Genomic DNA, 55,192 nt, shown 5'->3' on the forward strand with positions numbered 1-55,192 from the left:
CTACACCCCAACCCCCTGCCCCAACCTGGTGAAAGTGAGTGAGGGGGGGGAGAGCAAGGGACGGGAGGGGGGAATGGAATGAGTGGGGCGGGGCTTAACAGAAGGGGCGGGGAAGTTATCTTGTGCTCAAAAAGGTTAGAGAGCACTGATACAGAGGCAATATTGTATTTTCTGTCCTATTCTCTCTCCCTTTCTTAATGATTCCCAACGTTCTGTTGGCTTTTCTGACGGCCGCTGCACATTGAGTGGATGTTTTCAGAGAACTCTCCACAATGACTCCAAGATCTCTCTCTTGAGTGGTAACGGCTAATTTAGACCCCATCATTTTATATGTATAGTTGGGATTATGGTTTCCAATGTGCATCACTTTGCATTTATCACCATTGAATTTCATCAGCCATTTTGTTGTCCAGTCCCCCAGTTTTGAGAGATCCCTTTGTAGCTCTTCGCACTCTGCCTGGGACTTAATTGTCTTGAGTAGTTTTGTATCATCTGCAAACCTTGCCACCTCACTGTTTACCCCTTTCCCATCATTTATCAATATGTTGAAAAGGACAGGTTCCAGTACAGACCCCTGGGGGACACCACTAGTTACCTCTCTCCATTCTGAAAACTGACCATTTATACCTACCCTTTGTTTCATATTTTTTAACCAGTTACCAATCCATGAGAGGACCTTCCCTCTTCTCCCATGATGACTTACTTTGCTTAAGAGCCTTTGGTGAAGGACCTTGTCAAAGGCTTTCTGAAAAGCTAAGTACACTATATCCACTGGATCCCCCTTGTCAGAATCGGAGAAGATTAGGCTTGCAAGAGACCTCAGGAGGTATCTAGTCCAACCGCTGGTCAAAGCAGGACCAACCCCAACTAAGTCATCCCAGCCAGGGCTTTGTCAAGCCGAGCCTTAAAAACCTCAAGGGATGGGGTCTACCACCTCCCTAGGTAACCCATTCCAGTGCTTCACCACCCTCCTAGTGAAACAGTGTTTCCTAATATCCAACCTGGACCTCCTCCACTGCAACTTGAGACCATTGCTCCTTGTTCTGTCATCTGCCACCACTGAGAACAGCCGAGCTCCATCCTCTTTGGAACCCCCCTTCAGGTAGTTGAAGGCTGCTATCAAATCCCCCCTCACTCTTCTCTTCTGCAGACTAAATAACCCCAGTTCCCTCTGCCTCTCCTTGTAAGTCATGTGCCCCAGCCCGCTAATCATTTTAGTTGCCCCCCTCAAACAACTCTAGTAGATTGGTGAGGCATGATTTCCCTTTACAAAACTCATGTTAACTCTTTCCCAACATATGTCATTGTCTGACAACCTTGTTCTTTACTATAGTTTCAACCAGTTTGCCCGGTACTGAAGTCAGGTTTACCAGCCTGTAATTGCCGGGATCCCCTCTGGAGCCCTTTTTAAAAATTGGCGTCACATTAGCTCTCCTCAGGTAATTATGATAACGATGCAACCTCCTATTTGGACAGATGAAATCTTGCAGCGAAGAAGTGTGTTATTTTTTTAATGATCTTGAATACCAAAAAAAAAAAAAAAAAAAAAAAGGAAAGACACACTTAAAACGAACCACCCACAAACAAATCCCTCTCTAAAGTATGATATATTAAAACCGACTCTATTAACCCCTTTTCCAAAGCAAATATTTAAATAGAAAGCCATTTACAAAAAACAACAACAACAAAAATCTAGAACAATTCCTCCCCCCGCACCAGGCTTCACACTCACGGGGCCCAATGTGTCGGTGGCATAACCAAGCCCCTTGGACGTAACAGTGGAATCCTGCCATGTGCGGATCTACAGGGTTTGGGGATCGCCTGGAGAAGCTCTTGGGAACTGTAACATTTCGGCAGTGAATTCCATGTGCCTGGGGAACTACAAGGGCTGCTCCCAGGCTCCCAGTTCTAGGTCAGGGGCTGGATGTACAGCTCTTCTTGTTTGAAACAGACAAGGCTGCTCACCCAATGCCCCACCCTAGCTGGGGAGAGCCCTCCCTTGCCGTTGAGCTCAGTGGCACCGTTCTGGTAGCTAATGGCACAGAACCAGGGGCAGGATCCTAGCTGGGCTGGTGACTGGCTGGCGTGGTCTCCCAGGAAGTGGCCAGGACAAGGGGAGATGTGGAATGTGTTGACCCCACCTGGCCATTACCTTGGGGAGAGACTTTGCCCTGCTCCCTTGAAAGGTTTGGAGGGTGGGGGGAGCTGGGGAGTGGGAGGGTATTTTCCACACCCAGAAAAGGAGCCCCTACACAGTGCCTGGCACAGGAGCTGGCCTTTCGTTCCTTTCCCCATGTCGTGCATGGTGGACAATGGACGGGAACGTCTTACACTCAGGGGGGTAGGTGGGGGAAAGGCGTCTGCCCCTTGCCCCCAATCTCCGCAAGCGGCCTTGGCTCTCCGAAGGGGGGCCATTACGAGGCATTGAGCAGGGAGCGGCTGTACAGGCTCTGGTAGTAGGAGCCGGTTTCACTGAGCGAAGTGGCCGTCTCGTAGGCGTGTTTGCCGTCCGGCGCAGTGGGGGAGCCGTAGCCGCTGTAGGCCATGGCCTGCTCGTAGGCCTTCAGGTCGATCTTGTGGCTCTGCTCGGAGGACATCAGGTTGGTGATGGAGAAGGGGTGATTGAAGTTGTACTGAGGGTCCATTTTGAGGTCGTTTGGGAGGTCCAGACTGGTGATGGAAGAGGGGAAGTAGTGGCTATTCATGGGCTGAGAGATGGGGGAGGCCTCGGAGGCCGGAGATGAACCCTGCACGCCAGAGCAGTCCAACTGGACCAGGCCCCTTTGCTCCTCAGAACCGTGGGAGGCATCTGAATGGCCAGACTCGGCCCCTTCGGAAGCTGTGTTGGGGCTTTGGCCTTCTTGGAGCCGCTCAGGGTGTTTGGAAGCCTGCTCCTGGGCGCCCGATGGCTTGGCGTTCGGTTTCTTGGCCTTGTCTTCAATCTTGAAGCGCTTCTGGCGCCGCAGGTAGCAGCCGTTCTCGAACATGTTGCCGGAGTTGGGGTGCAGGGCCCAGTAGGAGCCTTTGCCAGGCTTGTCCGGGGAGCGGGCCACTTTGACGAAGCAGTCGTTGAAAGAGAGCGAGTGCCGGATGGAGTTCTGCCAGCGTTGCTGGTTCTCCCGATAATACGGGAAGAGGTCCATGATCCACTGGTAGATCTCGTTGAGGGTCAGCATCTTGCTGGGGGCCTGCTGGATGGCCATGGTGATGAGGGATATATAGGAATACGGGGGTTTGGCGTGAGTCAGCGTGCGCCGGTATGACTTGTTGATCTCCTTGGGCCGGTTGATGCCCGAGGTTGGGTATCCCAGAGGGGCCAGGGACTGGCTCACATTCGGGTAGGGGGACAGGGAGTTTATGGTGGGTGCTTGGGTCCCTAGTGGCGTCAGCACCGGGCTGACAGGCGACGTCATAGTGGGAAGGCCCATGGGGCTGGCGGAGCTGGTCAGCCCGGTGAGGGAAGGGCTGTTCGGGTAGGTCATGTTAATGGAGCTGGGGGAACTGAGCGAGTTGAGTGTCATGTAGGAGTTGATGGTGTTCATCGGCCCCAGGCTGGAGGTCATGGTGCTCACGGATGGATAGACCTAGGAGAAGCCAAGGGACAGAGTTAGCCTTGCAACTACCACAGAGGGCTTCGGACTAGTCCAGGGGTGACATAGTCGAGAGGGTCGGTGACGTGAGGCAGGGCAGTAACTCGCACACCAAGGGCTGGCTTCGGGTCTCAGTAACACTAGGGTAAATGTGGACACAGGGGAGTTACTCCTGCTTTGCACCAGTGTAATCAAGAGCTGGATTTGGCATCCAGGGGATAGGATGGGAATGGATTGTAGCAGGAAAAATAATTCAGGAGTGTGTAAGATAGAGGTCTGTATTCTGTTCTTGTGTAAACTGGAGTGAATCCAGATTTACACCAGTAGAACTCAGACCAAAATCTGGCTCTAACTCTATTAACTTCAGTGGAGACATTCCAGATTTACACCAGTGGAGCTGAGATCAGACTCCAGGCCTTACTTCCTTGACATCAGGAGTGACTCCAGATTTATACCAATGAAGCTGAGATCAGAATCCAGCCCTCACTCCCAAGACTGCCATTTCTAATGTGAAAAAGGAGCAGCAAAACCTGCTTCTTTCAAATAACGAACCAGCCAGCTCTCCTTCAGGCCTGCGAAGGAAGGCCATAAACCCAGTATTTTGTCCCCTTCTCAGGTCACCTTTAAAGCAGAGTTCATTAAATAAACAGCTTAGTGCAATTCAAAGTGGGATCCCAGTCGCAGGTGTAACAATGGTGCCTGCTATTTACACTAGATAGGCTTTAACAGAAAGGGCTCATTTATGAGCGCTGCCCTGCTGCCAATCAATGTAGTCGGTGCCACCTTGTATGTTTCCTGTCTGTGGTGTTGAGCGTTGCTAAGTTTTGCAGCCCATGGCTCAACCACAGCCTCATTGGAAGCCCGTTGAAGTCAATGGAAAAACTGCCATCAATTTCAATGGGGTTTCGATCAGGCTCCAAACCCATGAACACTGCTCCTCAGCGTGCCAGGCACAGGCCTGGGAGCCAGGACTCCTGGGTTCCAATTGTAAACCGGCCACAGCTCTGCAAAGTGCTTTGAGATCCCATGATGAAAACCCACCTGGTGGGCTAAGCTCCCCTGTAGACTGCAGTGACGATGGCAGAACGGGTTTGCTACCTGGCTTCGTTCTTCTGGGACTTTCGTGGGTCTGACTGCATCCCGGGACCACTCCATGCCATGGGAAAGAGTCAGAGCCTTTCGGTCCAGAAGGGACCATTAGATTCCCCAGTCACCCCTGAACTGCGCCCAAAAACCTGTGTTTGGATGAAGCATCTGCTAAACAGACCTCCAAGAGACACCAAGAACTGGAGGACCCACCACTTCCCTGGGCAGTTTGTTCCCGCAGCTTAATCACCCGCACTTGGGCCTGATTTTCAGCTGGTTCTGCCCTTTCTCCGCTAGTGCCTGGTGTTTTCGCCCCAGGAAGATACTTAGACACTGATCAAGTCACCTCTTGATCTTTTCTCTGATCACCGACACAGACTGAACTCCACTGGTTTCTCACCGTCTGGCCCTGATTGGTTTTGTGGCTCTTCTTGTGCCCTTGCCAATGTGTCAACATCCCTTTTAAAATGCAGCCCCCAGAGCTGGATGCAGGATGAGGTATCAGCCTCACCAACGCCAGATACGGAGGGAAAATCCCCTCCCTGCCCCTACTCCTCGGTTCATACAGTTACGCTTTGAGATCCTCTGCCGAAAAGCTCTCATTCAGTCAAGACGTTGTCGGGGGAATAGACAGCTCAGGGGCAAATTTCCAGCCAGCTGCTGATTTGGCAGGGTGTGAATCAGCCCCTGAGGCTTTGGAGGGGGCAAATCAGAGAGGTGGGCACCCTGCAGCCAGGAAAGATCCCTGGGCAGGGCTCTCTGGTCTGCAAGGGTCATGGGGCCTTGTCACCCTTCTCCCTCGTACGGCAAAGCTCTAGAAACGAGGAGAGGGTGAAAGAGCTTGTATACGGTGCCGACAGGTGCCTTACAGCAATGATTAGATAGATAGATAGATAGATAGATAGATAGATAGATAGATAGATAGATAGATAGATAGATAGATAGATAGATGGGGTGTATGTGTATAAATAGACATATATAGAGAGAGGGAGCGATAGATGGGTGAGCTGTGAGGAAGAAACCCTTATTCAAACATAACTATTTGACATTGACATGTTGCCAGGAATTCAGAAAAGAGCTCCAGAAATGTGGGGGTCTGGAGGGACTCAGGTTTCAGGCTGCCTGCTTGGATGAAGGGGTGATCTATGCCCTGTGTTTGAACCCTTAGGACTGTACTGATTTAGAAACAGAGCAGGTGAAAGCAGCCCAGCCTCTACTGTGGACGCGGTTACATTGCTATAAAGGTGCTCATGGCAGTTTAGCTTATTCCTGTAATTTTAGGTATAGCAGAATCCACCATGGTTCCCCTGCCCCGACGCAAACCAGATTCCTGAACCTTCGCCCAGCCCAACCCAAAGTCCTGCCAGTGTGCACCCCAAACTCTATTACAGCCTTGAAACCATCATCCAAAATTCACAGGGCTCTGGTGCCCAGCTGAACTGAGCTCTCCTATCCCACTTCCAGCCTTCCCAGGCTTCCTCCAGCCCTGCTGCGCTATCTAGCAGCACTTGGCAGGAACTAATTAGCTCTCCTTGTGAGGTGGGGGGTCACTAGTCCCATTTTACAGATGGGGAAACTGTGGGCAGTAGCAAAGAGATGCTCGTGGCGGAAAGGGTCAATCTTGGAGGCAAATGGGACAAGACATGGGCTCCTACCCAGACGGGGGCGTTCTACAGGAAACAGCTGTTCAACCCCCTGTTCACTTGAAGGGGGAAAAGAAATTAAGCAGCAACTTTTTTCAGCGGCAAACTCAGCTTGGAAATTTTGCTTGTGTGCCTCATGGGAGTTGTAGTTCAGATGCCTCATGCTCCCCATTCTTCTCTATAGGCCATGCTCTCTGGTCGGACTACATCTCCCATCATGCACCGTGGCCACCCTTCCTGGTGAGGGAAGGTGGTTTTGTCCTGGGAATCCCTAGATGTGGTGCACTGTGGGAGATGTTGTCCAGCTGAAGAGACTTCCCCTAAAAGGAAATTGAAGAAATTGAAGACTTCCCCTAAAAGGAAACTGAACCACAGCTTCCATGAGGCAGGAATCTGAACTGAGCGATGTCCGTTTTGGGGCATGTTGGCTTTTCAGACACTTGTCACACCAAAATGTCCATTAGCGGAAAACCCAATTTTCTACTGAAATACAGCATCTTCCACTCTGCAGGCTGACTCAGCAGCAATCTCCATGCCAAGATCTCCTGCTCCTGTGGCCACCTCTGGGGTGGAACATGGCAACCAGCAACACTGCCTCATAACGTTCCACAATAACTTATCCTTCTGGATCTCCCTTTGGACTTCAGGACATGTGCTAGTGTATTAATTAAGGTCAGTATGCATGCTGCGTCATTATTGTAGGGCAGCTTGTGAGTGCTGGGCTGGGCACATGGCTTTGTTACTATACGGTTGCTTTTGACATTAGCCGAGTCCTGGAACTGATTTTCAAAGGAGTTTTGCCCTGTTTGGTTTTAAAAGATTCACGGACTTTAAGGCCAGAAGGGACCATCGTGATTGTCTAGTCTGACCTCCTGCACATGGCAGGTCACAGAACCTCACCCACCCACTCCTGTGATAGCCCCCTTATCTCTGAGTTACTGAAGTCCTCAAATCATTCACCATTTGCTCTAATTTAAACCTGCAAGTGACCCAGGCCCCATGCTGCAGAGGAAGGCAAAAACCCCCCCCCAGGGTCTTTGCCAATCTGAGCGGGGGGGGGGGGGGGGAGAAATTCCTTCCTGACTCCAAATATGGCAATCTGTTAGACCCTGAGCATGTGGGCAAGACCCGCCAGCCAGACACCTGGGAAAGAATTCTCTGTAGTAACTCAGCATCCCATCACCAGCTGTAACTTGGGAGATATTTGCTGCTAGCCATTGTAGGCAGTTTTGTCATCCCATCCCCTCCATAAATGTATCAAGCTCAGTCGTGAAGCCAGGTAGGCGTTTTTCCCCCACTGCTCCCCTTGGGAGGCTGCTCCAGAACGTCACTCCTCTGAGAGTCAGAAACCTTGGTCTAATTTCAAGGCTAAACTTGTTGATGGCCAGTTTGTATCCATTTGTTCTTGTGTCCACATTGGTGCTTACCTTAAATGACTCCTCCCTCTCCCTGGTATTTCTCTCTCTGATGTGTTTATAGAGAGGAATCCTATCTCCCCTTAGCCTGCGTTAGGTCATGCTAAACAAGCCAAGCTCCTTGAGTCTCCTCTCTTAAGGCAGGGTTTCCATTCCTCGGATCATCCTCGTAGCCCTTCTCTGCACCTGTCCCAGTTTGAATTAATTTTTCTTAAACTTGGGAGACCAGCACTGCACACAGTATTCCAGATGAGTCCCACCAGTGCCTCATACAAGGTACTACCGCTTCCCTATCTCTGCTGGAAATCCCTCTCCTGACGCATCCAAGGACTGAGTTAGCCTTTTCAATGGCTGGATCACGTTAGCGGCTCATAGTCATCCTGTGATCAACCAATACTCCCAGGTCTTCCTCTTCCTCTGTTGTTTCCAAATGATACGTCCCCAGTTTATAGCAAAAATTCTTGTTGTTAGTCCCTAAGTGCCTGACCTTACGGTTTGCACTATTCAATTTCACCCCAATTCTATGCAAAGGCTGCAACCAGGCTTTGCAAACAGACACTGAGCTGCAGAAAGGCCAAACCTTGCCCCTAGCCACCTTGGCAGGGCGCTGGGACCCCAAATAATAGTGGGAGGAGAGGTGGGGTGGGAATGCTAAGAAAACAGTCCCTTATTTTTTAAATACAACGTTGGCAACTCGACACGATGGAGTCCTGATCTCGGTCACTTTGTGTCTAGGCAGCACCCGGGGTGATGGGGTTCTGATCTTGGTCACTGTGCGTCTGGGCAGCGCCCGGCCCGACGGGGCCCCGATCTCGGTCACTGTGTGTCTGGGCAGCGCCCGGCCCGACGGGGCCCCGATCTCAGTCACTGGGTGTCTGGGCAGCGCCCGGCCCGACGGGGCCCCGATCTCGGTTACTGAATGTCTGGGCAGCGCCCGGCGCGACGGGGCCCTGATCTCGGTCACTGTGTGTTTGGGCAGCACCTGGCCAGCACGACTGGGCCTTGCTCTCAGTTGGCATCTCTTTGCCCCACCCTGTTACCAATTACTACACACTCTGCCCAGTCAGTTGTGAGACGCTAGCTAAGGCCATCCCTGACTCCCCCATGAAATCCCTATGTTGCTGTTCATCTTCGCTTAGGTCCTTCCGCACCCGGCAGTTCCTGGGCGAGCGGAGGGGTCTGGCTGGGTGGCTGAAATGAACATTTGGCTGCAAATTCACCCCCAGCCCTGGCCTACACTTACCCCCTTGCCTCCCCCCATCTGAGGGACCCTCCTCCCCATCTGACCACAGCACAGGCCCCATTGGCTCCCCGCAGCCCAAGAGACCCCCCTCCCCATCTGACTCAGCACAGGCCCCATGGACTCCCAGCCCGAGGGACCCCCCCATCCCAGCACAGGCCCCATGGACTCCGAGTCCGAGGGACCCCCCCCACCCTATCTGACCCCAGCACAGGCCCCATGGCCCCCCAGCCCAAGGGACCCCCCACCCATCTGACCCCAGTGTGGAGACGGCTTTCCCCAGAACTCTGTGGCTGCTCTGGCAACCTGTAACAGTCTCAGAAGAGCAGGGGGTAAACTGAGCCCCTCCTCACTGAGGCAGCCCCTCCGAGCCCAGGGGCAGGTGGGGATACGCGCCCCCTGTTCTGTAGCAGCCTCTGTCCCTCTCTGGCCACAGAGAGAAATAAACCTACTGCATGGGCTCTGCTCTGGGGCCCCCCAGGAGGATCTCAAAACTCCTCACAGACATGCATGGATCTTCCCCAGGAGCAGTCAGGGCAGTATTGTCACCCCTGTGCTGCAGAGGGGGAAACTGAGGCACAGCATTGGGAAATGACTTGTTGTTGCCAAGGTCCTTCAGAGAGTCAGCTGCAGAGCTGGGACCCCACGCCCTCACACCAGAGCTGGGAATGGAATCCAGGAGTCCTGGCACCCAGCCCCCCTGCTCTAACCACTAGGTCCCACTCCCCCATCCCAGAGCTCGGAATGGAACCCAGCAGTCCTGGCTCCCAGCCCCCTGCTCTAACCACTAGATCCCAATCCCCTCCCAGAGCTGGGGCCAGAACCCAGGAAAGCTCCTCCCCGACCCTGAACGTGGCGATCAGCTTGACCCTGAACACATGGACCAGACCCACCAGCCCTGTACCTAGAGAGAGGATTTTCCGGGCCACCTCAGAGCACTGGCTCACCCCGTCCAGGGTCCCGTCTCCAGCTGTGGCTGATCTCTGATGCTTCGCAGGATGGTGGGGAAAAAATACCCCAGAATGCATCTGGCCTGCGGCAGGCTCGCTCTGTCTCTGCTGGCAGGAAAGGGCCGCCTGCCCGCCCGCCCGGCTCTTCAGCCGGTCAGAGGGTGGGTTAAGCGAGGCCCTAGATTGAGTTCGATCTCCTATTGGCACAGCTGCATGAATCCCGGGACATGGCTCTCTCTGACTGGCTAACGCGGGGCTGCCCGGCGGATGCGGCCACCTGCCCTGAGCAAATGTCAGACACGACTGTGCAATTTTGATCTGCGGAGACGGATGCTGTTCGCTGCTTATATTGAATGTTCAGCGAAATATCAGTGAGTGGGACAGATCCCAGCTGGGTCAATCATCCAAAGCTTCGATGGGCCAGATCATAGAATAGAATCGTAGAATACCAGGCTTGGAAGGGACCTCAGGAGGTATCTAGTCCAACCCCCTGCTCAAAGCAGGACCAATCCCCAACTAAATCATCCCAGCCAGGGGTTTGTCAAGCCTGACCTTAAAAACCTCAAAGGAAGGAGATTCCACCACTTCCCTAGGGAACCCATTCCAGTGCTTCACCCCCCTCCTAGTGAAAAAGTTTTTCCTCATATCCAACCTAGACCTCTTCCACTGCAACTTGAGACCATTACTCCTTGTTCTGTCATCAGCTACCACTGAGAACAGTCTAGATCCATCCTCTTTGGACCCCCTTTCAAGTAGTTGAAGGCTGCTATCAAATCCCCCCTCACTCTTCTCTTCTACAGACTAAACAAACCCAGTTCCCTCGGCATCTCCTCATAAGTCATGTGTTCCAGTCCCCTAATCATTTTTGTTGCCCTCCGCTGGACGCTTTCCAATTTTTCCACATCCTTCTTGTAGTGTGGGGCCCAAAACTGGACACAGCTGGTGTCAATTGGAGACAATGGCCCCATTGGAGTCAATGGCCCAGATCCCAGCCGGTGTCAGTCGGCCGTAGCCCCATTGGAGTCAATGGCCCAGATCCCAGCTGGGGTCAGTCGGCCGTAGCCCCATTGGAGTCAATGGCCCAGATCCCAGCCAGTGTCAGTCGGCCGTAGCCCCATTGGAGTCAATGGGCCAGATCCCAGCTGGTGTCAGTCGGCCATAGCCCCATTGGAGTCAGTGGCCCAGATCCCAGCCGGTGTCAGTCGGCCGTAGCCCCATTGGAGTCAATGGGCCAGATCCCAGCCGGTGTCAGTCGGCCATAGCTCCACTGGGGGGCATACGGAGCATGTTACCCACTCTCTGTAATCCTGATACTCCAGATGGGCAGAGCAGCGCTGTCTCCAGGAGTCTGCGTGTGTGACGGTGCAGACCCTGAGCCAGAACCAACAGCTCAGAGGCTTCAGAGCTGATGTTTTGGTCCTGGCCTGTCTCTCAATAACACCCTGGCACCCCTGAGCACATCGTAGGCCCATCTGGCCCCTTGCCTCCCATCTGATGTCAGACGTATGGGCAGGAATCCTTGGGATGCCTCTGGATCACTGACCTCACCCACAGCCTCCTTCCCACTGTGTGGGGTGTGGTGGGGGGAGAGAGAGAGAGCACCCATGTCACTCTGTCACTGCCTCAGCTGAGCGCCCCTGGCGCTGGTGTGACCGGCTCCCGCTTGAGGGGCTTTGGCCAGAACATGCAGCACCTCCATCAGCCCGGGGAGATAGAACCTGAGCCGGCCGAGATCAATATCCCCGTCTCGCTGCGTGGGAATGACTCAGGGTCCTCCTGGGAAAGAGCAGGTTTTCAACGATTCATGGAGCCCAAGACCAGACAGGACCCCTGTGACCATCTAGCCTGACCTCCTGGAGCGCACGGGCCAGAGAACCACCCCAAAATCATTCCTAGGGCAGAGCTGTTACATAAAACCCGTCTCATCTTGTTTTAAAAATTGCCAGCGACGGAGAATCCACCATGTCCCTCAGGAAGTCCTTCCAATGGTTAATGACGCTCACTGTTAAACATTTACCGCTTATTTCCAGTCTGAATTTGTCTGGCTTCAACTTCTAGCCGCTGGATCGTGTTCGACTTTCCTCTGCTAGACTGAAGAGCCCATTATGAAATATCTGTAGGTGCTTATAGATGGGGGCGGGGGTCAAGTCCCCTTTTAACTGTCTCTTTTTTAAACCAGAGAGAGCTCCTGGCATGTCTCACTGCAAGGCAGGTTTCCTAACCCTTCAATCTTTCTCGCGGCTCTTCTCTGAGCCCTCTGCAATTTACCAACATCCTGCTTGAACTGTGGGCCCCGGAACTGGTCCCAGGATCCCAGCAGTGGTCGCACCAGGGCCAAACCCAAAGTAAAATCACCTCTCTGCTCCTATTCAAGATCCCCCTGTGGATGCCTCCCAGGATTGCAGTCACCCTTTCGGCCCCAGTGTCACACTGGCAGCTCATGCGCAGCTGATTCTCCTCCACGGTGCCAAGCTTTTTCAGAGTCCCAGCTTCCCAGGATAGAGTCCCCTGCCTTGTAAGTGGGGCCGAGGTTCTTAGCTCCTAGGTGCATGGCTTTATTAAACTGCAGGTTGTCTGCTTGCGCCCAAGAGCCAGTTCTGAGCGTCACGGCCGTCAGTAAGATCACACACTAGATAAATAACTCAACGCTACGTATCATACAGTGATCACATAAAAACCTGAAGCACACAGGAGCTGAGCTTGGTCTCAGTGACGCTGGTCGGGGTCTGGAGTAACGCCACTGCCATTAACTGACCTGTCCCCCATTTACACTTCTGCAAACTTCAGATCCGGATTAGGTGCAGCAAACGGCTTGGCTCCCTGGTAGGTGCTAATATTAGTTCCCCATATACGGAGAGGAATCAGGCCCAGTGGAATGGGCACGGGGCTGGCACTTAGAAGGCACTGGGCATCCTTGCTTATTTGGCCTGTAGGCTCTTTGAAGTCGGGATTATATCTCACTGTGTGTCTGGGCAGCGCCCAGTGCGACGGGGCCCTGACGTACAGACCCCATGTACAGGTCACAGAACTGCCCAGGCACACAGTGACCGAGATCAGGGCCCCGTCGGGCCGGGCGCTGCCCAGACACACAGTGACCGAGATCAGGGCCCCGTCGGGCCAGGCGCTGCCCAGACACACAGTGACCGAGATCAGGGCCCCGTCGGGCCGGGCGCTGCCCAGACACACAGTGACCGAGATCAGGGCCCCGTCGGGCCAGGCGCTGCCCAGACACACAGTGACCGAGATCAGGGCCCAGTTGAGCTGGGCGCTGCCCAGACACACAGTGGGAGACAGTCTCTGCCCCAAAGAGCTCATGGTCTGACCAGACGAAGGAAGGATCAGTATCTGTATTGGAGAGAGAGGGAGCTAAGGCCCATCGAGATTCAGGGCCTGGCCCAAGGTCACCGAAGGAGACAGCAGCAGAGATGGGAGACCCATCTCCTGAATGTGAGGCTTGTGCTCTAAGCAAGGCTAAGTCACCCTCAGAGAGCTCTGCAAATATTAACCAAGTCACTCTCACCACCCCCCTCTGGCCAGTGGAATTAGCCCCCTTCTACAGAAGGGAAACTGAGGCACCGTGCAAGTGGCAGGGCTGAGAGGAGCGTTGAAGAGCCCCAGGTCTGGACCCATTGAGCCAGCCGGCATTATTATCTGCCAGGATCTCCAGTGTAAATACTGACATCCCCCGTCCCCTTCTGCTTCCTATTTCCTTGCTGCCTGATTGCTTTACGGTGCTTATCTCCCCGGCCTTGCGTCAGCCCCATGTCATTCAGCAGGGAGATCCTGCTGCAGACCGTGGCCATCTGCAGCCCAGCGGGGGCAGGTGAGCGGGAGAGGAGCCGCATGGCCAGAGCAGGGAGCCTTTCTGGCCACAGCCTTTCTGGCCACAGACAGGGTGGTATTTGTATGTCAGGGGAAAGGCCGGGAAGAAACAGTTTAATCTAATTACTCCAGATTCTATTCTACTAATTAGATAGATTCGATAGATGGGGTGTATGGGGATGGATGGATGGATAGATAGATGGGGATATGGGGATAGATAGATAGATAGATAGATAGATAGATAGATAGATAGATAGATAGATAGGGTGTATGGGGATGGGTAGATAGAGAGACAGAATCATAGAATATCAGGGTTGGAAGGGACCTCAGGAGGTATCTAGTCCAACCCCCTGCTCAAAGCAGGACCAATCCCCAACTAAATCATCCCAGCCAGGGCTTTGTCAAGCCGAGCCTTAAAAACCTCTAAGGATGGAGATTCTACCACCTCCCTAGGTAACCCATTCCAGTGCATCATCACCCTCCTAGTGAAATAGTGTTTCCTAATATCCAACCTAGACCTCCCTCACTGCAACTTGAGACCATTGCTCCTCATTCTGTCATCTGCCACCGCTGAGAACAGCCGAGCTCCATCCTCTTTGGAACCCCCTCTTCAGGGAGTTGAAGGGTTCCTATCAAATCCCCCCTTCTCTTCTGCAGTCTAAATAACTACCGTTCCCTCAGCCTCTCCTTGTGAGAGATAGGGTGTATGGGGATAGATAGATAGATTAGATAGATGGGGTTATGGGGATAGCTAGATAGCTAGATAGAGTGTATGCAAATGGATAATCTCTAATCTTCTTATACATTATTATTGTTATTTTTACCAGGCACTGCTGCTCCTTGCCTAACAGCAAACCCACCGCTGTGCTGGTGTGTCCTGTGGCTACATGCCCCAGCCGTGCCGGGTGAGTGCCGCCCATGTGGTTCGACGCACAAAGCACACGTGTTCGTGGCAGGGTGGATCCGTATGGCCAGGCCTGGAGCAGTTGCACCAGCCGAGGACGGTGGTGTCACTCACGGCCCGGGCGGCCCCAAAGCCTTTCCAAACAGGGCTGTAGACACAGCGATTGTGTAAGGCAAACACCAGAACCATTCTCCCTGCGGCAGCAGCTCACTCGCAGCCTTGGACATTGGTATCAGGTCTATCACAAGCCGGGGGGAGGCCAGTCAGGACATCGGGGTACGCCCTTGCCCCTCCCCTAAATGGCAGAGGAATCTTTAACCTCCTGCTGGGCAAGCCGCCCACCCCCACAAGCCACACTCACAATGCAGAGGTAGGATGGGAACTTGTGACACTGGGGAGAGCACCCCCAGCTGGGCACCGGGCCTATTACAAAGCCATGTCCCTGCCATGCAATTACCCAGATACCCTCAGACATAGACCTCATACGCCCAACCCCGGTGCCAGAAAAATCCCAAGACTGACTTAAAAATCATGGGATTTACTGTTTTTTCCCAAAAACTTCATACGTTTGGGGGGGCTGTTTGCCAGGCATCTGGATTTGGGGCCTTCCAGGAACCCCCTGTTGTACACGCCCACCAAGGCTAGAGGTGGAATTGATTTTAAAAACAGAACTGAAATTCTCCCATATTCACGGGACTCCAGGTGCTGGAGCTCTAAGAAACAGGCCAACAATTCCCAAGGCTCCGGAGAGCTGGCAACACTGGATTGAGCCCCCAGCCTGGAGTAAACCCGCAGTTTAGTACCTGTTAGGAGTCTCCTGCTTCTTCCCCCACCCCTCCCACAAAAACTCCTCAGTTAGTTTTCACCCCTGCGACCGCCTCTCAGATACCAGGGCAGTGCCAAATTCCCACTCAAATCAGTGCTTGGCTTGCTGGCCAAATACAGCCCCTAGCGTCTGAGCGGCTGGGGGCCCAATCCTGGGGCCATGCCCACTGGGTCAAACCCTGTATCTCTTCTAAAGGAGCGATGGAGGAGGAGAAAGGACAGTGCTGGGGAGGGAGTGGGGTCCTGACCTGGGACTCGGGAGACCAGCCTTCAGTTCACAGATCTGCTACAGAGTCTCTGTGTGACCTTGGACAAGACATTTAATCTCTCTGGGGCCATGGTTTGACCAGGTGTTAATGGAAAGCAGTACTTCTTCCTTTGTCTGCTTAGACTGTGGGATCTTTAAGGCAGGGGATAAGTCTGGGCAGCGCCCAGCCCGATGGGGCCCTGATCTCGGTCACTGTGTGTCTGGGCAGCGCCCGGCCCGACGGGGCCCTGATCTCAATCCTCCATGCACCTAACAAGAAACATCCAGTCCATAGGGCAAACCCCTGGTTTTAGAAGAGCCACTGGGGATTTTGCCTGAGTGAGGATTTGGCATCAGTCCCTAGAGCCCCCTGGCCTGGGAAGAACCTGAGGACCCTTCCCCCCCCACCCCGTCAGCTAGCTCAGCACTAACTCCTGGGACCCCTTCCCCTTTCTGCATCGGGGCAGGGAGAGAACTGGCCCCCGGCACCCACCCGGGCCCGGGGAAGGAAACACCCCGTAACAGAGGCTCCTTTGGAGTCCAGATCCCCTGCGTCAGATCATCTCACCTCCCAGCGGAGCAGGGAATCAGACGTTAACCGGCCCCAGGCCCCATCCCGAGTCTCCCCCTTTGCTTCATGGCCAAAGCTCCCCGTCTGCTCCAGACGTGGCTGTTCCCTGGCCTCTTTGCTCCTGAAGAGCCCTCGGCATGGAGGACAATCAGGTCACTGTGCTGGGCCTGGAGCACGGGACAGGGGGCGGATGCCGCAGGCTGGGAAGGGACCAGCTGTTCAAGCCCAGGCTGTGGGATATGCTGCAGTCCAGCCCCAGTGCTGGGATGGAGGGAGGGCAGGGCGGTGGAGGGGAGGGTGACTTCCTGAACATAGGAGAAAAAGGTATCTGTCAGGGATGGGAGAGGGACATTGAGGCATCTGGACCAGACGCTTCCCCTTCTGTGCTGGGAGCTCCAGCCACCTCCAGGTCTCTGACCCTTCATGACCGCAGGAAGCCAACATTTTTCAGATGGGGAAACTGAGGCACAGAGCAGGGATGTTCAAAGTCACAGCACAGATCAGTGACAAATCCAGGCATAGGACCCTCTCTGCTCTAACCAATAGACCCTACTCCCCTTCCAGAGCCAGGGATAGAACCCAGGTGTCCTGGCTCCCAGCCCCCCCACTCTAACCACTAGACCCGACTCCCCTCCCTCAACGACAAACAGAACCCAGGGGTTCATGGACCAGAATTCCATCACGCTATGTGCTGCCCCAAAGAGCTGAGAGTCAAAGTAGTTCAAATATCAGGAAGCAGGCCTCAAAAAAGCATGAGATTTTTCAAAAGCAACACATATTGGATTCCTTTTCTTGGTCCTCCGGTTTCTGAGCATTGAGGCTGACCGTGGGTCAAGGTGCCAAGCTTTTCTCCTCAGCCACAGTGTGAGGAACTCACTTTGTTATAAAAGAAAGGCCAGCTGCATTTCCAGTGTGTTCCCATGACTCCTGGAGCTGGAGCTTTGAGAAAACCATAGGCTAGTCTGAGACGCACAATAAAAGTGGGGCATTTGGCAGCGCTGGGGGTGGGGTGTGACGTATGCTTGAGTGTGTGTGTCATTGGCCCTGCTTCAAAGTGTGGGGGTGTGTCCGTGTGGGTGTGAGAATGACCCTGCTTTAAACTGTGTGCGGGTGTGACCCCACCTTAGAAAGCCTGCTGATACCTAATGCATTTGGGAGATGGGATCCCTGTCCCAGATCTCTCTCATCCCCAGGGCTGTCATGCAGCGGTGCCAGCCCTCATGATCTCCTTGCAATAGCTGGTGTGTTCCTTAAAGCCCCAGCTCCCAGAGTCATGTGAATCAGTGAGAATCTCCACTTTCCTTTGGGTTTTAAGTTGAAGTCTGGCCACGCTGGTTGCTAAGAAACACTTGTAAAGTTGACTCCCAAGGGCTCCGAAGCCAGATGGGAAATGAAGGGAGCCCCGGGAGCAATTGGGTTTGAAACCTCCCCCTCACTAAGCCAATCTTGCAATGTTCAGGGCCTAACGCCCCCCTTCCTGGGCTCCCCCCAAGCTGCCTATTGCTCCCCAACTTGACTCTTCAGCCAAAGAGCTTTTTCTAGGAACAAATGCTGCCCTGCTGGAAAGAGTATTCCCCTCCCTGCACATCAGGGTCAGATCCGCTGGGGGTAAATCAGTATTACTCCTTTGGCTTCAGTGAGCTCGTTTACCCCAGCTGAGGCTCTGGCCCATTGACTCCAATGGAGTGACCCTGATTTACCGCAGTTGGAGAATTGGCTCTATAGACTCCCATGGAGCTACGGCCGATTGACACCGGCTGGGATCTGGCCCATTGACACCAGCTGGGGATCAGGCCCCATTAATGCCAATGGAGTTATGCAGGTTTGCCCCAGCTATAGATCCCAGACGTTTCAGCTACTAGTGTCCAATCTTAAAACTGAAAGGGTTTAGCAATAAATGCGAAAGAAAACAGCCTCCCCCCAGCCTGCGTAGTCGGGTTTAGATGCTAGAAACCCAGTTCCCGTCATTCAAGTGGGGACACTGTTATACAGAAGACATCCAATAGCTTGCAAATTAAGCACCATGTAACGGAAAGAGAGATGCAGGCTCTCAGGGACTGCAAAGCAGGCTGGCCTGTGCGCACCCAGCCCGGATGTCGTGTTTTTCCCATCATGTAGCCGGTTGGGCCCACATTCCAGTGCCATTGGCTGGTGGCTGGAATACAGCTCTGGACGCTCGCAGAGAGGGATCCGAAGCAAAGACAGCAGTTCCTGCCCCCCGAGGATCTCAAAGCACCTCAGCATGCTGTTGTCTCAGTTTACAGAGAGGGGCAAGTGACTTGCCCCAGGTCACGCTGCAAGCAGAGCTGAGAACAGAACTCCGCTTGCCCCTGCTGTCACCACCCTCCACTTTCCTGGCCAGCAATAGAACCCAGGTGTCCTACCTCCCAGCCCTATCATAGAATCATAGAATTCTATGTTCCTACCCCTTTAACCACCAGACCACTCACTGCGTCCTAGAGCAGGGAATAGAACCCAGGCGTCCTGCCTCCCCCGCATTCTTTTTGTTCTAACCACCAGAAAATCAAAGACCAGACCATCAACTGCTCCAAAAGCCGCCCCCTCGAGGGCCATTAGTGGTCAGCTGCAGGCTGCCACCTGGGGAATTCTTCGGTGTAACACCCCACCCCCAAAAGAGGAGCCTGAATCTCCTCTGGACACCAGTTGTAGGGCATGGAAACTCCACTGGCTTGGGTGAAATTACTCCAGCCGGAGGGGAGAATCCGCCCCCCCAAATCTGTCCACAGAACGGAAACCATTTGTGCTGGTCCGCAGGGCAGGACATGCCTGAAGCAGACGGGGCTACACAGCGCAAGTCAAACACGCGTGGGGCATGTCTCGCACAAACGCTCTGCAACAGGTGCTGCCCCCTTCGCCCCTGTGGGTGCCCTGCCGTTGGAGCGGGATCCACAGTGCACCTGTGATGATAATGTTACAGCAGAAGTCACTAGATGGCGCTGTTACACCCGGCCACACGAGTTCTTTTTCTGCAGCGCACGGTCTTTGCAGAGACGCTTCCTCCTTGTTACGCTGTTTATGCTGGTTCGTTCCCGGGAGGCGCTGTTGCAAACAGCGAGGATCTGTCTTAAGGGGGACAAACGGAGGCAATTCTTGGGGCATGGCTGGTTCCGGGGAACCAGGCACCAGTGCTGGTTCTGAAAGGGGGGGGGGGTTGCTGGCATGCTGTTTGCCACCACCTCTGTTCCAGGACTGGAGTACAGAGTAGAAAAAAACCAACTGCACTAAGGAAATACCCTTATTTTGAGTCCAGTGACATAAGAACATAAGAACGGCCATATTGGGTCAGACCAAAAGTCCCTCTAGCCCAGTATCCTGTCATCTGACAGCGGCCAGTGCCAGGTGCCCCAGAAGGCATAACCAGAACAGGCAATCTTCAGTGATCCATTCCCTGTTGCCCATTCCCTGCCTCTGGCAAACAGAGGCTAGGGACACCATCCCTGCCCATCCTGGCTAACAGCCATTGATGGACCTATCCTCCATGAATTTATCTAGTTCTTTTTTGAACCCTGTTATAGTCTTGGCCTTCACAACATCCTCTGGCAAGGAGTTCCACAGGTTGACCTCTAAGCCCATGGAATTGGCTACTGCTTACTTAATAATAATCAATAAATCATTTGCCCCGCTAGGCAGTTTCATTTCACGGCACATCTGGTAATTATTCCATTACAGACCTCGAATAATTTTTTAGCCCAGACGTGCTAAGCACGAGAACGGGGTAGGGGAACTCACAGCCACCAGTTCGGCTAAAAATGTTGATGGCATCTGTTCATCTGATCACTCGCCTGGGAGCCTTTTTGCCCGGCAGCAGGTGGGCAGGAAGGGAAAGCGGCACCGCTCCTGGTGCAAACACACCCAGGTGCGACTAGTCACAGTTGAAAAGCTCTCGGTAGGCAACCAGGGAGCCGACGGACCTGGTTTAGGGAACCAATCACAGCTTACAGGTATGGTGAATTTCATGTCCCTTTCCCAAGCTAGCAGATTAAGGTCTAACAAGACACAGTGGCTGGTGGCTGAAGCTAGACGAATTCCAGCTGGAAATAAGGGGTAAATTTTTCATAGTGAGGGGAATTAGCCATTTCCCGAAGGCCGTGGGGGATTCTCCATCACCAACAATGTTTAAATCAAGCCGGGATGTTTTCCTAAAAGCTCTGCTCTAGGAATTATCCGGGAGAAGTTCTATGGATTTTGTTATCCAGGGGGCCAAAATACATGCTCAGACTGGTCTCTTCTGGCCTTGGAGTCTATGAATCTATAGAAGTGGGGCCTGGGTCTTGTTCTGGACCCGCTGTCCCAGGCTGACTCCCACCCTGGCCTGAATTCCTTGCCGGGAATGAAGAAGAGATGTTGTATTTTTCAATGCAGCTGATAGGAAACCAGGGAAAGAAAATCACGGTGGGATTTTCTGCCCCCCGCTCTGTTTTCCAATTACATTTCAAATGGTTCCTACCACTAGATAAACGCAGCCATTAGCTAGAGAGGAAGGCTGGGTCCTGGGTAGGCGGATCTCAGTTGTATCCCCAGCTCTGTCACAGCCCCCCAGGGGCAAGTCCCTGCCCCTCTCTGCCTCAGTTTCCCCATCTGTAAAATAGTGATAATAATTTTGACTTGTTTAGATTGCGAATTCTTCAAGGTAGGGGCTGTCTCTCACTCAATTTCTGTGCAGGGCCCGGCGCGATGGGGCCCTGATCTCGGACGGGCGCTGCCCAGACACACAGTGACCAAGATCAGGGCCCCATCGCGACGGGCCCTGCACAGACACACAGTGACCGAGATCAGGGCCCCGTTGTGCTGGGCGCCGCACAGACACACAGTGACTGAGATCAGGATCCCATTGCGCCGGGAGCTGCATAGACATATACTGAGAAACAGTTTCTGCCCAACAGATCAGGGCACAGTTAAGGAGAGGAGGGTAAACTGAGACATAGAGAGGGGAAGTGACTTGCCCAGCAAGACAGTAGCAGAGGCAGTAATAGAAGCCAGTTGTGGGGACGCCCGCCTTGGAAAGGAAAGCATTTGGATGATTTATGCTGATGTAAAGCAGCAGAAAGCTATTAGCTTCTGTGGAGTTACTCCTGCTTTGGGATCTGGCCCCACAGTTTCCAGTGATTGACACCAGCTGGGATCTGGCCCCATTAACTCCAATGGAGTCACTCCTGCTTTACACCAGGTAGGGATCTGGCCCTTTATCTCCGTGGCAGGCTGTGGGCTGGGCTCCCTCTTGCTCCAGCCTCTGGCGTGGCTCCTGGGTGGCAGCTTCCCCCCGGTCACCTGTCCGTGTTTGCTCTCCCTGCGGCACGGAGCCCTCCCACCCGGCGTGTTTGCCAAGGGAGCACCTGGCCCCGATCCCTGGGGACAGCTGGCTCCTCCCGCGTGGCGTCACCACGGGAAGGGGCTGGCCCCCCGCCCTGCCCTGACGGGAGTGGCCCCCAGCCACTGCCCTGGCTGCCCGGCAGCCCAGACCGGGCCGGCTGGAGCAGGTTCTGCGCACAGGGGTGGGGGCAGCTGAGTCATGGGACGCACGGCAGGGAAACAGCCTGAGTGTGACCCCCAGAACCGGCTGGGAGCCCCAGATGCAACCATCGCAACCAGCCCCCACGATCCAGCCAGCTTGCTGTTCTTGTGCGACACCCATCACCATAGTGCCCAGCACGGCCAGCCGTGCTCCCCTCGTGTAAATCGGGAGGAACCCCCGATTGAGCGGCACGGCAAGTGCCTGGTGCATTCGGCCGCACCAGGCCTGTGTGTTGGAGTGGGAGTGGGCGCCCAGTGCTAAGTGTGTGCAGGGAAGGCCCAGATACCACGGTGAGGGGAGCCTGCAGGACCCAAGCTACACTACGCCATCTGGGCTAGGGGCTAGGAGAGACCCGTTCTACCATCCGCCCCCGGCCGACCATAGCAACAATGACAAGTGCGCATGTGGATTGCGTTTTCCATGTGGGGCAGGGCTCTCTGGCAATGGGACCCTCTGGACAAGGGCCAAGCCTGGCTGTGTAGTGAATTAGCTGAACTCTGTTCATTATTAATTATTGAGATTAATTGATTATTAGATTAATTGCTGCTACTGTGTTAAAGCCCGAGGGCCTTCTGCCATTTACAAAACTCCAACTGAGTCTATCTATCTATCTATCTGTTTCACCCCATAGGTCCCAGACGGGGGCTGTGTGTGTGGATGGGGGTGGGGGGCACTATTCTGCTTTGTTCCAAAGCCAATTTACAGTCCCCTGCCGCCCGGTTCTGAGCTCCTCTCCGGTGGTGTCGAGCCGGTGTGGCTCCCCGACACCAGTGCTCTTGTTTACACCAGTGGGACCCAAGCAGAGTCCGTCCGCGCTCATGTGGGGTGGGCAGGGGGCCCGGTGCAGAGGGAACACCACCACTGGGCACCTCTCCTCCCGTTCACACCTGGGGTGGATCAGGAAGGGTGAGGAGTAAAACTCGAGTGAGAGGAGGATCCGGCCCGTTGGCTGCCAGGGGCTTTGGATCAGGTGCAGGGGGACGACCCCTAGTGATTCGGGCCCAATGCTGCCTCATGCTGCCGAGCCCAATTCTGCTCTCCTTCCCCAGGGATCAGCCCTGCTGTGCCAGGCACTGCTTGGGGCTCCCAGCAGGGAGCAGAATCGGGCCCTTTAGAGCAGTGGGGCTGGAGAGAGGCCCAGTTCTGGGGGGCATCACACTATCTGGCTGCTTTGCTGGCAGCCCTGGCTCCTGGAGTCCTGTGATCACAGGGGAATCGAATCCATATCCTGCCTTCGTGCCTGCGGAGGAAAAGGCGCCCAGACCAGGTGGCAGAGAGTTGACGCTGGCTGCTTTGTAAAATCTCAGGGTTTCTCAGCCAGTCTGGAGGTTTGGGGGACAGGTCATTTGTCACCGCTCATGGTGTGCGATGCCAGGGCTGGAGGGGGGCTGAAGGTGCCATGAGATGAGGTGGAGGAACGTCCCTCCCTTCCTGCCCCTTCTGCCTGCCTTCAGCCCTACCCACTGCCCCCCAGCTCTGCCTCCTCCTTCCCTGCTCCGCTTAGCACTCTCCTCGCTGTTCTGAAAGAGGATTTCCAGGAACAGCAAAACCCACTGCTCTGCTTGTGCCAGGGGACTTCATGGGTGGGGGTGTCACTCCTGTGAAGAAGGGGATCCGCGGCAGGTACACACATACACCCCCTCCCCCCGGATCCAAGCCCAGGAGCACCCTGCCCTTTATCCCGGGGGATCCCCTCTTCACGTTTAATGCCCCCAAGGTCCCAGGGAGTTTAATATCTAAAGTCGCCAGCGGGCAGAACAGGCCCCAACACCTTGCTGCGTGACAACAACTTTGCTGGAAAGGAGACAGGAAAACCCTGAGTGGCAGAAACGTCCTGGGGTGTTCTTTGCTACGCCGCGTGCACTCCAGAACCAGCTGCATTGCAGCAGCTCCAGATACAACCTGCACTTCCTGGGGTGGGGGCTTCCCTCCCCCAGAACAGATCACTTTAAGGGGGGCACTGGAAACCAATGTGATTTTTCCGCTCCCCCGCCCCTCTCATTCCAGGTAGAAATTTTTTTGTAATGTCAATATCCTCCCCCTCCTCCCGAATATTAGAAAGCCACGTCCTCTAACCTGACAGCTAGAACTGGGTTCAAACGTGCCCCGCTTGACGTACCTCCGTGGGCTCGCTGTAGTACGCATTCCACTCGGAGATGTCGTGCGATTCCATTTTGACGGATCCCAGCATTCCAAGCCCCGGGCAAAAGGAACCGACTCTCAGCTGGTCTCCAGTAAACCCAATCCAACTTCGGCCAGCTGGGTGCTGCCCTGCCCTGTTTTCCACCTTCACTCACTGCTTCCCTTCTCAGAGCCGGTCCCGAAAGGCGGGAGTGGGACACGCCAGCCCAGACCTGGAGCACAGAGGATGGAGTTTGCCTGGCTTCCAGGTGGGAAGATACGCAGCTGTGTGTCGATGGGAAAAGTGAGAGGGGCCTCAGATCTGGGATGGCGTCGGGGCCCGGAAGAAAGCCCACGCTCAGCAGCTGTCCATGGCGAAGGGACAGTCAATATCGCAACAGGTTCTGGGCACCACGGCCCTGGATCCACTCTGTGACCTCTCCCGGCTGCAGCCCCCTCCCCGCGTGGCACCGTCCCCCGTGGTGGCGTGGATCCCAGGACAGCGACGTGTTCTCCCCTCACCCTGGGCTCCCAGCTGGGTCCCGGTCGCTGCACAAGGGCTTTATAGGGCCAGTTCTGATCCCACCTCCCAGCCTCTGGCTCCCAATTTAAATAGTTAGCGGCTGGCCAGAGCCTGGTGGGAGCCAGGTCAGTTCTGCCCCCTGGTGGCAGCCGAGGGACGCAGCGCTGGGAGGCAGGGGCCAGAACAGACGGAAATACCAGGCTCAGACAAGGAAAGAGCCCAACTCCGTCCACACACCGGCAGGCCCTGCTGGGACAGGAGGACTCCGGAGCTGAGCCTGGGGTGGGCGGGTAACCTGACAGCCAGCGCTGGGTCGAGCCGGGAGGGGGACAGGATAGACAGACATATAGACGTGTGTGGGGATAGAGTTGATTAGAGCGGGGGATGGGGGTCAACCTTTTTTCATTTGTGGGCTCCCCAAAACTTTAGAAGGGAGCCGTGGAACCCTGTGGAAATCTTACACACAGTCTGTGAATCCCCGGGCGGGCCACGGACCACAGGCTGAAAACCTCTGGGTTAGATTGATGGGGGTGGATGGGGGTGTTTGGTTAGATAGATAGATCTGTGCATCCCCATACACGCCCATCTAATCTAATCTATCTATCTATCCCCGTACACCCCCTCTATCTATCTATCTATCCATCCCCATACACCCCCTTTATCATCTATCTATCCTCACCCACCCACCCTCTCTCTCTGTCTATCCATCTATCCCCGTACACCCCTCTATCTATCTATCCATCCTCATACACCCCCTTTATCATTTATCTATCCCCACCCACCCTCTCTCTCTCTCTCTCTCTATCCCCATACACCCCTTCTATCTATGTATCTATCTATCTCCATACACCCCTTCTATCTATCTATCCATCCCTATACACCCCCTTTATGATCTATCTATCCTCACCCACCCACCCTCTCTGTCTATCCATCTATCCCCGTACACCCCTCTATCTATCTATCTATCTATCCCCACCCACCCTCTCTCTCTCTCTCTCTATTACATGCCCCATAACGTTGGTCAGTTTGCTCAATGGTGTCTTGTGTCCTTCCCCAAGGTGGAAAGCAGTTAAACGTGAACCTCGCAAACCAGATACACGCCACCCCCGCAGCCTAGCTTGAACTCTGCCCCCTGCGCTGGCCCTGGCTCCTGGCCGTGGGTCAGCACAGGAGGGAGGGGGGCCAAGGCTAAGCAGCTGCACGGGGAGCAGTGGAGTCTCCATCTGGAGTTGTCTGGGAAGAGACGCCAGAGTCACACACAAGTGGTTGGGCTCCGTACAGGGGCCAATTCGCTGGCCGGGGGCGTAGCCAAGGGGGAACTAGACGATCTGATGGCCCCTCCCGGCCTGAAGCACCATGAACCCACAGCAAGCGGGGGAGGACAGGCTCTGAGAACCGGCCAGCTTTGTGCCAAGGGGCGGGCCCGCTTCGCCAGGCTGGGGGGGCGCAGAAGGCCCCGTGGATGGGGCAGGCCGGGGGCAGGCAGCTCCCATTCGCCACGTCGCTGGAGCAGAGGGGTCAGATGGCATCCGCCAGCACAGCCGGGCTCTGTGCCCGTGGTGCTCTGCCCCGGGTGCTCCTGACCTCCCGCCGAGGGGCAGAGCGGGGCCGGTGTGGGCCCTCGCTGGAGCTGGGTAGCGGATGCAGGAGCAGAGCAGGGCCTAGCCTGGAGTCAGGGGGACGCCGGACGGGGGGCAGACAGACATTGGGGGAGGGGGACACGGGTTTGGGGGCACAGAGCCAATATCCCCCAACACCCCTCCTGCATAGTCCTGACCCCCCCACACCTTTCCACCCTCCTGCACTGTTGTGACCCCCGCCACACGTTCCCTTTCATGGCTCAGGCCCCCTCCATCCCCCTCCCACAGCTCAGAATCCCCCACATCACCCCCCATTGCTCCCCCCATCCCACTGGGGCATCCAGACCCCCTCTAGCTCAGCAGGGGAGGGCATTGAGATGCCAGGCATGTGGGCACAGCACATCCCTGGGAGACCCATCCCCCATCCCTGCCCAGTAGATCACAGGGGGGACCAGAGCTGGGGGGGGGGTGTCAGCTGCCATGGGAGAAAGCAGCTCAGATTGAGACTGGCCCCTCATGTGTGTGTGTGTGGGGGGGGGGGGGGGGCTGAGCTCCAGAGGGGCAGGGGAGGAGGTGGGGGAAGAGCTGGGGAGGGGGGGAATTTTCCCGTGTGGATCTCAAAGGCCCCTGCAGACGTTACTGTGGATGTGGGACAGTGTCAGTGTCAGTGTCCGGGGCGGGGGGGGGGTCTCAGCCCCAGGGGAGTGGATTAGGGGGGTCCCTGTCCAGACCCCAGCACTGGGGCATTGAGGGTGGGAGGGGGAACGCACCCAGAACCACACCAAGCTGGCAGGGAGGAGAGGGGCAGAGCAGGGGGCAGGACAGGCATGGGGTCGGGGGGGGGGGGACCCGACTCTGGCCATCTCTGACTCACCCCCCCAGGTGGGCTGGGCGGACGTGCTGGGTGGGGTGGGGGAGTGGCACAGCTGGGCAGGAGGGTGCGGTCACCTTTATCACCAGTTCCTGGGGCTTATCGCATAGTCCCTGCCCGGCCTGGCCCTCCGCGGGCCCCGCCCCACTGCGGCAGGGGCCGGCACTATGGGGCACTGGGCAGCCCTGGCTGAGGCACAGCCCAAGGCACGGGGCGAGCTGTCACCACCAGCACAGGGCCCTAGAGCCGCACTGGGGCCAGCCCCAGTTGCCAGGCGAGGGAAGTGGCAGAGGGTGGGGAGTCTCTTTCCCTCACCCCACGGACAGGCTGGGGTGGCCAGCAGCAGACACAGCCACACCCCAAACAGTCCTGCCGTCCGGGCCTCTGCAGCTGCAGCCCCGGGACGTGTGGGACAGTGCAGGGCCGGTGCCAGGCCCACAGCCCCATGCCAGTCGGGCTCGAAGGGCCGTGGGACTCCCTGGCAGCGCAGCTGGGAGCTAGGGTCGCCAACCCTTCCGGTTTGGCCAGGAGTCTCCCGGAATCGGGCTCCATCTCCTGGAGGCTACTGAAGCCAATCCGGGAGATTTTAGGCCACTAAAAGTCCGGTGGTGCAGCGGGGCTAAGAAGTCACCTACTCCAGGACAGGCCCAGCAAAGAAAGTAACAGAACGCCACTAGCCGTAACCTTCAGCCCCCAACTGAAACCTCTCCAGCGCATCATCAAGGGTCTACACCCTATCCTGAAGGACGATCCCTCACTCTCACAGACCTTGGGAGACAGGCCAGTCCTCACAGACAGCCCCCCAATCTGAAGCAAATACTCACCAGCAACTACACACACCACACAACAGCAACACTAACCAATCCCTGCAACTAACCCCGGTGCCAACTCTGTCCGCATATCTATTCAGGGGACACCATCATAGGACCTAACCACATCAGGAGCTCGTTCACCTGCACATCTACCAATGTGATATCTGCCATCATGTGCCAGCAATGCCCCTCTGCCATGTACATTGGCCAAACCGGACAGTCTCTGCGCAAAAGAATAAATGGACACAAATCAGACGTCAAGAATTGTAACATTCAAAAACCAGTTGGAGAACACTTCAAGCTCCCTGGACATTCAATAACAGACTTAAAAGTGGCAATTCTTCAAGAAAAAACCTTCAAAAACAGACTCCAAAGAGAAACTGCAGAACTGGAATTAATTTGCAAACTGGACACCATCAAATTAGGCCTGAATAAAGACTGGAAGTGGCTGGGTCACTACAAAGAGTAATTTTCCCTCTGTTGATATTCACCCCTTCTTGTCAACTGTTGGAAATGGGCCACATCCACCCTAATTGAATTGGCCTTGTTAGCACTGACCCCTCCACTCGGTAAGGCAACTCCCATCTTTTCATGTGTTGTGTATTTATACCTGCTGACTGTATTTTCCACTCCATGCATCTGATGAAGTGGGTTTTAGCCCACAAAAGCTTATGCCCAAATAAATTTGTTAGTCTCTAAGGTGCCACAAGGACGCCTCATTGTTAGGGGTAAGACAGGCTCCCTTCCTGCCCTGGCCCCGCGTGGCTCCCAAAAGCGGCCAACATGTCTGGCAGCAACTCCTAGGAGGCACAGCCAGGGGGTCTCCACAGCGCGTGCTGCCCCTGCCCCGAGAGCCAACTCTGCAGCTCCCATTGGCCAGGAATAGGGAACCACAGCCAATGGGAGCTGCAGGGGCGGTGCCTGCAGGCGGGGCAATGTGCAGAGCCTCCTGGCCACCCCTGAGTCTAGGAGCTGCTGCCAGACATGCCGGCCACTTCCGGGAACTGCCTGAGGCAAGTGCTGTCGGGCCGGATCCCGCACCTCCCTGCCTGAGCCCCCGCCCTCATCCAAACTCCTTCCCAGAACCCACATCATGAACACCCTCCCACATCCCGAACACCCTCCCGCATCCCAACCCCCTGCCCCAGGCTCAGCCCAGAGCCCCCTCCACCCCCCAAACTCCCTCCGAGAGCCCGCACCCCCTCCTGCATCCCAACGACCTGCCCCAGCCCTGAACCCCCCCTGCACCCCAACAACCTGCCCCAGCCCACTCCCGCACCCAAACTCCCTCCCAGAGCCCACACCCCATCTCTGAGCCCCCTCCTGCACCCAAACTCCCTCCCAGAACCCAAACCCTGAACCCCTTCCTGCACCGCAACCCCTTGCCCCAGGCTCATCCCAAAACCCCCTCCCCCACCCAAACTCCCTCCCAAAACCTGCACCCCCTCCTGCACCCCAACCCCCAGCCCCTCCCACACCTTGCACCCCCTCCTACACCCCAACCCCCCTGCCCCAGCCTGCAGTCCCCTCCCACACCCCAAATCCCTGGTCCTAGGCTCAGCCTGGAACCCCCTCCCACACGCCAAACCCCTCGGCCCCATGCCCCAAGCCCAACCCACTCCTGCACCCCAACTCCCTGCCCCAGCCCAGTGAAAGTGAGTGAGGGCGGGGAAGAGTGAGCAACAGAGGAATGGGGGGGTGGAGTGAGCAGAGGCGGGGCCTTGGGGAAGGGGCAGGGCAGTGGGAGGGGCAAGGGTGTTTGGGTTTGTGCAATTAGACAGTTGGCAACCCTACTCAGAGGCCTCTCCCACCTCTGGCTCACCTCCTCGTCACCCCACAAGGAAATGCTCCGGATCAGAGCCTCGGGCCCATCCAGCCCCGTATCCACCCCCCGCCCCCCAGGTCAGAGCCATCAGCCCATCTAGCCCCGTATCTGCCCCCCAGATCAGAGCCACGGGCCCATCCAGCCCTGTATTCAGCCCACGGATCAAAGCCGGGACCCATCTAGCCCCAGATCCAACCCCCAGATCAGAGCCATGGGCCTGTCCAGTCCTCAGTGCAGGGCCCCTGCAGCCCCATACAAGGCAGGAGACAGGTTGTTCTTGGCCAGACCCCAGCTGTTGCTGACACCTGGAGGTACATGAGACTTGCTCCCCCTGCTGGCTGACTGGGTCACTGCAATGGGCCCTTGCACCCTGCCCAAGCCAGCACCCAAGGACTGAGCCAACCCAGGGGTCTGAGAAATGGGGGGGGGGTCATGCTCAGTGTCCTGCAGATAGAGCCCCTGGGCAGGGACTGGCTGGGACAGGGAATGGTGCATGGGGCCTTTCCCCTCTAGGGGGCACTGGCTCCCATCCAGCCCCAGGGTGGGGCACTGGCTGGCTCAGGAGGGATGCACCCCCCTCACCGGCACCAGCCAGGTCCCTCCTTGGCAGCCCCAGCAGAGCAGCTGAGGACTGAACAGTCCCCGGGTCCCGAGCCCCCCTTTTGGCTGTGGGGGTCCCTCCCAGGCAGGGGCAGCGAGTGGGAACCCGGGGGTAGTCGGGCCACAGGGCTGTCTCGCTGGCACCATCTGTGGGACTGATTCCTGGCATCAAATGTTACCAGATTTCCTAGCCCTGGGCCCCAGAGGGATTGGAGTAGATGAGGGGCAGGCCTCATGCACTGTCCCAGTACCGGGAGAGGCCAAGGCTGCCCTGGGATTCTAGGATCTCCACACTCAGAACAGCCCCCGGGGCAGATGGGCCCATGAGACCCAGAGGGCAGAAGGGACTTGCCCAGCTCAGAGCAGGTCAGTGGCGGAGTCGGGAAAGGAACCCAGGAGTCCTGACTGCCAGCCCTGCGCACTAACCCTTGAGTCTACCCTGCTCCCTGAGGCACAGCGCCCCCTAGCGTTGTACCAGAGGATTGGGGCTGGCACTGAGAGCCAGGGGAGAGCGGCCCCTGCTGGGCTCCCATGCTGCTCCCTGCAGCACCTGGAATTTCCCCCTCGAGGGACTCCCATGCAAACACTGCCCAGCCCCCCCCCCCCCCTTAGCTCCTTAAAACTGAACACATCCCAGGTACAAGGTAGGGGTGTTCCCAGCATCTGCTTCATGCCCCCCGATCCTGTTACTGCCCTGGCAAGTGCCCTCCTCCCCCCCAAGGAAAGCCCCCCCCCCCGTTGCCTCCCCCAAGAACCAGCCAACCTGCTCTTTAAACAAAAACAAACAGAAGAATCAGTTTATTGACAAAAAACAAAGAGAATCACAAGCTGATTTGATTCCCCCCCCAACCCCCAGAGGTGCCTGAAGCTGGGAGCATCCCCTCACCAGACACCCCCGTGTCCTACACTCCCCCCTCCCGACACCTGCTCCCCCATTGCACCCATAGGAACCTCCCTGGCCCATCCCGCTGGGTCCAGGCATGGCAGGGAGACCCAGTGGGACCCCCCCACACAAGAATCTCCCCCCAAATAACCTCCCAGCCAAGGCACAGCCCCATGGGGCCCCCAAGCCAGGTGAGGACAGATCCATGGGGCCCCCAAGCCAGGCGTTGCAGGGGAGCAGTTAAAAGAGAGGGAATCTTCTATTCCCCTGCCCCAGACCCTTTTTACCTTTGGCCCACCCACACCACGGGGTGCCCCCAACACACAGCCCCTCAGACGTGGCCCCATTTCCGTGTGCGTCTGCTCAGCATTTTGGTATTAAGATTCCCCTGCCCCAGGGAGCACGGGGTGCGTGTGTGGGGGGGAGGGGGCGGGGAGGTCAGTGCCCCATGGAAACCGGGGTCTAGGCACTTTTCTCTCCCACCCCCTTATTCCCAGCTCCCTGGGGTGTCCAGGCCATCTCAGGTCACTGTGCTGCCCACCAAGGAACGCTTGTTGCCTACGATGGAAATCCAGTGGTGGGGGTGGGGACCGGAAATCAGCAAGGACCCCTTAAAGGGGCCGCTGGCTGAGCTGGGGGGAGGGGTCACCCACAGAACTGCTCCTCTTCCTTTTCCCCACTGCTTATTAATTTTGTCCTTGGAGACACGGGATGCCGGTTTGTTATTGTAGGGTTGCACAAGGATCTTTGTTGTCATGGGGATTCAGGAGTGCCCCTGGGTTGTTACTGGGGGGCTCTGAAAGAGGAGCACTGACAAAGGGGGACATCGCAGCCCTAGGCTGGCTGAGCAGTTACAGGGCCAGCCTCCGCACTTGACAGAAGGAAACTGAGGCCCAGAGAGGTGAAGTATCTAGCCCACAGCTGCACAGCAAACCTGTAGCAAAGCCTTGGATAGAACCCAGGCGTCCTGGCTCCCAGCCCCCTGCTCTAACCACTAGACCCCACTCCCCTCCCCAAGCTGGGGACAGAATCCAGGAATCTTGGCTGTCATCCCCTTGTCTCCTTCCCAGACAGCCTGGATCCTACAATCAACAACAACAATAAAGGTAGGCCCTACTGTAAATCAACCCCATCTCCTCTCAAAACTGTTTCTCTGGCCAAGGAAGCTGGGGTTCCCCCATTCAAACAACAGGAACCTCAAATCTTTCCAGGGCAGTGTCTTCCCAGCTTTAGCCCCATATAGGGAATTGAACCCAGGAGTCCTGACTCCCGCTCGAAAGGATTAGTGGGGAATGGCTGTGCATTGGCACCTGAATATCGGGGGGGTGGGGGGGGGTTAGTTCTCGCTGCGGGCTCAGCTGTAACTCTGTGCGCTACTGAGGGCTCACGTGACATTAGTCTGGTGGGTCTCGTTCACTCCCCCCCATCCACACCATTCAGCCAAGCAACCTCTGCTCGTGGCTCCCAGTCAGGCTGCGGGGCGGGCTCAAGGGGCATCAGCCAAGCCAGTGGGGGAGCCCAGGGCTGGCCTAGCAGGGGGATGCAGGTCAGGAGTGAGGGTCACCGGCAGAGCTGGGGGCGGGGGAAACAGGGCTAGGCTGGCAAGGGGCTGCAAGTTGGGAGTGAGGGGTACTGGCAGAGCTGGGGGGAGCCCAGGGCTGTGCTAGCAGGGGGCTGCAAGTCAGGAGTGAGCAGACTGGCACAGGTAGTTGGGTGGTAAGGAGGCACAGCTGGTCACCCTTCACCTCACAGGGTCCCTGTGCTGCTCTCCCCAGGGGAAGGGGGGCTCCCTTATGGGCCCGGCTGGGGAACCCACAAGAGGGGGTGGGGGGAGGGAGAAAGAGTTCCCCAAACCTTGGAACCCAGAATGCCAGGAGCTGAGCTGCTAAACAAGGTGCCCAGAGTCTGGCCCCAAGGCCCGGACTGCCCCCCTGGCTGGGAGAGCGAGCAAGGGATGGGATATGGGGCCATTCTCCTCTAGGGGGTACCAGCTGCGATCCGGACCCAGGACCGTGACAGGCAAAGCTCACATCCCTCTCCCCCCTCCTCGCATGGAGCGAGTTTGTGGGTTCTCAGCTGCTTCCATCGACTGGCAGGAGCCACAGCCCCAGTGAGCCACGGAGATTGACACATGGCACCCTCACCCCAGGGGTGACGCCTTGCCAGGCCTGAGACACATTAGCAGACAGGCAGGGAGTCCCTGCCCCAGTTGCATGCCCTCTGGGGCGGAAAAGAGAGATTCCATCTCCATGGGTGGCCCAAAACGGGCTCTGGGCCTCGCTCTGTCCCTTACCACTCCCACCCTCAAACCCCTTATGCTGCTATGTAGCAAACCCTCCCATCTCCCCCCAAACACACACGCAATCTCCCCCCCGCCAGTCGGTTATGTAGATATGACCTCATATATAAGAGTGCTATGGAAATATTAAAAAATAGATTATACACAGGGCCCCAGACTGGGAAAGGTTAAAAAGGGCAATAAGTTAATTGTAGCGCCAGTTATTCCTGAGGCCTCTTGCTGCCAGGGGGCCCCCAGATCACAGGCGAGGGGGGGATCCCCCACGATCCCCCCTCCCGGCTCTCGGTTCACGGATCACGCTCCTTTTTGACTCGCACGTCTCCGGCCAAGATGGTGGCGATTTCTCCCTGCATGAAGGCCCAGGGCACGTTGGAGCCGGCCAGGGGGCACTTCTCCCCGCTGGGGCAATAGACCTCGCCGGCCGCCCCCTGGGCTTTGATGAAATCGCGGGAGCAAGGGAAGCAGAACTTGTGACAGGGCACCGACGGGCACTGCACAAAGTGGGTGTCTTCCAGCCGCTCGTGGCAGATGGTGCAGCACAGGGGGGCGCTGCTGGGGCCGCCCGAGGAATCGGGGGCGCTCTGGGCGCCGGCCGAGTCGGTGCCGCCGGCCGAGTGGGCCCCGGAGGAAGAGGAGGACGAGGAAGGCGCCTGCCCAGGTTCGCCATTGCGGGGGACCAGCCGGTGCTGGGTCGAGGCAGCGGGCGAGGCAGGGCTGGCGCTGTTTTGCCGGGCCGTGGTGGAGTGGACGGGGTTGGCGTCTTTCGGCGACTGCCCGGCTCCCAGGGCGTCGGCGACGTTCTTCAGCGCGGTGATGGGCGAGGGGTCGTTGCGCAGGGCGCCCTCGGGCCCGGGGGCCTGGCCGGCGGGCGTGGCAAGGTGGGCCATGCCCGGCGAGTAGATCCCGGCCGAGCCTTGGGGAAGCCAGTTCTGCCTCTGCTGTTGCTCCTCGCCCGTCAGCTTGCCCGCCGCGCCCCCCTCGCCCTCCGGCTCCGGGGAGGCTTTGCGGCGCCGCATGACGGCCCGGGGCGGCATGGCCCGCACCAGGGCGCTGGGCAGCATGGCGCAGCTGCTGTCTAGGAACTGCTGGGGCAGGGCCTCGGGGGCCGGGGGGTCCCGGAAGAACCGGACGCCCTCGGTGAAGAGCTCCCCCAGCAGGTGCCAGTCCCCGGTGCCGTGGCGCTTCTCGTACTCCAGGTACTTGTAGCCGGATGAGATCACCTTGCCGGGGTCCTTGAGGCAGTCGTGAAACATCTGCTTGGCCAAGGCGAGGACGCCGGCGTAGACGCTGCCCGAGCCGCACGGGTACTCGACGAAGAGCTTCAGCTCGAACTCATAGCCGGGCCGGGGGGCGGCGTCGAAGGCGAAGATACGCCCCACCAGCGCGTGGTCCTTCTTGAAGCGCACGTTGAAGGGGGCGCAGGCCGAGAGGGCCAGCAGCTGCTCCCGCACCGCCTTGGGCTTGCCGTGCCACTCCTCCGCCCGGCCCCGCAGGGCCTCGCTCAGCTCGGCCAGGCACTCCACATTGCGCTGCTTCTCGTATTCGCCGTAGGGCCCCCGCGCCTTGCCCAGCTCCCCCAGGAGGGGCGAGGAGGCGGCCAAGCCCAAGCCGGGCCCCCGGGCCCCCAGCCCCGACACGGCGGCCAGCAAGCCCTGCGGCGCCCCCATCAGCCCTAAGCTGGGCGGCACGGGGCCGATCAGCGCCCGCCGGGCGGTGGGGCTCTGCCGGCTGCCTTCGGGCCCCCCGTCCTCCGCCCGGGCCAGGCCGTTGGGCAGCCGGGGGCTGAGGGTGTAGTCGCCGGGCCCCCGGGCCCGCTCGTAGCGCTCCAGCCCGGCCCTGTCCAGGGGCCCTCCGTCCTTGGCATGCTTGACGGCCTGGGGCCCCGGCGAGCGGGCGTCCTGCATGGCGTGGCTGCGCTTGAGCTGCCGCGCCGTCTCGATGAGGAACTCGATGCGATCGGCCCCTTCGAAGTTCACGCAGCCCCGGCACACGGCCTCGCTGAAATCCCAGATCATGGCCCACGGCATCTTGGGCAGGTCGCACAAGTAACACCACTGCCGGCGGGACGCCTGCACCGCGGCCATGATGGTGCCGCCGCCGCCGCCGCCCCCTCGCGCCTTGCGCGCCCCGCGCAGGGCCCCGCGCAGCCAAGGAGCGGCCCGATCCGCGCTCTGCCGCCCGCTGCGGCTGCTGCCCTGCTCATGGAGAAACTTACATAACTCCGCCGCGGCGCCTGCTGGGACATGTAGTCCCGCCCGCCGGGGCCGTCTTAAAGGGGCACGTGCCTGGCTGGGACCCCTCCCCCGCCTTGGCCTGGGGTCGTCAGCCGGACCCCTCCCCCCGCCTGCGGGAGTACGGGCCATTCGTGAGAGCCCATCCAGGGTGGTTAAGGATGTTGTTAATGAATGTTTTGGTGCAGTTTCCTCTCCCGGGCTTGTTATACTAAGGGGGGAAACTGAGGCCTGGCGCAGCAAAGGGATTTGACCAGGGTCACCCAGTGAGTCAGTGGCAGAGCCGGGGCCTAGCTCCCCCAGTGAGTCAGTGGCAGAGCCGGGGCCTAGCTCCCGTTCCCCTTCCAAAGTCAGGAATAGAACCCAGGTGTCCTGGCTCCCAGCCCCGCCCCACACCTCCTCCAGAGCCAGAGATAGAACCCAGGCATCCTGGCTCCCAGCCCCCATCCCACATCGCACTGAGGCTGGCCCCACCAGATCGCACAGTGATAGCAGCAACCCAGGGGCTCCCCACTTCATTCCCAGCTGGTTTGACCCCCGCCCCACAGCTGAGGGGCTGGAGTCACCCCCCCGGAGGCTCTGGATGGGGAGAGTGCCCCCTATGGAGCGCCCCCTGCCCCAATGGTTTGCCCCAGCAGGGGGCAGGGAGGAGACCATGCAGTAAATGAGAGGGGGACGAGGGGTGGTCGACCGGCGCCTTCCAAGGAGTAGGGGTGGGGCGGGATAGAGGCCTGAATGCAGCCACCTCTGGGGTGGGACCCAGCGAACCGCGTGGCACCAAACACACAGACCCTCCCTCTTCCTTGCCTGGGGGGCTCAGAGTCACCCCTGCCCCAAGCACTGGCCCCTCGCACCCAGCGCCTGCCGTCCGTCCGTCCATCCTTCCTTTCACACTCATCCATCTTTCTTTCTACCTTCCCTCTCTCTCTCTCTCTCTCCTCCCATCCCTCCTTCAGGACGGGTTTGGCCCCGGCGGGGCGCGGCCCTCGCTCCCTCTCGCCCTGACTGGGGAAACCGGCGGGGCTCCAGCCCCGGAAGGGTTAATAGCTCCGTCCTGCCACGGGGGGAGGGGTGCGAGAGAGCCTACGATTCCCAGAATGCCCCGCGGCCCCCCCGACCCCTAGGTGGCCGAGCGGCGCCCCGCGGACCCGGCCCAGTCTGGGGGAAACGGGGGTTGGGGAAGGATCCATCCGCGTGTGACCCCCCTCCCCACCCGGTCGGCCCCCAAGGGGGGACCGGCCCGCCCGCTGCAACCGCAGCCCCCGACCCTGGGGGGGGGCTGGAGGCCAGATACCCCGGTGAGGGGCGTGCTGGGGCTGGGAATGGCATGTGTGTGGGGCAGTGGGAGAGAGGGGTGCAGAAAGGGGGTGGGGTGGGGTCTGGATAGATGTGGGAGTGTGGGGATGGATGGACAAAGGGGTGGGGGTGGAGGAATGGTTAGAGGGGTGTTGGGGTGGAGGGGCGGGGTAGGGGTGTGGGGGGGAGCGAGGAGTGGGGGCAGGAGAGAGCAGAGAGGGATGAATGTGTGGGGGGTGGATAGAGGGGTGTCTCTAGGAGGGATGGAGGATGGGGTGTGGGGGGAGGGAGGGACAGAGGGGTTGGGCAGCGGTGTGGAGGGAGGGGTGGCGGGATGGAGGGGTGTCTGTAGGGGGGGATGGAGGGAGAGGTGTGTGGGGGGGATGGAGGGGTGTTGTAGGGATAGATGGAGGGAGGGACGGAGGGGTGGCGGGATGGAGGGGTGTCTGTAGGGGGGGATGGAGGGAGAGGTGTGCAGGCAGGGATAGAGGGGTGTCGTAGGGATAGATGGAGGGAGGGACAGAGGGGTTGGGCAGGGGTGTGGAGGGAGGGGTGGTGGGATGGAGGGGTGTCTGTAGGGGGGATGGAGGGAGAGGTGTGGGGGGAGGGATAGAGGGGTGCTGTAGGGATAGATGGAGGGTGGGACAGAGGGGTTGGGCAGGGGTGTGGAGGGAGGAGTGGCGGGATGGAGGAGTGTCTGTAGGGGGGATGGAGGGAGAGGTGTGGGGGGGATAGAGGGGTGTTGTAGGGATAGATGGAGGGAGGGACGGAGGGGTTGGGCAGGGGTGTGGAGGGAGGAGTGGCGGGATGGAGGAGTGTCTGTAGGGGGGATGGAGGGAGAGGTGTGGGGGGGATAGAGGGGTGTTGTAGGGATAGATGGAGGGAGGGACGGAGGGGTGGCAGGATGGAGGGGTGTCTGTAGGGGGGTGGAGGGAGAGGTGTGGGGGGAGGGATAGAGGGGTGCTGTAGGGATAGATGGAGGGTGGGACAGAGGGGTTGGGCAGGGGTGTGGAGGGAGGGGTGGTGGGATGGAGGGGTGTCTGTAGGGGGGATGGAGGGAGAGGTGTGGGGGGGGATAGAGGGGTGTTGTAGGGATAGATGGAGGGAGGGACGGAGGGGTGGCAGGATGGAGGGGTGTCTGTAGGGGGGGTGGAGGGAGAGGTGTGGGGGGAGGGATAGAGGGGTGCTGTAGGGATAGATGGAGGGCAGGACAGGGGTTGGGCAGGGGTGTGGAGGGAGGGGTGGCGGGATGGAGGGGTGTCTGGTGAGATCAGTGGGTACCCGTGGCAATACACCAATAGCCCCCCCGGCAGTTCCCCCTCCCCCGAAGACGCCCCACAGGTCGCAGGGTTCAGTATGAAAATAGTTTATTGCGTGTCCCGGGGGGCGGGGGGGTCTCTGGACCAAGGGGTGCAAATGAGCACCCCCGAGCGAGGCCTTCCCAGGCAGGGGCCCTGGGGTGTCTGCCGCTATCCCTCCTTCGGGTGACCTCTGGGGGATGTGACGCAGGAAGGACAGACTAGACCTGACACCCCACCCCCTCCGGTCATGTGGGCTGAAATCCACCCCCCCCACAGACACTTGGGCCGTTAACCCCTTGCTCCCCGGCGCCTTGCTAACAGGCGTATAAAAGCCCCCCACCCCTGTGGTCTGTCGCTGGGGGGGGGGGACTGTGGGACCCCCAAGAGGGACCCCAAACCTTGGGCTGGACGCTGAATCTGAACCCAGACCTGGAATCCGAAGCCTGGACACGGATCCCGACCTTGGGGCATGGGGCGGGGTTGTGTTGTCGGATCCCTCCAGGGGAGCACCAAGACAGACACAGAAGTGAAAGGGGAACCCAGAGGAAGGCAACTATTGCCTCTCCGTGCCCTGGGGCTCAGTCCTGGCCTGTGGGGTTGGGGATCTCACCTGACTCCTGGACAGTGTTTACCCATGTTATAAACCTGCCCCTGCCTGGACACAATTTAGTGGCATTGGCCAGTTACAGGAGTAGCAGATGGACTGTGGGTCGGGGGTGGGGGGAGCCCAGGGCTGGGCTGGCAGGGGGCTGTGGGTCTGGAGTGAAGGGCCCTGGCAGAGCTGGGGGGAGCCTGTGGGTTGGGATTGAGGGTCACCGGCAGAGCTGGGGCAGAGGGTGTGGCAGTCTCCGATTTCCATCTGCAGACACATTCAGCCCTTTTGCCAGGGCTTTGCTGACCACTCAGCTCATCCACTGTAGCAAAGCCCCGGGGTGGAGGGGGAATCGCTCTCTGTTAGAGCAGACGGGGCGTCCTCTGCACCATGGGGTATGTGGGATGATCGGATTGCGGGGGGGCTGCAGGAGAACTTCCCTTCAAGTGACTGAACTCTCGCTGTCCCGTGGCTGGTGCCCTGCACCCGCCTACTTTGGGGGGCAGGATCCGCCATGGGGGATCCCCAAGCTCTGGGGAGTCACAGATTCTTCCAGCGCCCCCTACGCTTCCGAGCGGGGATCCCCTTCCTTCGCTTCAGTGGCGGGGAGCTGCAGCAGGAGGGGGCCTCGGCGGGGAGGCCCCCTTGGGATTGTCCCGCATTCTCCGCTGGCTCAGAGGACATTTCCACCTTGGTGGTGAAGGTCTCGGCAGGGAGTGGGCTCTTGGTGGGGGGTGCTGGCAGTGGGGAGCCGATGGGCGCCTGCTGGTGGAAGAGGCCCCCGCGAGGGGCGCCCAGGCCAGGTCCCTGGGCCGGGAGGAGGGGCAGGAGGGCGGCTACCACGTTGGTGAGACGGTCCAGGCTGTGGTGCATGGTGTAGGTCAGGTCACGGATGGCCTCGGCCGTCTCCCGCTGGGCAGCCAGGAGATCCAGCGAGGGCTCTGGGGGTGGCTCAGAGTGCGGATGCCGGCGCCGGGGGGGTGGGGAGCCCAGGGGCCGCTCCCTGCCCAGCTGCTCCGTGGGCGAGTGTCCCGGGTGGGGCCGGCAGCCCAGCCCGGCTGGCGAGGGTGCCAGCCGCACAATCTGAAGGGAGGGCTCCACCGAGGGGGGGGCCGGCGAGTCGCGCTCCTTTGGCCGCAGCAGGACCCCATCCAGGGCGCAGCACGGGGGCTGGACCGAGGGCTTGGGGCTGGAGGAGACCTTGCCCCCAGCCAGCGTCTCTGCAGAGAGAGAAGAGAGAGCGTCGGCTGTGGGCTCTGGACACAGGGCAGGTCGCTCCCCAAAGTGTGCGTCCCCCCCAAAGGGTGGGATCTGTTCCCCAGAAGTGGTGGTGGCCGGGACTGTCCCCTCTGGTCTCTTCCCCCGGGGGGGGGCGGGGCGGAACCACCCCCCTCCCATCCGTCCCCCAGAGGTTAGCCCTCCTGAAGTTGTCCTGGAGCTGGGGTTGCCTCCTCGTACCCCATCCTGCTTGGCTCCCAGAGGGGATGGGGGTCCTGTTGCCAGGACAAGCGGCCGCCTCAGCAGAGCTGAACTGCCCCCACCTCCTATGCCCTGCACCCGCTGTGGCCTGGGCCCAGGACTCCTGGGTTCTGATCCCAGAGCGGGCAGCAGTGAGGAGTGGAGCTGTGAGGAGCAGGGCAGGTTGGTGGCACAGTCAGTACTAATTAACTAGCTGTGCCCCGAAGGACCTGCCCCACTGAGAGATGGCGTGAGTCCCAGCAAGCTCGGCTCACCCAGGCAGAGCTCAGGGCGAAGCAGCCAGCCAAGTGGGTCAGTCGAGGTTTCTGTCTTGCACCAGTGTCATGCTAGGGGGCGCTGTGAGTGACTGTGTGTGCACCCCTGCTGGGCCCCACTCCACCCCCTCACACCGTAGGGGGGCTGGTGCTGGCTGCCAGGGGACAGAGCCCCTGACCCCTGTCCCTGCAGCACAGCGCCCCCTAGTGCCCCAAAGGGGTCAGCACTGACTGAGGGGAGAGCACCCCCTGCTGGCCCCCACCCAACAGCCCTGTAGTGCAGCACCCACTAGTGCCCCACAGGGGTCAGCACTAACCGAGGGGAGAGCCCTCCCTGCTGAGCCCCTGCCACGCTCCCTGTAGCACGGCGCCCCCTAGTGCCCTACAGGGGTCAGCATTGACCAAGGGGAGGGCGCCCCCTGCTGAGCCCCTGCCACGCTCCTTACAGCACAGCACCCCCTACTGCCCCACTGGGGTCAGCACAGACACTGAGCTGTGAGTGCCCCCCTACTGAGCCCCCACCCCTCTCCCTGCAGCACAGCACCCCCTGGTGCTGCACTGGGACATTGGGGTCAGGACTTATGGCGAGGGGAGAGTGCCCCCTACTAAGCTCCCACCCCACAGCACCTGGGTTTCCCTTGGCACCAGACGGGCTCTCATCTCAGCTCTGACTCTACCCCACGGTGCTTAGCTTGGTAGCCCCGTGTGAGGCGACGCAGCTCCAAGTGCCCCCTCAAATTCCCCAATTACTGTCTGGTTCATGAGGGGGTATTACCAAGCCCCCCTAGATCTGGTGGTACCGCTGTCCCTGGCTGGGGGAGTCGGCCCTGCCCACCGGTGGGTGGCACGTTCCCATCCTGGGGCGGGCACTCACCAGAGCCATGGTGGTATCTGTGGGCGAAGGCTGCGGGGTGCTGCTCTGCCCCACCGGGCCCCATCACCACGCCGGGCCCCAGGATGGTGAAGATGGTTTCCTCCTCCGCCGAGAAGGTCTCCTGGCTGGCAGCTGCTCCCCCAGCGCCCTGGGTGGAATGGGGCACCCGCGCCAGCTTCTCCTTGGTGCGCCGCTTGAAGTCATTCCAGCGCTTCTGCACCTCCTGGCCCGTCCGCTTCCAGCTGGTGATGGTGTTGATCTTGGCGGCGATGCCCTCCCAGACACGCCGGCGCTCGGCGACCGTCACCTGCCGGCTCTGGGCACCGTACAGCTTGGCGTAGTGGGCGCGCACCTCCTGGATCAGGATCTGGTTCTCCTCGTAGGAGAAGCGGGGCTTGCGCAGACGGGTGATCTCCTCGGCGTCCCCGGGCATGCCTGGCGCCCAGTGGGGAGGGGCGGCTGGGGGGGGGTCCCCAGAGGGCGTGGATACCCTGCACGGCGAGGCGGGCCCCACGGTGGTGCTAGAGGAAGGGGGCACGGTGCCAGGCAAGACAGTGCCCTGCAGATCTCAGAGACTCCGAGACTTTACGGCCAGAAGGGACCATCATGATCATCTAGTCTGACCTCCTCTCTGCTGCTCCCTTCCCTCCCCGGCATGAAGCCGAGCCCCCCGCTCTGCTGGGGAGGGGTGTCTGTGCCCTCCCACTCCGCAATGCGTGCCCCTGCCCACTCTGGCCCCTGCTGCAGCCTGGCGCCAGCCTCCCCTGTCCTTCCTCCGCCCGGCTGCCTCCGTCCCCTCCCATTCCCCGGCACCGGGCATGCTCACTCCCAGCCCTGCTCCCAGCAGGCCAAGGGCGCTCGGTTTCCGTAGCAACCCTGCCTGGGTCCCCCTGCCAGTCCTTCCTCCCCCCACTACCGCAGGCTGGAGGATGCAGAACCCCTGAGCCTGGCAACGGGGGGGCTGCTCCCCAGCCTCAAGTGGGGTGGGAAAGTCTCCAGAGTGATCGATCCATTGAGCTATTCCTCCCCACACACCTATCTATACACCCCATCCATCCCCCTACACCCATCTATCTATCTATCCGATCTAGCCATACACCCATCTATCTATCTATCTATCTATCTATCTATCTATCTATCTATCTATCTATCTATCTATCTATCTATCTATCTATCTATCTATCTATCTATCTATCTGATCTAACCATCCATCCATCCCCCTACACCCATCTATCTGTCTATCTATCTATCTGATCTAACCATACACCCATCTATCTATCTATCTATCTATCTATCTATCTATCTATCTATCTATCTATCTATCTATCTATCTATCTATCTATCTGATCTAACCATCCATCCATCCCCATACACCCATCTATCTATCTATCCGATCTAGCCATACACCCATCTATCTATCTATCTGATCTAACCATCCATACACCCATCTATCTATCTATCTCCACACACCGCCTCTAGCTCATTCCATACCCTGCCCATTTTGCCTCTGGCTGCCTGTTGGACCTTGGCATTTCCTGTGGGGAGGGAAGGCAGGTCAGAGAAGGAGCAGTCCTGCGGAGAAAGGGTAGGGAAGCGGGCTAGGTCTAGGTCTCTTTTAGGATCCCCTGTTATCTCCCCACTGGTGAGGGGTTCACCAGGCTTCATGGGGGATGGGGCTGCAAGATTCACCCCCTTCTGTTGGCTCCCTGCCCCCAACAGAAGGTCCTGAGCCTCAGGGGAGCAGCAGCAATGGCCAGGGACAAAGGGGACTTTCCCCTCCCCACACCCAAGCTCCTCTCTCCACCCCAGTGAGGTGGGGACACTGGGCAGCTGAGGGGATCAGCGCTTACCGCAACAGCCGATGGGCGCATGGAGCTTGACTCCAAGTGCTCTTCCTCTCCTGCTCTGCACAAAGTCCTCCGCTGGGGTGGGGTTGTCCGGGGCCCGGGAGCAGTGGGACTGGGAGTCAGCATCTCGTTGGGATGCCTGGGGCAGCTCCCCCTCTCACAGCGAGGGGCTCAGGCTCTCAGCAGACTCAGGCAGCATCGCTGTGTCAGTTACACCCAGGGCAGCTCCCCCCTCTCATAGTGATGGATTCAGGCTGTGACCCTGTGACTCCAGCATGGGTCCGTTGCGCCTGTGCCCCAAACCCCGGGTTAATGCTGTGTGGTGTGACCCTTTGTTCTGCCATGAGAGGAAGGGGAATGGAAGTCCCCTGTGTCTGTGGGTCTTTGACCCTGTCCGGTGGCCGGCACATGTCAGAGGATGATAATGCCCTACTGCTGCTGGCTTCAGCATTACTCCTTTCGCTTCAGGGGTGGAAGCTGAGGGGGGACCAAGCACTGACCCCAAGATCCTCACTGACCTAGTGGCTGGGACCCAAGCCTGAAGCTGACTAGGAACAAAAGGTCAAACTGACCAGCCAGTCGGCTTCCAAAGGTTGAAACAAATTAAAGAATTAGCAGGAGGCTGGGGGGGGAGGGAGTAATTAATAATAATAATGATGGTGATTCTTCATTTTACTGTATTGCCCTGGAGCCCCAGTCACTGGTCAGCACCTGGCTGTGCCAGGGGCTGGCTAAGCACGGAACAAAAAATGAACCCATTTCACTCCTTGGGGTGTCTTTGTACAGCCCCTAACGCAATGGGGGCCTGGTGCAAGACTGGGGCACCAAGGTGCTACCATAACACACCTAATAGCAATAAAATATCCAGCGCCTGACACAGTGGGGGCCTGACCCATGACTGGGGCTCTGAGGCGCTACCAGAATGCATAAAATAATTAATTCCTTATGATTGTTAATAAACCAGCACACCGGCAGCAGGCTGAGTCAATAGCTCAGTGTCCTCCCATTGGCCCATGCAGGTGTTTTTAGTGAAGCTTTGTTTCAGGCCGGGACAATAGAACCGATTTCCTCCTCACCGCATCCTTTAAGGTAAATCCTTTTTGCCGTATCCCCTGCCATGGCCAGCAGGTGCCAGGCTGCTGACACAGGCAGGCCTGTCTGCCAGCATGCAGCGTCACCGCCAGCCAGCGGACACGGGGCAGGCAGCCTTGGTGGATTGGGGGACGCCCGAGGAACCCAGGAGTCCCTCGCTAGCTCTGAAGCCAAGGGGAATCCAGGAACCTAATAAAGCCCAGCCCCCAACCAGTCAGAGGCCATGGGGAGGGGCCCTTGGCTCTTCCCTCTGTAGGTAGTTGTCCAGGGGCTGGATCTGTTAGAGAAGGCTCAAGGGTGACTTGATCCCAGTCTAGCAGGGCCCTTCCAGCCTGGGGAACAGAAATTCGCTAATAAAGGACTCCTGGCAGACAAGGGTCTGACACCAGACAAGGGTCTGATGCCCTGAAGCAGAGGCGGATTTACAATGAAACAAACAGTACACTGGCATGGGCGACCCCCCCAACTACAGGGGGCCCCAGGGCCGGGCGGCCCAGCACCGTCCAGCACTCCCTGCAGGGGGGACCGCTGTGGGGGAGAGCAGGGAGGGAGCTGTTTAAGAGCTGTGCTCTGCCAGCCGGTGAGCCACGCTCCTGCTGGTTCCCGGGACTCCTGCTGCAGGCTGGCGCTGGCGGCCCCGAGCACCACGTCTGCACCTGTCCTGCGCCTCTGGACGCCGGGCAGGTGCAGTCCCTGGCGTGCACTGCTGCTGGGGCCCCTGGAAAAAGGCCAAGGGAAGGGAGCCGCAGACCAGGGGGTCTCCGCTCTCATGTGCTGCTACCCAGACCCAAGTTCCCCCTCCCCCCATACATACACACATCTCCAGCCCTGAGCCAAAGATTTCAGCTTTTTCAACTATTTTAAAAAAATCCCCTTTAAAGAACCACCATCCCAGTGAAACTCTTTCTGTTTTTCTGACCAGAAGTTTCTCCCCGGAGGGAGTCGCATCGTTCCTGATGGCACTGCAATACCAGGGGGGAGCAAGCTCCTAGCCCAGCCCCCTGTTCCAAACAACAATTTAATACACAGTCCTTAGACAGGGCCTATTAGAGATTAAACTGATAAGAACAAATTTAATAATTTTATTAAGATGATGTTAAAATTAAAAAAAATGGTACAGAGTTTAAGCGTAGAAGTTTCTGGTTATCAGGGAATGAGGTACAGATTATCGAGGGGTGCAAAATTCAGTTTAGGATCAGATAGCATAAGGAATACATAATCTACAACATCCCCCATTGGGGGTAAAAGTTTAACAGGTCAAAGTACAGACATTGAGAGATGAGGGTACGTGGTTCATATAATGGCTATGTTCTACACTTGATTTTAGTTCAGAGAGCAGAGAAACAATGCTGAGACTCTGTGACGCGCACCCACCCCTGCATCCCATGCTCTCTACCTCGCCGTGACCAGCTCCCAGCCCTGCAACAAACACCATCGCTAGATGACTCCACGTGAGGTCACTCCCCCGACATGGGGAGGATTCAAAGCGAGAACCCTGAACACACAATTCTGTTCAAAGACAGACAAGTCTTGCAGCTGCCTTCCTCTGGCTGGTTTCTCTGTATGCTCCTAATTTGCATAAGCCCGCCCACTGCCCTGTGATTAGCAATCTCTCACTGTTCACACTTACAGCAAACCAGGGCAAAGAAATCCCATGCCAGCGTATACCGCAGCCCCATGCTCTTTTCTGCTCCTTCCCACAGAACCAGCACCGGGTTGCCAAAGGGGCCCAGCCCAGCCTGCTCTCAGGGCGGCGGGCGGGGCTGGGGGCCGGGAGCACCCCACGACCCCAGCCCTGACTCCTGCACCGGTGCACACCGTCATCCCCCCAGCCCTCTGCCCTCCCTGACTCCTGCAACCCCCCCACCCCACCTGCACCCCTCGCACCAAATGGGAGCTGCCCCAGGTAAGCGCTCCACACCCCAACCTCCTGCCCCAGCCCTGAGCCCCTTCCCGCACCCTAACTCCTGGTCAGACCCTGTACCCCAACCCCCAGCCTGCTCCTGCACCCTAACTCCCTCCGAGACCCTGCACCCCCAGCCCTGAGCCCCCTCCTGCATCCTAACTCCCTCCCAGACCCTGCACCCCAATGTTTTCTTAAGGGCTCTTATCCAAAGTGCTTTGAACTAGTTAGCTAACGGTACAAACAATATTTGAAAGATCATTAAGTGGTTCGCCGAGACCTCCAGCGATTTTCAAGTGGTCTGTGGAGAAATAAATTAGACTAGAAAAACTGTCAACTTTACTTTCATTTACTTGCTATTACTTATAGGAGGAGGATGAAGGAAAAAAAGAATGAAAAACAAGGGTGGGGGGGAGATAAGAGAGAATGTGCTTTTTCTTGGCTGGGTCCCAAGGAGGGGCCCCACTAACTCTGCATCCACCACTGGAAGCGAGACCAGTTCAGACTAGACATAAGGTGTGATTTTTTTAACAGGTGATGAAGCATGGGAGCAACTCGCTGGCTGGGGGCCGTGGTGGATTCTCCATCACTGGCTGTTTTAAAATTAGGATCAAGTGTTTTCCTAAAAGAGCTGTGCTAGGAATTATTTTGGGGAAGGTAACTGGCCTGCAGCCGTGTCTACACTTAAAATACAGGGGTGCGGGACCAGGGGTCACGGCCCCACCACTTCTAACCTGCTGTAAGGGTGAGCAATGGGGGAGAGGGGTCTTGGGGGAAGAGGCCGGGCAGGGGAAGGCCTCAGGGGAAGGGGACGGTGCGAGGACGGGGGCTTGGGGTGAGTGGGAGGTGGGGGCTCGTGGGGAAGGGGTGGCATGGGGGCGAGGGCTTGTGCAGTATGTGGGGTGGGGCCACCATTTGGGCACCGGTGGCCCCTCCCCCCCATTTTTGGGAAGGGTCCATCGCTCTCATTAAATACTAGACTGGCTCAGCTGGGCCGCTGGGAGGGGTTCTCCCGTTGGCATCGGTAACCCACCTCCCCGGCAGATGGTCGCTGGGGTGATGGAAGAATTCCTCCCCACCGCGGGTTCAGTCAGTCTAGCGCCACCTCTCTGTGGTGCGGATGGTTCACACCGCCAGAGCAACACAGCTGTGCCAGGGTAAGTGCCCAGGGTAGACCCTCCCTAAATGGGCACACGGGTCCCGTCTGGCCTTGGAATCTGTGAGTCTGTGAGCCACAGGGGTGGCAGCCGCTGGAGATCACAGGGCAGAGAGAGGAGATTAGCGACGCTGGACTCAGCCGATAGACTGGAAGGTTTTTTATGGGGGGGGAGGAGAGGGGGGACTCTGTCCTCCAATGCGAGGGGCCCAGCGCCCAGAACCCTGAGCCCAGGGAACGGAAGAGGGGGAGACACACGGGATCCTGACTTGGGCTGCAAGATGCTTTGCTCCAATAAGCTACATTAAGCAGCTTTGCCATGGGAGCTTTCCAAGAAAAATCCTGAGAATTGACAAAATGGGTTGCGTTTTCCAGTAAGCAGGGCTGTTAATATTACCCACAATGCCCCAGTGAGGTGCTAGGGGGCGCTGGGCTGCAGGGAGCGGGTTCGGAGGGGCTCAGCAGGGGGCGCTCTCCCCTCACAGTCACTGCTGGGCCCAGTGGGGAGCTGGGGGGCGCTGTGCTGCAGGGAGCAGGGTGGGAGGGGTTCAGCAGGGGGCACTCTCCCCTCACAGTCAGTGCTGACCCCAATGCAGCACTAGGGGGTGCTGTGCTGCAGGGAGCAGGGTGGGAGGGGTTCAGTAGGGGGCGCTCTCCCCTCACAGTCAGTGCTGACCCCAATGCAGCACTAGGGGGTGCTGGGCTGCAGGGAGCGGGTTGGGAGGGGCTCAGCAGGGGGCGCTCTCCCCTCACAGTCACTGCTGGGCCCAGTGGGGAGCTGGGGGGCGCTGTGCTGCAGGGAGCAGGGTGGGAGGGGTTCAGCAGGGGGCGCTCTCCCCTCACAGTCAGTGCTGACCCCAATGCAGCGCTAGGGGGTGCTGTGCTGCAGGGAGCAGGGTGGGAGGGGTTCAGCAGGGGGCGCTCTCCCCTCACAGTCAGTGCTGACCCCAATGCAGCACTAGGGGGTGCTGGGCTGCAGGGAGCGGGTTGGGAGGGGCTCAGCAGGGGGCGCTCTCCCCTCGCAGTCAGTGCTGACCCCAATGCAGCGCTAGGGGGTGCTGGGCTGCAGGGAGCAGGGTGAGAGGAGTTCAGCAGGGGGTGCTTTCCCCCCACAGTCAGTGCTGGGCCCAGTTCGGTGCTCAGGGCGCTCCCCAACCCTGTGCAGTTTCCCCCCAGGCCCCTCTCCCCGCAGGGCGGCCCTGAGGAAGAGGGGGGCTCCCTGCCCACTCGGTGCCCCAAGGGTGAGACCCTTTGGCAGCCTGGCCCTGGTACCGGGACACAAAGGGTGTGTGGGGGGGCGCCTCTGTGTCCCTGGAGGCCGTGTGGTGGGGGAGGGGGTGCGCGGAGTCCAGATGTGGCGGCCGTGGACAATAGCCGAGCGCGAAGGGACAGATGGGGCGGCACACACAATGCGGGAGCCGTTTAGCATTCAGGAGCCGCGCTCGGCCGCCTCCCCTCCTCCCCCTGACGCTATTGAGCCCAGCCAAAGGCTGCAGCTCCGCCTGGCAGGATGAAAGGGCCCATCTGCTCCCAGCTCCCCCCGTTCGGCCCAGGCTGGGACACCAGGGAGGTCCTCAGTGCCCGGCGGGACTCGGCCTCAGCCATCCAAGTCGGCCCTTTCCCTGCCCTCCCTGGGCACCGGCTGCAGCCAGACCCGTTCCAGGGGGACCCAGGGATCCAGGGCAGGTTTGCCCCTCCCTGGGGTTTCCCCCAGAATCCATTGCAGCAAGGGGCACAGAGCCACTCCGGCTCTTCTCCTCCTGCACCCCAAGGTCTATCCCCTGAGGAGTCCGGGGCCCCTTTGCCTCTCCTCAGCTCTGCCGGCGCTCCCCGGGAAATGGCGTTCCTGTGCGGCATGACCCTCGCCGGCTCTGCAGGGTGGCATCCACAAAGCAGCCGGCTGGCTGGACTTGTCCCAGGTGGCAGGGGCCCATTGGCACTGGCTTCCCCCAGCAAGGACGCTGGGAACTGGAGCGGGGAGCCAGGGCCCTTCCATAAACCCTTGTGTATCCACCTACTAAAGCAAAGCCCCTCCACCCCCCCGGCTTTATTTTAAGCTGTTATTTCATGGTCACCCCCTTACTTCCTCTTTCTCCCTGACACTGCTCTAACCACCAGCCCACACTCTCTCTCGTTGCTGGGAATAGAACCCAGGAGTCCTGATTCCCCAACCTTCGCAGCGCTAACCCCACAGCTGGGGAAAGATCCCACGAATCCTCCCACCTAGCCCCGCCACTCCCACCATCAGAGCCACACCCTTCCCAGAGCTGGGCTAGAACCCAGGAGTCCTGGTTCCCAGCCCCCCTGCTCTAACCACTGGACTCTACTCCCTTCCCAGAGCTGGAGACAGAATCCTGGAGTCCTGGCTCCCAGCCCCCCGATCTAACCACTAGACCCTACCCCCCTCCCAGAGCCGAAAAGAGAACCCAGGAGTTCTGTGCCTAAAACCAACAACTGCCCCACCCAAAAAAACCCATTTCTATATCAAACTACCCCTGTACCCACCCATCCAAGCCGAACATCACTGCGTGATTGCCCTGCCTCACAGCCCACATTGTCCGACAGAAGCTGCTTTTGGCTGAGTCGACCCTCCTGCAAGGTGAGACTTTGCAACCAGCAACATCCCCCGGGGTGAGGTGGGGGGTCTCTGCCTCCCTGCTGGCCTGGAATTACACCCCAGCCTCTCACCCCTGGGGGGTCACTGGAGACAGCTGGGAGTGGCTGCAGCTGCTGGGGGTTCCCTCCCTCTGGGAGCCCCGTCCTTGCCGCTCTGAAGGACCTCTCGTCACGTCCCATCTGCATGGGTGGCGGGTATAGGAGATCAGGGGGCGGCTTGGGGCCAGCCAGTCAGTGGCCTGTGGGCCAGGACGGCACTCGGGGGCTGGCCGGTGCCCTGGGGGTTAGTCGGGCAGCCTGGCAGCTGAGGGCTTGGGCCAGTGCTCAGGGCCAGAAGGTGGCCTGGTGCTCGGGGTGATTTGGCTGGGGCTCCTCCAGTTGTGGGAGGAGGGCCCTCAGGGCTTTGATGGGTGAGGGGGAGCAGAAGGGGCAGGACTGGGTGGGGCTAGCCTGCCCAAAGGGGGCATTCATGTGCCGCCCATGTTCACCTGACAGCGGGCAGCATCTGTCAGCAAAAGGACCCAATAACCTGCCCCCTTGTATAGCCCAGGTCATTCCAGTCCCTCAGCTCCCCTGAATTGAAGCCATCAAGAGATGGAGACCCCACCACTCCCCTGGGCAGCTTGGTCCGATGGCTGATCACACCTGCATCATGACCCATTGGAGCCTGTATTTCTCATGGGGATTCGCCTGGCTACAGCTGCCGACCCAGCTGGGAGGAGCACGCCCTGATCCACTGCTGAGCCTGGTTTGTAAGGGGGAAAGAAGCTGTTTTAAAGGATGGTTTTGCACCAGGTGAATTAGAACTGCCTGGTGTTTTTTTATCACATGCAGCCATAACACAAGCCCCCTCCCCGCACTGTCCATGTGAGCCTCCATTTCCCCATCTGCACAATGTCCCGGCGGAAAGCGCTTTGAGATCCGCCCGATGACAGGAGCTAGGGATGGTTCCTGCTGGAATTGTTGCTCTTGTCTTTGGGCCAGCTGCTAGAGAGGGACGTGGCCTGCAATTCCTTCCAGCAAATGGGGGGTCAATGACTATTTGCCAGATGTCACTTGGAAGCTGGGGATCAGGGATCCTGGCCTGTGTCCCAGGAAGGCAGTGTTGTGGAGTGGTCACAGATAGGGGGGCAGGCAGCTCATCTAGGGAACAAGGCCAGGGCTAGGTGGCGAAAGGCTCAGTAGCGGGAAGATGTGAGCTGCATGCTCGCTAGGGTTTCAACTCAACGTGCCGCTCCTTAGGCTTATGGGGTCTCCAGGGCTAGCTTAGGGCTGGGGGAATGGCTGGAAACACTGTGCCAAGAGCATGCCGTGTGCCGGCATCGTGTTGCCAAAGCCATGTCACGGAACAAATCGCCCAGGGAGGCTGCAGAATCTCCACTGGCCTCACACCTGGCAGGGGCAGGCAAATTACTTCGTGCTCCTGCCATGAGTGCAGGGGGCTGGACTCGAGGCCTCTCGAGGTCCCTGCCAGGCTTACGCGTCTCCGGCTCTGTGATCTATTATAAAAACAGAAGCAAGCCGAGGTCACCAAAAATGACCTCTGCGAATGGGCCTCTTCCCAATTAGTGATACTAACCTCATTGAGCGCTGGTCCTCAGTAGCTCCCAAAGTGCTTCACAAGGATCATTATCCCCATTGCACGGCGGGGGAAACTGAGGCACAGGGAAGGTCACCCACCAGCCCAGGCCAGTGTTGTACCCACTAGGCCACACTGCCTCCGGTGAGTTCTGTCCTCCTCTCTCTACAGCGACTCCCCATGCAGGGCAAAGGCTTGGTCCTGATCTTCAAGGCACTCAGGGGCCTGGGCCCAGGGATGGAAAAGAGCTGAAAGTGCTGGGGTGGGACAGCTCTGCTTCTCTGGCCCGGAGGGACTCTCCATTGTCAGGGTGAAGTTTGTCTGGGTGGGAGCTGGTTCCAGCCTGTGGGATGAACTAGGACCATCCTGGTCCCCCTGCCCACCCTCGTCGCCCTCCTTCGCCTGCTCTGACATCCCCACAGTACAGTGTGTACCTGTAAACCCAAACACCCTACCCCAAAATAACCCACTCCACAGCACAGTCCCTGCAGAGGGAACGAGCTGCACGGGGCAGGTGTTAGTCGTGTCACTCACTGCAGAGCCAGGAGGCACCCAGATGCCACAGTGATCGGGGCCAGATAAGAACCAGGAAGAGCATGAAATGAATTTAAGATCAAATGTGAGGTTTTCGGACGCAAAATACAACCATCAGCCCCTCATTTACACACTCTCCTAGCCAGTGTTTTCAGGAGTTATTTCACTTCCCCGGCGCTTCCCCCTGCGGGTCGGGCTTGGGTGCAATATCCCAAGGGCAGCAGGGGAAAAACGCTGGGGAATCCCAGTGTGAAATGGACCCAAACTAGAAAGTGAAATTGACCGGCCCTGGGCACGGCACGCCGGTGCAGAATGCTGTAATGTCTTGCTGATTCTCTCATTTATCAGTTCTGCCGCTCACACCAGTGGAGTTATTCCGGATTCACACCTGGGTCAGGGAGAGGGTAGCCAAGCTCGCCACAGATGGTCTTTTCCTGAAAAATCAAGAGTGGGGATCACAAAACGATGCTGGTTGAAAAATTTAAGTTATGAAGAAATCGAGGAGTGGGGCGGGGTTGACAGAAAAAGGCTTTTATGACCAAATGGAAATTTTCACTCATCGCATCCAGGTTTGCCAGAAGATTTTGGTTTCTTGTGGACAAATGAATGGACATGACAGGCCGGCTTACTGCAGCCCGTCTCCACACGGCCAACAGGTGTGGTCTGCCTGCTGCTATACCTAACACAACGCCAATCCAGGACTCCTCCAGTTTGCCCTATTGTGCTAGGGGATCTCGTCCGTATGGGAGCCAAAGGGACCACACTCTGCTTGAAAGTGTTCCATGGATCAGGCTCCAAACAGATACTAACGGTACCTGAGCTTGTTAAAAGGGGAAACCTATTAAAATCCAGTTCACTTATCACAATTAACACCCTTCATTTCCCTTTCACTTTTTACTGTGTCATTAGCACCCGTGGACTTTCCACATCAAAGTTTCATTCCTACCTGCATCTGTCCTTATAGAAGGCCCATTTGTGTTCATTTGCTACCTCGACTCCAAAGACACCAGCCTTCTAAAACCTACCAGTCCCTGGCATGAAGCTGTCTGCCATTCCTGCCCCCGTGACAGGGTTCCCCATGTTTTATTTCACCCGGACATTGATGTTGGAGGATCAGGCCTTTTTCAAAAGGAGTTACCACACATGGCAGTTATTGATCAGCTGGTCATTCCCCATGTCAACAGCATGTCTATGGTCAGTTTCACCTTCAGGGTCCTTATTACTGCAGGAGATGGGTGTCCGGCACTCCAGGGGATGGGTGTTGTCACTCCCAGGGATGGGTGTCAGGCATTCCCTGGGATGGGTGTCCGGCACTCCAGGGGATGGGTGTTTTCACTCCTGGGAATGGGTGTCGGGCACTCCAGAGGATGGGTGTTGTCAATCCAGGGCATGGGTGTTGTCACTCCTGGAGATGGGTGTTGGGCACTCCCGGGGATGGGTGTTGTCACTCCTGGGGGTGGGTGTCCGGCACTCCAGGGGATGGTGTCAGGCACTCCAGGGGATGGGTGTTATCAATCCAGGGGATGGGTGTTGTCACTCCTGGGGATGGGTGTCTGGCACACCTGCGGATGGGTGTTGTCACTCCTGGGGTTGGGTGTCTGGCACTCCAGGGAATGGCTGTTGTCACTCCAGAGCAAGGTACATCCATTTTAAGACATTGGTTTTCACAGTTTTTGGTTTCTTGGTTTGTTTTTTCTTTTTGTTTTGTTTTTAAATTGTGGAAATACTTCCTACTAGGCTCAGATTATATAAACAACATTAAATGTTTGCTGGCATGTATTTTATCAGATCCCCCAAATTAGAGAAAGAGCTAGGAGACACACTGGCCAGACAGACAGACTGATAGATAGACCTGAAGAAAAGCTTGAAAACTTGTCTCTCTCAAGAACAGAAGCTGGTCCAATAAAAGACATTTTTTCACCCACCTTGTGTCTCTAACATCCTGGGACCAACATGGCTATAGCAACACTGTGTAGATAGCTAGATGGGGTGTGTACAGGGATGAATAAATGGATTGGGGTGTTTGAGGATAGATCGATCAATCGATAGATTGAGAAATGCATAGATAGAGATGTGTATAGGGATAGATGGGTGAGTATGAGGGGATAGATCGATCGACGGATAGATTGATGGGTGTCTGTGGGGATGGATAGATGAATCGGGGACTATGGGGACAGGCAGGTGTGTAGGGAGTGATGGATGGATGGATGGATGGATGGATGGATGTGTATGGGGCCAGGCAGGTGGGTAGGAAGGGACAGGTCTATAGATGGATGGATTGATGGGGCTGCAGGGGGACAGATAGATGGATCAGGGTGTGTGGGGGCAGACAGGTGTGTAAGAAGGGACAGATGGATGGATGGGTAGATGCAGGTGTATGGGGATGGGTGGATGGATTGGGGTGTATGGGATCAGGCAGATGGGTAGGGAGGGGCAGATTGATAGATGGATGGATAGATGGGGATGTATGGGGACGGATAGATGGATCGGGGTGTATGGAGCCAGGCAGTTGTTTAGGGGGGTTAGATTGATGGATGGAGGGATGGATAGATGGGGGTGTAGGGGATGGATAGATGGATCAGGGTGTGTGGGGGCAGACAGGTGGGTAGGGAGGGACAGATGGATGGATAGCTGGGGGAGTATGGGGATGGATAGACGGATCGGGGTATATGGGGCCAGGCAGGTGGGTAGGAAGGGACAGGTTGATAGATGGATGGATAGATGGGGGTTTATGGGGATGGGTGGATGGATCGGGGTGTGGGGGGGCAGACTGGTGTGTGGGGAGGGGCAGATGGATGGAGGGATAGATGGGGTTTATGGGGACGGATTGGGGTGTGGGGGGGCAGACAGGTGTGTGGGGAGGGGCAGATGGATGGAGGGAGGGATAGATGCGGGGTATGGGGATGGATCGGGGTGTGTGGGGGCAGACAGGTGTGTGGGGAGGGGCTGCCAGGTCTATCCCTAGGTAGAGGGGGCGTAGCGGGATAGACGGATGACAGTGGCCCACGCCCAAACACACCCCTCTCTTGCCCCCCTCTGCCAGCCCCGCCCCCACCCGTGTCACGCCGTCCCGCCCAGCCCGCTCCCCGCACCTGCCC

General features: G+C 58.0%; 3 protein-coding genes across 4 annotated transcripts; all 3 read right to left on the reverse strand.

Annotated features, from left to right (window-relative positions):
- Nucleotides 1–1,564: 1,564 nt before the first annotated feature.
- Nucleotides 1,565–24,485, reverse strand: FOXA3 (forkhead box A3). Of its 2 annotated transcripts, none has more exons than XM_073321596.1 (2): nt 23,946–24,485; nt 1,565–3,584 (listed from the first exon to the last, which is right to left on the reverse strand). In XM_073321596.1, exons 1-2 carry the CDS (start codon nt 24,015–24,017, stop codon nt 2,415–2,417), a joined length of 1,242 nt encoding a protein of 413 aa, XP_073177697.1. In that variant the 5' UTR covers nt 24,018–24,485; the 3' UTR covers nt 1,565–2,414. The 2 variants fall into 2 exon arrangements, with proteins under 2 accessions (XP_073177697.1, XP_073177698.1); XM_073321597.1 differs by having other exon boundaries at nt 23,903–24,485.
- A 7,239-nt stretch (nt 24,486–31,724) lies between these two features.
- IRF2BP1 (interferon regulatory factor 2 binding protein 1) lies at nt 31,725–35,557 on the reverse strand. Its single transcript, XM_073321486.2, has one exon. It carries the CDS (start codon nt 35,422–35,424, stop codon nt 33,628–33,630), a length of 1,797 nt encoding a protein of 598 aa, XP_073177587.1. The 5' UTR covers nt 35,425–35,557; the 3' UTR covers nt 31,725–33,627.
- A 2,584-nt stretch (nt 35,558–38,141) lies between these two features.
- On the reverse strand, nt 38,142–42,170 carry MYPOP (Myb related transcription factor, partner of profilin). The gene is made up of 2 exons (XM_073321732.2): nt 41,368–42,170; nt 38,142–39,980 (listed from the first exon to the last, which is right to left on the reverse strand). Exons 1-2 carry the CDS (start codon nt 41,798–41,800, stop codon nt 39,301–39,303), a joined length of 1,113 nt encoding a protein of 370 aa, XP_073177833.1. The 5' UTR covers nt 41,801–42,170; the 3' UTR covers nt 38,142–39,300.
- Nucleotides 42,171–55,192: the final 13,022 nt, after the last annotated feature.

The sequence above is a fragment of the Lepidochelys kempii genome, chromosome 23 (assembly GCF_965140285.1).
Source record: "Lepidochelys kempii isolate rLepKem1 chromosome 23, rLepKem1.hap1, whole genome shotgun sequence".
Lineage (NCBI taxonomy): Eukaryota > Metazoa > Chordata > Testudines > Cheloniidae > Lepidochelys > Lepidochelys kempii.

Bases quoted from the DNA above. Each gene is read 5' to 3' on its own strand.
- IRF2BP1 (XM_073321486.2), bottom strand. From the start codon at position 35,424: ATGGCCGCGGTGCAGGCGTCCCGCCGGCAGTGGTGTTACTTGTGCGAC.
- MYPOP (XM_073321732.2), bottom strand. From the start codon at position 41,800: ATGCCCGGGGACGCCGAGGAGATCACCCGTCTGCGCAAGCCCCGCTTC. The intron at 39,981-41,367 runs GTGAGTGCCCGC...CTCTCTCTGCAG, and splicing joins CAGATACCACCATGGCTCTG to AGACGCTGGCTGGGGGCAAG.
- FOXA3 (XM_073321596.1), bottom strand. From the start codon at position 24,017: ATGCTGGGATCCGTCAAAATGGAATCGCACGACATCTCCGAGTGGAAT. The intron at 3,585-23,945 runs GTACGTCAAGCG...GGCTTCTCCTAG, and splicing joins ACTACAGCGAGCCCACGGAG to GTCTATCCATCCGTGAGCAC.